General features: G+C 40.0%; 2 protein-coding genes and 2 long non-coding RNA genes across 4 annotated transcripts in view; all 4 read left to right on the forward strand.

The window, feature by feature from the left end:
• Positions 1–13,725: 13,725 nt before the first annotated feature.
• LOC120438933 lies at positions 13,726–20,140 on the forward strand. Its single transcript, XR_005612262.1, has 3 exons — positions 13,726–13,832; positions 14,099–14,158; positions 20,006–20,140. It is a non-coding gene; the product is annotated as an uncharacterized LOC120438933 (long non-coding RNA).
• Positions 20,141–20,592: 452 nt separating this feature from the next.
• On the forward strand, positions 20,593–44,746 carry LOC120433438 (mucin-5AC-like; the record flags this gene model as incomplete). The annotated part of the gene is made up of 7 exons (XM_039599638.1): positions 20,593–22,046; positions 22,166–22,392; positions 25,394–26,082; positions 28,878–28,939; positions 29,265–29,327; positions 44,037–44,172; positions 44,285–44,746. Coding segments are annotated over 7 exons (3,093 nt in total), but the record flags the coding sequence as incomplete, so codon positions are not given.
• Positions 44,747–68,311: 23,565 nt separating this feature from the next.
• LOC120438935 lies at positions 68,312–71,400 on the forward strand. The gene is made up of 3 exons (XR_005612264.1): positions 68,312–68,414; positions 68,682–68,741; positions 71,283–71,400. It is a non-coding gene; the product is annotated as an uncharacterized LOC120438935 (long non-coding RNA).
• Positions 71,401–71,455: 55 nt separating this feature from the next.
• LOC120433440 (mucin-2-like) overlaps positions 71,456–72,089 on the forward strand; it is a 10,659-nt gene continuing 10,025 nt past the window's right edge. The window contains exons 1-2 of the mRNA XM_039599643.1: positions 71,456–71,462; positions 71,526–72,089. The exon at positions 71,526–72,089 is cut by the window's right edge and continues 848 nt beyond it. Of these exons, the coding sequence (XP_039455577.1) occupies positions 71,456–71,462; positions 71,526–72,089 (571 nt within the window). The remainder of the gene's footprint in view (positions 71,463–71,525) is intronic.

Genomic DNA, 72,089 nt, shown 5'->3' on the forward strand with positions numbered 1-72,089 from the left:
CCCTGTGTTTCTCTGAGTCAGTGTCGTGTCGTCCCTCATGCTGTGTGTGATTCTTCCCGTGTCTCCTGGTATGCATTATGATTAGTTTTTCCCAATTTAGTTTTGCATTGCTTGTGTTCTGTTCTCCAGCAATAAAGCTGTGCTTTTGAGTTCAAGTTCTGTCGCCGTGAGTTTGCGTTTGGGTCCAATCCCTGCCTGCCACACAGCGAAACATGACACTAACATTGCTGTCTACTAATATGCAGCTATTGTGGTTTCCTGGCATTAATAAATAGATAAATAAACAAAAAGAAACATGAACATAAAAGAGAATGCTTTAAATATTGTTTGAAATCATACTAAATGTCTTCATAAATATTCACAAAAAAATCACAGCTTTGAAGGTTTTATAAAAGTGATAAATATTTGTAAAAATTGAGTCATATAAAGAGTAAATGCCTCAATTACACACACACTTTATATTGTAAGGTAGACCCTACAATAATACATGCAGAACATAACCCCAACAATCATATGGCCCCCTATGAGCAAGCACAGTGGGAAGGAAACACTGACTTTTACTGCAAGAAACCTCCGGCAGAACCAGGCTCAGGGAGGGGCGGCCATCTGTTGCGATCAGTTGGGGTGAGAGAAGGAAAACAGGATAAAAGACATGCTGTGGAAGAGAGACAGAGAATAATAGAAGAGAATAGCCTTTATTGTCATTGTACAGGGCACAACGAAATTGGAGTGCCATGTGACAAACAAGTAACAAGTGTGATTCAATGCAGAGAGTTCTATTAACACATGTTGAGTGAGAAAGGTGACTGAAAAGGAAATACTCAATGCATCATGGGAATCCCCCAGCAGCCTACACCTACTGCAGCATAACTAAGGGAGGATTCAGGGTTACCTGATCCAGTCCTAACTATATGCTTTAGCAAAACGGAAAGTTTTAGGCCTAATTTTGTTCCCCCAAACTGGAAGCTAGTTCCATAGAAGAGGCCTGAAAACTGAAGGCTCTCCCTCCCATTCTACTTTTAAATACTCTAGGAAAAACAAGTCAGGTCATTATATAACACTTTCTTGCAAACTCACAATGATGGACTTTTTCTAATAAGTAGTGCAAAAACAAAAGGAGAACTTCTGGGACGTTGAGTTTTCAGGGTGGAGCTGGCAGAGTTTCATTCCTAAACATAGATAATTAGGGTGGTAGGTAATAACAGGTCACCAAAACAAAAGTTATAAGCTGTCCTGTTTTTCACTTGGGAGTGGCCTGCTGGAGATGCAAGTCAGATTTTCTCCATAGAATTCATAGGGACTACAATTATGAGGAGTCGACTGTGAAAATGTCTTGACAAGTAGACAGAAGATATCTGGTGAAACGAAGCCTCAGCATTCCAGTGTCAAAGCTATCATTCTCTTGCATATTCAGGTGCCATCCCAAACTCTGACTAAAGTACTTATGACAGCAGTTAAGTAAAAGAATTAAAAAAAAAAAATGAATTGCTTTGCTAAATTGACTTTTGAATTTTGCTTACTTCTTATTGTTGTGATCTTGAGGAGTGATTTATGTTTCCCAGTCTCTGTTGGTTTGTTTGGTTTCTTTGTTCTTAAGAGTTTATCTCCTCAGCCAATCGTTCCTCTTGTGCAGGGGGAGTGAGGCAGAAGGGGCTTCTGTATCCCTCTCTCTCTCTCTCTCTCTCTGTCTCTCTCGCTCCTGTCCTGTCTATCTGTCATGCGTATGTTGTTACGGCATCAATTTTATGTGTCTGGTGTCTGGGTCTAAGTCCCTAATGCGTGCCTTTTTTGTCTTGTTTCTGGGTAATTTTGACCCAGCAGTTTGAGTTTCTTGTGTTTTGGTGTTACTTTGTATTATTGGTTATGTTTTAGGTTCATTAGTAGTCTTATATTCCCTGTTTAGTTTCTTGTCCATTTAGGCGCCCCTTGTGTTTGTGTGCCTCTCTGTGTGTTTGTGTGCACGTATGTGTCCTTGTGTCTTGTTTCCCTTTTCTGTTCCCATGTTCCCCCTTCTCCTGTTCATTCCATGTCTCCCCTATCTGTCATGTTTATTCGTGTTTCCCCAGCCGGTCATGTCTCTCTCTTGTGCTTCCTTCTCGGTTACTTGCTCTTTGCTCTCTTTCTCTCTCTGTGTCTTATCTCCCTTAGCTGTTTCCTCATTGTTTCCTCCCAACTCTGTGTCATGTTGTGTAATTAGCCTGTGTCTTAGTCCTTCCTGTTTTACTTTGATAGTCTCCTGTCTGGTGTCCATCATGTTCAGTTTTATTTCCCCCTGTCTTGTTAGTTAGATCACGTTCAGCCATGTTCCCTCCTGTGGTTTTATCCCTCGTTTGCCCTTGTGTGTATTTATGTTTGTGTCTTCCTCTGTCCTGCGTCAAGTTCTCCCTAATGGCTGTTTTTCCCTGTGTGTTTCTCCGTATGTTTAGTTTAGGTTTCTGTATTCCGGTTTAGTTTAGTTTAGTATCTTCAGCAATAAATCTGTGTTTTTGAGTTCAAGTCCTGTCTGTAAATCTGCATTTGGGTCCAATCCTGCCTGCTTCACAGCCAGTTCATGACACCTTTCTGTTGTTCTTGTATACATTTCTCCTGTTTGCTATTTATTCCTGCTGTCTACTATTTATATTTTTATCCAGCACAGTTGGATAAAATTGTAGGAGCACCGACAATTTCATCGTATATGTTCAACGAAAATATAGAGCTATTGTAGTTTATTCTAAAGACACAGAAGAAGTGAATCTGTTATAGCTGCAAAGGATGGACTGAGAGCTTAAAATACCCTATGGTATTTTACTTCTAATGAACAAAAACATGTTTGCTTGTAGAATATTTCCACAGACACAACCTGGAAGACTGGTAAATAAAAATTAATATCTTTCATTAGTATCCTTCGATAAAATTTTACTACATCTAACAATATATGTCAGCTGTTTTCAAGCAACACACTGAAAGGTCAACATTTAATCAGAGTGGATAAGAAATGGTGTGAAAACAGTGCAGTGGATGCCCTTTGACTACATGACTGCTCACTGGTATGAAGTTATGTCACATGAAAGAGCCACACCTTGTTTTATAAACAGAAAATGACGCATACATCTATAAGTAAATGTGAAAACGGCAGCTTACATTACATACTAGATCTCAAACATCATTCATAGATAAATAGTGCCTATTAATAAAAGATGATTAGTTTTATCCAGACAAAAGCCCTTTCTGTCTGTTTGTTGAAGTGTTTATGCTATTGTTAGGTAGTTTATGTGAGCTTTGATTGGTGATCTCTTCATTTGTTCATTCCCTGACTGATTCTAACCTACGTATTACGTAGGTTTGATAATTCAACCTGCAGAAGTGGAACAAATTTCACTCTGATGCCACATTTCAGGCGTTCCAGTCACTTCCATGGCAACAAATATATAAAATTCAAGCCCCTAGGTATGCAGACTGCTTCTCCAAACATTTGTGAAAGAATAGGTCGCTCATGTCAGTGTGGTCCCGGTAGTTGCTTGTAACGTAATAGAAGTAACTAGGAACAACAGCAATTCTGCCACAAAGTGGTAGGTCACATCTGAGATTTTTAGTAGATGTATCTATTGTATCAATTTGAAAATGCCAGGTGACTTCTTTTTCAAGTTATTGCATTCACAAGATTATCAGAAAACCTCACCTCTGACCTTGACTTTGAAGTAAAGCTCACTGAGATTTGAATGTATTCACGATTTTTAGTAGATGCACCTTGTTCTCGAGACTGTTCCTCTTTTGAATACGAAAAAAGACCAAAAATACATAAACAAATTGTTTTAGATTTTTAGGAAAATTATCCACAACTCTTCATTATTTCTAAATTCCTATACAAATTGGGTTTCACTTCATATAGTTTATACTTAGTATATATCAAGGAACTGATCTACAGGTGTCCCCCCAAAAGCACTATCACTTTTCTTATTCATACAAAGTTTATTTTTAAAATTATCTGTAAGTACAATATGTGAGATTTCTTTTAATTTGCACATTTTCTGTAAGATAAGTTACAATGACAAGATAAGTTACAAAAATACAAAATTTATGAGAAATTAACAATGTCTCCTGTGATGTTTAACAGTACGGGTGGGTAAAGAGAAAGGGAACTTTGAAGTCAGGAGCTGTAACAAAAGCAAAAGCAATACTGGTCTCCGTTGTGTCATTTCCTTAATTAACTTTTGCAATAACGTCTCACAACCTAAATATGTCGAGCTTGGTTATGTTTTACTGTTTTGGTTATTTAGGCAGTTTTCTAACCCCTTAATATGCATAAAGATGGTTTTCTGTGACTGAATCTAATGTGAAGACTCTGGTCTTGTTAGTGTTGGTTAGTGGACCTGTCTTGCATCCTCCTTTTCAGGTGCTAATTCACAGCCCCTCCCATCTCATAAAGAACATGTCTGTTGGAGAACCTATATAAGATCCTTTCCTTCAAAGAAGGCCCTCTTTCTTCCTGGAAGGCTGGTTCATTTTCAGGAAACCAACTTGGTTTTCTTTCTACTTGTGTTATAGTCAATCCTAATTACATGAAATGTTGGTTATAGGTTAGCATCTATACTTTTTTCAGTTTATGATTAATAAGTTTGGTTGATGAAAACTGTTACTGTGTCTTCCTTTATATCCTGTGAAATTGGTGTGAGAGATACATAGCAACCGTTTTATGTTTGATTTTTCTGATAAATGATTTGAAGTTTCATGTCTAAGATGAATGGTTGTTGAAGGGTTGTTTATTCATTATACAACACCGGTTTTGGCTGGATTGCACCATGTGTCATGGTCCAGGGTTTTCTGGACTGTTTTGTTGTGGTCTCTCCTTTGCTCCTCATTGCCAGGGCACCACCTACCTACTTGTATTGGTGAGATGTATGCACATTTTGTCTCAGGTGATTTTCAATCTTTGGATGGCAAGGAAAAGGTACATACTAAAATTTTGCAAGATCAGACTGAGACCCTTGTTGTGGAGAGCATTTTCTGTGGAAAATCCTATGTGACTTCCTTCTTGAGTGTGGCAACTATGTTAATCCCTAAATCCAAAAGTTTTCACAGCAGAACACAAGAGGGATACCTTCTGGACATCACAGGTTCTGTACAGCATGAGGGTTAATAAAACCGTACTCATATGAATATGATGTCTAAACTGATTTTTTCTTGTACCTCCATGCCACAGTGGCCGAATTCTCCACCCCAGGAAGAGGTGATCGTTATCTCCTCATTTTAATAAACTGAGCTGTTTGGTCTTTGTTCCCTAAAAATGATCACAAAAAGGTTAATTAGAAAAAATCAAAATTGGCTGTATGTAAGCGGCAATACAACTGCAGGATCCACCATACAAGCCAGTTTACGATTATTTTAATAAAAAACAAAAAAACAAAACATGTCTGTGTAGATGCCCAAAGCTTAACAACACAACCGCTATAAAAATTTAACTTTTGTACCACCAGATTTTCATATACTTACATTTGTTTGCGTTTGCCGCATTAACTCCCACTTCGTCCGCCATCATTATCAGACAAAAATCTCCTGTATGGCCTGCAATGAATCCTGGCATATGGTAGAACACGAAGGATACAGCCTACCCATCCTTCAAATTCGGGGAAATGAAGGACGCATTTGTCGCCACATTTGGAGGACTCTTCGAATTTGGACAGCCTTCGTCGCGTTGCTGTGACAAAATTTCCTTCAAATACGGCATTTGAAGCATCCTTCAAATGAATTTGGACACAGTCTATATTGCTGTCATCAGGTGGGGACAATGTGAAGCAAACACAGCCTACGTTTTACCTGATGGGGTACAATGTTGCTGTTGAGTGGTCACTGCTGCTCCTGCTGCTGAAGTTTTCCACAAAACATTGTAAACAATTTCCCAATAAATACTAGAATGTTTTGCTTACAATGAACTCACCGATCTCAAAACAGAATGGCGCAGGAGCACGAGATGGCACAGGAACGATGAAATGGCACCGTCTCTAATTCCTGACCTTCCTCGACCAAACAATGTAGAAGGAACCAAAGTAGTTACTCGTCTTAGCAGTACACATGCAATAAAAAGATATTATATTATATATAATATATATGTTAGTCATTTGTGCACAATGAGGCCGTAGAATGATGCCACTTTAGCTGAAAACTCACACCACTGGAGCACTACATGCAAGTACTTCCAAAACTCTGGTGGCCACATGAAACAGTGAAGGAAGGGTCCATCGGCAATATCCAGGTAGTGACTTAGCTGTAGCGCTGGACTGGTCTCCACATCCTTTTTCTGCCTTTTACAGTAAGCCGCAAAGAGTCCTTCATCTTCACAGGCCTCTTGATGTTCCTCACTGGATCTGAAAAGTGGGCAGTGATCCCATCTTCTGCTCTAGCCATTCGCACACTGATAAAGATTCCAAGAAGGCTTTTGTTGAAAGATGCTTGGAGACTCCTGACCAGACCATTCAGGAAACGGACTTGAGGCTTCACTTTTTCAAGGTGGTGCTTGAGGGACAGTATGGATGGAACAAAAGCACTGATGGTAACTATTTTCTCACCTTGTGTGAAATATGTTGCTTCTCCGAAAGGCTTCAAGATCTCCACCATCTCCTTCAACAAGTCTCATGCTGTGAATATTAACTCCTTGTCCCCAGCCATTTCAAGAACAGCACAGAGTTTTAGATGTTCACATTGGAGAACTGCCTTGACTTGTCTCTCTGAATTCCATCTTGTGATTACTATTGATCCTGGTACTTTTATTCTTCTACTGGACAGAGAAGACGCAGACTCAGAGTGGTCTAAAGTATTTCTAATCATTTTATTCAATCATTACTTTCCGGAAAGGGATGTGCACGGTGCTAAAACCTCTGCAAATCTCAAGCATTAGAATCCAAATGTGTATAATATAGTCAGTTATACGTCACACACAGTTTCGATCAAAACAACTTCTTTACCTCTGCCCTTACTTCGTGTGTGTGTGCGTTGCCTAGTTCTGCTTTTCTGTACATCCTGTTCTTCTGCAGCTCTGCACAAGACTTCATGTTCTGCACAGTTCCAGTCTGGCTGAGCAATCTATGACCTTTAACACACTTTATGACTGAAAGATGGCCTGTTTTAATATACTGGCCTCCATAAAACAATATAATCAGAAAATAAACACTAAGAAAATATATATATTCCTTAACATTACAGCAGCAGGGATCACTTTCTGTTCATCTTTCCGTCTGACCAAATGTCCACAGTAACTGAAACATGATCAGTCTCTCCAAAAGTTGATTCTGTTCATCTGGACGTAGCGTTTTGTGGGAGAAACGTTTCGTCACTCATCCAAATGACTTCTTCGGTCTCAGCTGACTGCAGGTTTCCCCAAACCTTATAAACAGTACATTTGCATAATGACTGAAACCAGCCCACTGAAGGAACAATGGGCTGTGAGGTCAGCCCATTGATCAGTCTCGCTCAACTGAGTTTTTAAAATTGAACGTTTCTCAGCAGCAAGGTTTTCTGTTTTTGATGTAATTGTTCTGCGACATACTGGGCTGTATTTGCTGTCAACTACTGTCATAAAGTGCCAAAAACTCTTGTTTTCCACAGTAGACAGGGGAAGGGTTGCAACCAATAATCAAGTCACTCAATAATGCATTTGTGATGGCTTTGGAAGACCTCAGTACTCCTGCGTGTGCCATGTGTTCTTTATACTTGGCAACGAAATAGAATAATGTCTTCCATATTAAGTCCAAGAAATCAGTCAATAAATGCACAAAGAGACTGCGTGCTAAATGCTGTTAGTTTGCTAACACTAGCATTTAGGCATACATGTGCAGTGACAAGGACAATGACCTTCAAAGCATTTACGTTTTTGTTAGTGTTTTGTTGTGTGTTTGTACAAGGTTAATATCTGAAGCTCCACAGATCAACTGTGCAAGCAATGCTGTAAAAGAAGGTGTGTGTGTGTGTTTTATTATATCTAAATGAGAAAAACACAGTAGCTATGTTGTGTTTGTTTGTGTTTTTTTTTTCTTTTTCTCCATGGTTCTCCTCGGCAGCAAAACATTGCCCCAGTCTTCTTCCTCTTCAGTAAATACGTTGGTCTAGGCAATTTAATTTGTTTTATGCAAATTTTATTTTTAGACTTAATGATTCAAAAGATCCTGTTGAAAGAAAAAAAGAAAAAACTTAAGTTCTTATTTTTATAGAGAAGATTTACCACAAACAGTTCAAGGATTAATATTCCAGGGTCAAGTGAGGTGGGAGTTAATATGATTAAAAGCTGTAATTTAATTCGATATAAGCCAGCTGACTGTAAGTAGTATAAAAAATCAGTGTTCATTTTTATTTAAAATTTTTTTTAACTGTAAGCTTGTAAACAACATTAGTTTATTAGGTTTAGTTTTGTATTTGTGAAACATTTTGTTTCATGTCAGCAATCTCAAGCTGTCTTGTTAAAAAGTTATTAAGATGTTAATATTTGATTGAGAAATTCTGCAGCAAGCACATTAAAAAGTGAAAAAGTTTATTTTTTATAGTTTTGTCATATATTCATAATAAAACATAATAATTTCCCATAGGGATCAATAAAGTATTCTGAATCTGATTCTGAAGATAATGCAGTAATACCTTTATTACATTTAATGTCACAGATTAAATAATGTCCATCAACATGAATTAAGAATAATCAACTCAGTAGTGCATGAGGATTACTGTGTGGTATGACTGACTGACTGTCTGCTGATTTAAATTTTCAGTCTGTTGAAACTCTAATCACACCAACAATCACAATTGGGTGTGATGACATTTTCCTCTTTGTTGCCCTTCAAAAAACACTTGCTGAAAATTTGTGGGTGTGCTGGACACTCCTCGTGCTCCTGTTCCATTATCACTTTTTTACTGAAGCCGCTCTGAAAAACAGTCTGAGAATGTGGCATGAGTTGGATGTAGTTGACTACCTTTTTTGCCTCACGGACCAGTTTATGCCCGACAATATTTTCACGGACTGGCATTTAAGGTGTCGCAGATAAATACAACAAAATAAAACTAGTACCAGTACCAAAAAAAGAAGAAGATTTATTCATAACACACGTGAAAAGACCCAGGAAAACCGAGTTAACGATAGAAACGATAACAAAATAACGCTGAAAACCGATAAAAAACCCTGAAAACCATACATTTCACACCTGAGCCTCAACTCTCGCGGCCCGGTACCAAACAACTCACGGACCGGTACCGGTCCGAGGCCCGGGGGTTGGGGACCGCTGACGTAGACCATAACCTTTAAAGCATTTATGTTTCTGTTATCACAAAAACTATTAATATTAATAGATAATATTTGTTTATTTATCAAAATGTTATTATTAATGTTTAGAGTTACTTTCTGAAATGCTCTTTTCAATAAAATTTCCCTCCTATTTTTAAGATTTTACAATACAGTGGTTCCTCGTTTATCGCGGGAGTAGCCAACTTTATTTTTTACAATTGTTCTAGATGTTTTAAGGCTGTAAAACCCCCACTCCACACGTTATACACTTTTCTGAGATAGGCATGAACATTTTCACACTTTTCTCTCTTGTTTAAACACTCTCAAAGTTCAAACCTTTGTAGAAAAATAAGTCCAGTATTATAGAGTGAAACCAAAGGCACCCGTAGTTGCCTTTGATGGTGCAAAATGTTTCGTTGACTTTGGGAGACAACTCACAGACATACAGTATAGCACCTTAGAGTCACACTGCTAGCGATCGAAGATTTATGTAAATTTGACAAGCTGGACACATTCTGTACTGTACCGGAGACACAGCACAAGACTGACTGACAATACTCTACAGCCAATCAGGACGCAGAACACAATGCACTGTTAAAAACAACATGCAAAATTGCACAAAAAAATTGGCAAAACAGTGAGGACGCGAAAGGTGACCCGTGTTATATTGAGGGACCACTGTAATTCTTTAGTTCTCTTTGTTGCCTTTGCCTGATTTGAAAAATAACCTGTTTAATTACTGATTTAAACTAATTTAATCTGGGAGTTTTCATTAATGTTAAAATGTATGCTTGTCTGCAGATTTCTTTTTCTTCCACATACTCTGATTAGCTGCACTTTGATTCAAAAGATTCTCTATTCCACCGGTAATAGTATTTAATTAAAGTGCACCAAGTGCTACATGTAGATATATTTCTAATTAAGTTGCATGTTTCTTTGTAGAACATGTCAACACATCTACCAGTGTAAGTCAGTTGTCCTTAAATCACAAACTAAAAGGTCAGAATTTAATCTGAGTGAATTAGAAATGGTGTGAAAACAATGTGGTAGATGTCATTTGTCTACATGGTTGTTCACTGGTATGAAGCTGTTTCACAAGAAACAACCCCACCTTGTTATAAACAACAATGAAAGTGACGCCTTTGCGTACCTGCTCGATTCTAAAAATAAATGCAAAAACAGCTGCTTACATAACATACTAGATCTCAAACATCATTCATGGATAAATAATGCCTGTTAATGAAGGCTGATTACTTTTATCCAGACAAAAGGCCTTTCTTTATGTTTATGTTCAAGTGTTTAAGATATTAAATCAGTCCTGAACCTTATTGTTAGGCCATTTATGCAAGCTTTGTTTGGCGATCCCATAATTTGTCTATTCCTTGGCCAAAACCACAAAATGAGCTTCAGTAACTCAGTCTGCAACAGTGGAATACATTTCATTAAATACTGATGCCACAAATCAAGAACAGAGTTATTTCTGGCAGGTCTGACAGACAGACTCAGCTCAATCTTTGCAGATCAACTGATCTCGCTGTTGGCCAACATCAGTTCAAATGTACAACGCCACCTTTGCAACAAGTCAGTTTGTGAAATTTCCTGCTTTCTAGATATTACATGATCAACTGTAAGTGGTATTATGGCAAAGTGGAAGTGTTTAGGAACCACAAGAATTCAGCTACAAGGTGACAGATCATTTAAAGTTTGAGAGAGTGGTTGTCTACTGCTTAGGCATAGTGCACCAAGGTCACAAATGCTCTGCACATAAACATTAACACAAAATAAATGCAGTAGGATCTTTATGTCAAAGACGTCCATGACCAATCTGTTCCTGTAGGCTCATGTAGGTTTTTTATGAGTATGTAAGAAATTGATTCCCTTCCACCACAGTCTGAATGAATTTGTCATTATAGTAGCAATGGCTTACTCATGAACAGTGTTGGTCAAGTTACTTGAAAAAAGTAATCAATAACTAATTACTGATTACTTCCCCCAAAAGTAATCCCGTTACTTTACTGATTACTTATTTTCAAATGTAATTAATTACGTAGTTACTTTTTAAAAACACAATTTACAACCTGAATAGGTAATAAAGCAATAGATCTTTCAGCCCAATTCTACTTTTTCTGAATAATCCATCATACAAAATGTAATCAAATGGAAAAGTCTCCTTTTAAAACTTGTTTTATTAGTTTTAATCTTTTAACTTTATGCATCAAGGAAAAATTAAATTATATGCAACATTCTCTGACTGGAAGAAATTTGTTTAACATTTAAACCTATTTTCTGCACATTCCAGCATATAAAATAAATTTTTTTGAGTGTTTACACTCACTCTTTCAAATAGTTGCAAGTAAAACACAGCAGAAAATAAATAAAATCAAAGACTAGCGGTCCTGTTGCTCTATTTTCACCTGTAAAGCAGGAGTGGGGTAGGCGGAGGTTTACCCTGGTGCAGGTGTGCCGCGGCGGTCAGTGGAAGAATCCGCGAGTTTCTCTGTGAGTTACGTGGCAGCGTACTCGGTGCTTGCTCGGAAGTTAAGGGATTTTTTCGCTGTAAAAAGAAGTTTTCTTCCCACGCAGTGAACAGCGGATGTTTTCGTCACTTTTTATGGAATCAAACTCAAAGTAAGGTCAGTACTTCCACGCTTTAAACGCTGCACGCTCATACTCTCTCCCGCACTCAATATATTATCCATTGTTGATCTGCACACAGCTGTTGCCAGAAACATCGCACTCACTTATGTCATTGTCATGAGACACTCTGGCAAAAAAATCACGGTTTTAGTAACGCAGAAACGCAGCGTTCTTAAGGGAAAGTAACAGTAATCTAATTACTAATTACCCTTGCAATAGTAAGCCCTTACCCTACTCGTTACTTGAAAAAAGTAATCGGATTACAGTAACGCGTTACTTGTAACGCATTACTGCCCATCTCCGCTCATGAATACCAAAACCTATCATTGTCAAATGACGTTCTGGAGTAGTTACAATCTTTTGTAAGATATATACATATATATATATATATTATCGTGCATGTTAGAGCTTGACATATTGTGAGCAAAGGGCATTAAAAAAAGACAGTCAAGGTGCAAGGCATATATTGTGTCTATGTGAAGACTACAGAGAAAATACACAAATATTTCCAATATATATTTTATTATCATGTCATAGTACAAGATTTTATCCATGCTACCATGATTCATGCTACCATGGATTCAATCACTAAACATTTCTAGCAAAGGTAAATATGGTGAAGAGCATAAATGTAGGTATAAATTTTATCCATGCTACCATGGTAGCATGGATAAAATTTTTTCAGTCAAAAGCAGACTTTAAAGGATTAACTGGAGGCAATGGAATGTCAAGAAAAGATTTAGTAGTTTTAGATTTTTTAGATGACAATAGCACTAAACCTTTAGCCTATTTAATGATTTAATAAGTAAACTGCTTATTGAGTTGATGTAGCGATAGAGAAAATACATAAAAAACAAACAAATGTTAAGCCAGACCAATAATCTTAATGCCTTGTTCTTTTTTGTTTGTTTGTTTATCATTATTGTTTGACTCTTCAAGAAAACTGTAATTTAAAAATATGAGAAAGGAGTTAAATTTGAATGCATCATCAGTCCTCATTTTTAGGCAAATGAGTGTGGTTTATATAATGCATTGCTGAGGCAACTTTTGAGACAAATATTTCTATTACAGCAGTAAAAACACAGAATGGAAATATAAAAATGTGGTATTTTTCACTATATAGACTAAAAGCAAAACACAGAGATGTCCCATCTGATAAATATCATTATTTTGTACTAGATAATATTGACTTCATAAGTTTTCAGGTGCTTGGAAAAATATGAGGAAATTTAACTGTGATGCTCTGAGTTCACAACATATTGTTAGAATATATCACTTTGTTTAAAAGTTCTGTATTGGGTTTCTGGTTGAGCTCACTAGGATGAGCAGGCTGCCACATGGTTGAGAGCGAGCAGCCTGGGTTTGAATCTGACCCGTGGCTATTTGTTTTCCTCTTGCTGTCTGCTTTCCTGTCACTCTTCAGTGCATCTATCAAAAAAGGCCAAAAACATTTCTGTAAGTTTTTCTGTAAGCTCTGTATTAGATGGTACAGTGAGAAATTTTTGAAAAACTCATATTCTGTAATAAAAAAAGATGTCTGATTGCTTTGATTATGTTACATATCTTTCAACTGCTTTTTGCTCTACTGGAATTCATTATTTTTTTGTCTGGCTTGACGTCTATGAGTAACTGAGGTCACTAACAAAAATAAGGGAGAGGCTGTTATCCTGAGCCAGGAAACTTTCAGACTGATCGCTTGACAAACTTGTGAATCCTGTAATGTGACATTGTTCCTCATGATGTCACAGCTTCTTCTATCATCTCTCAGATACGTCATTAGCCCTCACTCTTCTGAAATATATAAAGCCACAAGAGGTCTGAAGTTTTGTGTAAGGTGTAAGGTTTACCAGAGCAAAGAGGTGAACTGCACTATTTTAAAACATAATAATTAAAAAAAATATCTACAGGAGATAAAAAAGGAGAATTCATACCTTTTGATCTGATCTCAGTTTTGGTAAGTGCTATATACAAAATAGATTTTATGTACTGTGAATATTCATTTTTCCACTAACTTGTTAAAATAATCCTAATTCATTTTTTTACCTAGATTATTTTAAAATTGTCATACATAGTTTTTTTTTAATTAGAAGGTGTTATGATGAGTACAGTTAATAATAAAAGTCTTGTATTTTTGTCAAATTTATTTTACTGGGTTTTTCACTCTTTTTTTTTCTTATCCTCATACAGCTACTTGACTTATGACTTATGTTACCTTTACAGATTTAACTGATTAAACAATGGGGGTTGGACTGATGATATCAGTTTCCTTGCTTCTAATAGGTAAGTTAAGTGATGCTAAACTAACTGTTGATAACTGAACTGCTTTAGCATAGCTATATATACCCTCATGCAAAAATTGCAACAGACATATATAGACTGTATTAATGATAATTGCTATAATACTTTAATGGTTAAGCACTTATTAACTTGAGTGTAGTGATTACAGTCTAGGTGAGTTGTACCTAGTAATGCAAGATTAAGTCAAATTTCTACATTTTTTAATGTCTATAAAACGTGTGTCTAGTAACAACTTTGAGTTTGTTATAGCTGAGATGAGGAAATTTTGCATACATGTTGACATTTTTGCTTAAAAAACCCCAAAACGTGTCGTTTCTGTCTGTCTCTTTTAGGGCTGCCACGATTAGTCGACTAGTCATGATTACGTCGACTATCGAAATTGTCGACGACTAATTTAATAGTTGACGCGTTGTTTGAAGCTTTGTAAGATCCCAAAAGACACAGGAATAAGTAGTAGGATTCAAGAGTGTAATAACCAGTGTTGGGCAAGTTACTTTGAAAAAGTAATTCAATTATAGTTACTAGTTACTTCTTCAAAAAAGTAACTGAGTTAGTAACTGAGTTACAATATTCTAAAAGTAATTAATTACTTGGAAAAGTAACTATTGCGTTACTTTAAAAAAAACAAAGAACGTTTGACCCTCTGGGGTCCAGGGTATAATTGGCCATTTTTTTTTACTACTCTAGATTTTCCCTCCACATTTTACCTTTAAAAACTATTTACTTTGCCTTGTTTGGTATCATTCTTTTCAGCACAACCTCACGTGTCTGAATTTGCAGTCATGTTTTCATTTTGACATACTGTATTAACACAATTGATCTAAAATCAGACAAAAAACATAAAATCAGAGTAGAAAAAGTGATATTTTTACTGTAACAACCATAAACATGTTTAATGACTCATATTTCATAACTTCCATCCATCCATCCATCCATTCGCTTCCGCTTATCCTTTCCAGGGTCGCGGGGGGCGCTGGAGCCTATCCCAGCTGTCATAGGGCGAGAGGCGGGGTACACCCTGGACAGGTCGCCAGTCTGTCGCAGGGCCAACACACAGGGACAGACAACCATTCACGCTCACATTCACTCACACCTAGTGACAATTTGGATTATCCAATTAACCTATCCCCTCAAACTTGCATTTCATAACTTCAAATGCAAATATTAATTGTCAATTTTTAAATCATATGCACAAGTTTTGCAAACAACAAAGTTATTTGCAGCCATTTACCTTTTACCCTTTTTTAAAAAATAACCATTTCAAACTATTTACAGAACAATCAGCTGTTCTGCATTCAATAAGATGCCACACAAATTATTTGTGCCACTCCAAAAAAATCATTTCTGTCCACTACAAAGGAGAACATCACAGCCTGATACCTGCAGGTCTGACAGCAGCAGGTGTATCACTCCTGTTTCTACCTGGAGACAGCAGTCGCCTCATTGTTCTGACACACAACACAAAACTATCCACAACACTACACACTAACTACACAAGACAACACATTAACTACACACTCCAAACATGCTAAACCTCACAAATCTCTCACATCTCAAAACTCGCTCTCTCTCTCTCTCTCTCTCGCCGTCACTCCTAAAACTTCCCGTTTTTTTTTGTTTTGTTTTTTTGCTCATAAGCAGAGAGTGCTTGCTAGCGCTAACGTAAGGAAACTATTGAGGAAAAAACGCTGTGTATATCTTGTTTATCATGACTCTGGTTTTACGTGGCCTATCGACACAATTTAAAAACTGGCACCTTGTTGCTTTTTCTTTAAGTGGTCATGTGATTGACTTACCACGACTACTTTATTCTTCCTCAGCAGCACTCATGCGATTGTTTTGCCCCCTGAGCTCCAGGTGTTGTGCTAGACAGTGATCATGATTGCCCTCCACGGGAGCGCGCAGCTGCTTAAAGCTGTAGCGCCCAGATTATTTACAGCTACTTCCTGCAGCTGATATAAGATGCGGTAAGCTGAACACAGCTTCAACCGTCTGTTTGTTGAAAAATAGTAACGGACCGCGTTTCCTTGTTAGTAACTGTAACGCCGTTGTAACGATAGGAATAGTAATTAGTTAGATTACTCGTTACTGAAAAAAGTAACGCCGTTAGTAACGCCGTTACTTGTAACGCCGTTATTCCCATCACTGGTAATAACGGACTGAAACAGAAGATGGCAGCACTGCACGTACAAGGATGCCAGCTGCCGTTAAATCCCGAAGAAGAAGAAGCAGTGTCCGGTATCGTAGCTGTGTCCAAATTCAGGAACCGCATCCTCCTGTGCCCGCATTAGTAGGCCAATTACGTTACAGCGACACGACGAAGACTGTCCAAATTCGAAGACTCCGACAAAAGCGGCCGACAAATGCGCCCTTCATTTCCCCAGATTTGAAGGATAGGTCGGGTGTATACTTCGTGGCCCAACCTATCCCAGAATTCATAGCGCGGCCCTGCTCAGTTTCTAGCAATGGCGGCAGCCAGTTAGTTTTAATATTACTCTTATTATTCTTTCTGGGTCACAAAATAAACATTTAACATATTTTCAGGCGAGAATGTAGCTGTGTAAACTTCAAATATCTGCTCAGTTTATCAAGACAACACATATTTTCAAAAGCGCTCCGAAGTTGTCGGAGACGTCTGTTACCCACCAGCTCAATAGCTAGCCGGGGTTCAAGGTTCACTAGAGCCGGTGAGAACACCGGACTCCCGGCAAATCGTTTTCAAACCCACCGCCGTCTTTCGCTACACAGGTTAAACATGATATATAAGTCATTTAGATAACTTAAAAATCTTATTGTTTGGCTTTTTTCAGTATTTTTTTTGTTCCTGAGTAAATCGGTTTGGCTGAGATTAAAGTTATAGTTTTTACACAGCTGAATAAACATCAAGCAGACAACTGATTATCAGAAGTGTGAGATGCTCGAGAATATACTCTGGTGTCCTGTTATATTTTTGATAGCAAGGAGCAGACGGCTGAGTTTATTAAACTTCACCGAAACAATCTGCAAATTTCATTAAAATTTAATAAACTCATCTTGTCTTTATTTTTTAGTTAGCACATACCTTAAACACTTAAAGCTGTATATAAGAACAGATGCATGCTGGTGCAATAAGCTATGAGTTTTACGTCCAGTGGATGCATAATCTGATTAGTTGACTAATCGCAAAAATAATCGGTGAGTAGTTGATTATCAAAATAATCGTTTGTGGTAGCCCTAGTCTCTTTCTCCTTTGTCTGTGAAGCATTTAGTTGTCCTCATGGTCGGTGTCACAGCAACCATAGGTCATTTCATTTAAAACCACTCATTTGTATAAAAAGATTAAAACCCCCTCATAATCCTTTGCTCCTTTATTGTTGTAGCCCCGCAAATGCGGCTTGTCTGTGAAGCACTTTGATGTACCTGGGTCTTTTAAATGTGATATAGAAATAAAATTGAAACTGAAACTGAAACTAATCAGCTTTTATACAGCCTTAACACATTCAATGAAGCCGTGCAAAATATTGACTTAATAATTTGGATTCACCACAACTTAAAATGTAACGGCTAGGCTCAAATAACATCGAGCTATAGAATAGAGCCTCGTGACATTTTCAAGGCTGAAAAAATCTATTTGGGCTCTGTTAATAACTGTAATCAGTTAATTATTTTTTTTTTCAATTTTAAGAAACAATAATACAAATTCCTGTTTAAATAACACTCATAGTTATACTGTTTTTTCATGAAGCTTTTTATTTGGCAGCATAAAAGTAAAACTGGCCCCTCAAACAAACTGAAACTTTACATTAAAATAAAAAAAGAAAACTGCCCAATTTGACAAAAAGAAGAAAAAAATAAAATAAAATCAGGAGCTTAAATAGTGGCTTATCAGACCAATGCAGGCACAGAGTGGAGCAAACAATTAAATAACAAAGGAAAATAAACAAGAAATTAGTTCATTAATTGGTTTAACTTCAAAGCAAGCAATTCAAAGAGACAAGCTAATTACCTAACTCAAGGAACAAATAAAATTTTAAAAAAGTTTAATAAAAATTACTCCAGTCACATGAACAGGTCTGTTCATTTAAAAACTCAAATAAAAAATCAAATGTTGCTTAAACTTTACAAAAAAAGTAACAAAAACAATAAAATTGTTTGTATTCAGCGTATTAGTTCCTTTTTGTTTTCTGAGGTAATTGGTATTTCATGTTTTTTTGCTGCTGTCTCGTTTCCTGTTCCCTGCCCGGGGCTGTCATGTCGCAAGTTGTCTCGTCTCCCTTTCCTGCTCGCGTACTCCCTCCTTGTGTTTCACTCCGAATTTTGTCATGTGAACATGTATGTTCTCCCCAGCCCGTCATCTCCCTCTTTTTCCATGTCCCTCGCTCACACTTTCTCTCTCTTTCCCGCTCTTTCTCCTTTTGTCTCCCTCACCGTCTCTCTCTCTTTGTCTTGTCTACCTTAACTGTTTCCATGTTTCCCTCTTTGTGTCTCCTCGCAGCTTCTGTGTCAAACTGTGTGAGTTAGTCTGTGTCTTCATGTTTCCTGTATTAGACTGACAGTGTCGTGTCCTGTGTTCAGTGTCTTCAGTTTTTCTTCCGTCGTCTGCATTTGGGGTTCGCACACTGTCCACTCCATATTGTCTCAGTTTACTCAGCCTCAAATAAAATAGCTCTTTTTGGGTTAGGCTAGGTTAAATTAAGTTTGTTTCCACGTTTTGTTTTGTATGCGTTTGGGTTCACTATTCTCCACTCCACACGATCTGCAGACCCTGAAACAAAGTGGAGACAAAGGGAAAGACTAAAGAATCTTTGAGTGATAACGGCAATGGAATCAGAATCACAAAATTCCCACCCCTATCAGTGTTAGGGTCATTACTTAAAAAAGAGTAATGTATTACATATATCACACAGAACATTTACTTAAAAGCATACTTGATATATTAAGTACTTAAAGTAATTATGTAATGTATTTAATGCAGTGTGTCACTTAATTACTCCAAGGAGGAATATCTTGTTGCACTATGTTGTAAAGAGTGTTTATGTTAATGTGTGTTTGGAGGTGTTGCATCCCGGAACCTTCACAGATTTTTCAGGGTTTTTCCCATCGGAATGTTATGTGGGAAACAGGTTCCTGTATGTGTTGTGGCTAACTGTTGACGTCTCGAAAAGTGGTCATTAAATGTCCTGATTAAGGCTCTTAGTTTCCGAGCATCATTATCCTGAGGTTATAACACACTACTCTTTACATTACTTTTGCATTGTAACATGTTCTAACATAGAATTTAACAATACAAAACTATAGGCTATGTTCCCACACACACCAACCAAATCGCTATCTAATGAGAACACATATGATCTTTTTCTTATCATTTATGTCATATCACAAAAGCAAAACGATAAAGCAAAATAAAAAGCAACATAAAGAGACTTAAAAAAAATGCCAAAGTGAATCTACTAAAAAAACATGAACAAATGGCTGCTGTTGCTACGTGTTGAAGAACAGGGTGTGGGCGCTGGCTTTGAGTCAGCATTCACTCATCTTTAACAGTCGTCTTAGTACTACTGTATAAATTGTTTAGATGTACAGATTATCTTAGATTACTTGAGTCGGCAGTAAATATGAAACACAAGAACTTGATGTGTAAACTGTTGCAATGAATTCATGACATGATATTTGTATCAAAAAGAGATAAAAAAAAATTATGGATTTCTTGAGGAAAGGTGAACATGCATATTGAACAGTATGGAAAGTCGTTTCTGCAATTTAAGCAACACAGAGGAAATTGAAAAAATTATGGGGAAAAATTATGGGGAAAAACAATAAATATAACACTAACTTCAATATTTACCACAGCCACAACAATAATGCCTGGCAGTATCACCACAGCCCAAACAACAACACCGGCTGCCACAACTACCACTGCTCCTGTGACAACAACAACGGCTGCCACCACCACCACAACCCCAGCAACTACGACAACAACAGCTGCCACCATCACCACAACCCCTGCCACAACAACAACAACGGCTGCCACCACCACCACAGCGGCCACCACCACCACAACCCCTGCCACAACAACAACAACAACGGCTGCCACAACTACCACTGCTCCTGTGACGACAACAACAACGGCTGCCACCACCACCGCAGCCCCAGCAACTACGACAACAACGGCTGCCACAACTACCACTGCTCCTGTGACAACAACAACGGCTACCACCACCACCGCAGTCCCAGCAACTACGACAACAACGGCTGCCACCACCACAACAGCGGCCACTACCACCACAACACCTGCCATAACAACAACAACAACGGCTCCCACTACCACCACAGCACCAACTACAACAACAACAGCTGCCACCACCACAACAGCGGCCACCACCACCACAACACCTGCCACAACAACGGCTGCCACCACCACCACAGCGGCCACCACCACCACAACACCTGCCACAACAACAACAGCGGCAGCCACCACCACCACAGACCCAGGCACTACAACAACAACAGCTGCCACCACCACAACAGTGGCCACCACCACCACAACACCTACCACAACAACAACAACAACGGCTCCCACTACCACCACAGCACCAACTACAACAACAACAACAGCTGCCACCACCACCACAGCGGCCACCACCACCGCAACACCTACCACAATAACAACAACAACAGTTGCCACAACTACCACTGCTCCTGTGACAACAACAACAACGGCTGCCACCACCACCGCAGCCCCAGCAACTACGACAACAACGGCTGCCACAACTACCACTGCTCCTGTGACAACAACAACAACGGCTGCCACCACCACCGCAGCCCCAGCAACTACGACAACAACGGCTGCCACCACCACCACAACCCCTGCCACAACAACAACAACAACGGCTGCCACAACTACCACTGCTGCTGTGACGACAACAACAACGGCTGCCACCACCACAACAGCGGCCACTGCCACCACAACACCTGCCACAACAACAACGGCTCCCACTACCACCGCAGCCCCAGCAACTACGACAACAACGGCTGCCACCACCACCAAAGCCCCAACCGCCACAACAACAACAACAGCTGCCACCACCACAACAGCGGCCACCACCACCACAACACCTGCCACAACAACAACAATTGCAGCCACCACCAGCACAGCCCCAGCCACTACAACAACAACAGCTACCACCACCACTACAGCTGCCACCACCACCACAACACCTGCCACAACAACAACAACAGCTGCAACAACTACCACTGCTCCTGTCACAACAACAACAACAGCTGCAACAACTACCACTGCTCCTGTCACAACAACAACAACAGCTGCCACCACCACCGCATCCCCAGCAACTACGACAACAACGGCTGCCACCACCACCACAACCCCTGCCACAACAACAACAACAGCTGCCACCACCACAACAGCGGCCACCATTACCACAACACCTGCCACAACAACAACAGCTGCAACAACTACCACTGCTCCTGTCACAACAACAACAACAGCTGCAACAACTACCACTGCTCCTGTCACAACAACAACAACAACAGCTGCAACAACTACCACTGCTCCTGTCACAACAACAACGGCTGCCACCACCACCACAGCCCCAGCAACTACGACAACAACGGCTGCCACCACCACCACAACCCCTGCCACAACAACAACAACAGCTGCCACCACCACAACAGCGGCCACCACCACCACAACACCTGCCACAACAACAACAACAACAACAGCTGCCACCACCACCGCAGCCCCAGCAACTACAACAACAACGGCTGCCACCACCACCACAACCCCTGCCACAACAACAACAACAACGGCTCCCACTACCACCACAGCACCAACTACAACAACAACGGCTGCCACCACAACACCGGCCACAACAACAACAACAACAGCTGCCACCACCACCACAACCCCTGCCACAACAACAACAACAACGGCTGCCACAACTACCACTGCTGCTGTGACGACAACAACAACGGCTGCCACCACCACCGCAGCCCCAGCAACTACGACAACAACGGCTGCCACAACTACCACTGCTCCTGTGACAACAACAACAACAACGGCTGCCACCACCACCGCAGTCCCAACAACTACGACAACAACGGCTGCCACCACCACAACAGCGGCCACTGCCACCACAACACCTGCCACAACAACAACGGCTCCCACTACCACCGCAGCCCCAGCAACTACGACAACAACGGCTGCCACCACCACCACAGCCCCAACCGCCACAACAACAACAACAGCTGCCACCACCACAACAGCGGCCACCACCACCACAACACCTGCCACAACAACAACAACAGCTGCAACAACTACCACTGCTCCTGTCACAACAACAACAACAGCTGCAACAACTACCACTGCTCCTGTCACAACAACAACAACAGCTGCCACCACCACCGCATCCCCAGCAACTACGACAACAACGGCTGCCACCACCACCACAACCCCTGCCACAACAACAACAACAGCTGCCACCACCACAACAGCGGCCACCACCACCACAACACCTGCCACAACAACAACAACAGCTGCAACAACTACCACTGCTCCTGTCACAACAACAACAACAGCTGCAACAACTACCACTGCTCCTGTCACAACAACAACAACAACAGCTGCAACAACTACCACTGCTCCTGTCACAACAACAACGGCTGCCACCACCACCACAGCCCCAGCAACTACGACAACAACGGCTGCCACCACCACCACAACCCCTGCCACAACAACAACAACAGCTGCCACCACCACAACAGCGGCCACCACCACCACAACACCTGCCACAACAACAACAACAACAACAGCTGCCACCACCACCGCAGCCCCAGCAACTACAACAACAACGGCTGCCACCACCACCACAACCCCTGCCACAACAACAACAACAACGGCTCCCACTACCACAACAGCACCAACTACAACAACAACAGCTGCCACCACCACAACAGCGGCCACCACCACCACAACACCGGCTACAACAACAACAACAGCTGCCACAACTACCACTGCTCCTTTGACAACAACAACAACGGCTGCCACCACCACCACAACCCCTACCACAACAACAACAACAACGGCTGCCAGTACCACCACAGCACCAACTACAACAACAACAGCTGCCACCACCACAACACCTGCCACAACAACAACAACGGCTGCCACCACCACAACAGCGGCCACCACCACCACAACACCTGCCACAACAACAACAACAACAACGGCTCCCACTACCACAACAGCTGCCACCACCACCACAACACCAGCGACAACAACGGCTCCCACCACCACCACTGCCCCAGCCATTACAACAACAACAGCTGCCACCACCACCACAGCTGCCACTACCACCACATCACCTGCCACAACAACAACAACGGCAGCCACCACCACCACAGCCCCAGCCACTACAACAACAACAGCTGCCACCACCACTACAGCTGCCACCACCACCACAACACCTGCCACAACAACAACAACAGCTGCCACAACTACCACTGCTCCTGTGACAACAACAACGACGGCTGCCACCACCACCGCAGCCCCACCAACTACGACAACAACGGCTGCCACCACCACCACAACCCCTGCCACAACAACAACAACAACGGCTCCCACTACCACCACAGCACCAACTACAACAACAACAGCCACCACCACCACAACAGCGGCCACCACCACCACAACCCCTGCCACAACAACAACGGCTCAAACTACCACCACAGCACCAACTACAACAACAATAGCTGCCACCACAACAACCCCAGCAACTACGACAATAATGGCTGCCACCACAACCACAACCCCAGCAACTACGACAACAACAGCGGCCACCACCACCACAACACCTGCCACAACAACAACAACAACAGCTGCCACAACTACCACTGCTCCTGTGACAACAACAACAACGGCTGCCACCACCACCGCAGCCCCAGCAACTACGACAACAACGGCTGCCACCACCACTACAACTCCTGCCACAACAGCTGCCACCACCACAACAGCGGCCACCACCACCACAACACCTGCCACAACAACAACAACGGCAGCCACCACCACCACAGCCCCAGCAACTACGACAACAACGGCTGCCACCACCACCACAACCCCTGCCACAACAACAACAACAACGGCTCCCACTACCACCACAGCACCAACTACAACAACAACAGCTGCCACCACCACAACAGCAGCCACCACCACCACAACACCTGCCACAACAACAACAACGGCAGCCACCACCACCACAGCCTCAGCAACTACGACAACAACGGCTGCCACCACCACCACAACCCCTGCCACAACAGCTGCCACCACCACAACAGCGGCCACCACCACCACAACACCTGCCACGACAACAACAACAACAGCTGCCACCACCACTACAACTGCCACCACCACCACAACACCTGCCACAACAACAGCTGCAACAACTACCACTGCTCCTGTGACAACAACAACAACGGCTGCCACCACCACCACAACCCCTGCCACAACAACAACAACAACAGCTGCCACCAACACAACAGCGGCCACCACCACCACAACACCTGCCACAACAACAACAACAACAACAGCTGCCACCACCACCGCAGCGCCAGCATCTACGACAACAACGTCTGCCACCACCACCACAACCCCTGCCACAACAACAACAACAACGGCTCCCACTACCACCACAGCACCAACTACAACAACAACAGCTGCCACCACAACACCGGCCACAACAACAACAACAACAGCTGCCACCACCACCACAACCCCTGCCACAACAACAACAACAACGGCTCCCAGTACCACCACAGCACCAACTACAACAACAACAGCTGCCACCACCACAACACCTGCCACAACAACAACAACAGCTGCCACCGCCACAACAGCAGCCACCACCACCACAACACCTGCCACAACGTCAACAACAACGGCTGCCACCACCACCACAGCCCCAGCAACTACGACAACAACGGCTGCCACCACCACCACAACCCCTGCCACAACAACAACAACAACGGCTCCCACTACCACCACAACACCAACTACAACAACAACAGCTGCCACCACCACAACATCGGCCACAACAACAACAACAGCTGCCACCACCAGCACAGCTGCCACCACCACCACAACCCCTGCCACAACAACAACAACGTCAGCCACCACCACCACAGCCCCAGTCACTACAACAACAACAGCTGCCACCACCACCACAGCTGCCACCACAACACCGGCCACAACAACAACAACAGCTGCCACAACTACCACTGCTCCTTTGACAACAACAAACACAGCTGCCACCACCACCGCAGCCCCAGCAAGTACGACAACAACGGCTGCCACCACCAGCACAACCCCTGCCACAACAACAACAACAACGGCTCCCATTACCACCACAGCACCAACTACAACAACAACAGCTGCCACCACCACAACAGCGGCCACCACAACCCCTGCCACAACAACAACGGCTCCCACTACCACCACAGCACTAACTACAACAACAACAGCTACCACCACAACAACCCCAGCAACTACGACAACAACGGCTGCCACCACCACCACAACCCCTGCCACAACAACAACAACAGCTGCCACGGCCACAACAGCAGCCACCACCACCACTACAACTGCCACCACCACCACAACACCTGCCACAACTACCACTGCTCCTGTGACAACAACAACAACGGCTGCCACCACAGCCCCAGCAACTACGACAACAACAGCTGCCACCACCACCACAGCGGCCACCACCACCACAACACCTGCCACAACAACAACAACAACGGCTCCCACTACCACCACAGCACCAACTACAACAACAACAGCTGCCTCCACCACCACAACAGCGGCCACCACCACCACAACACCTGCCACAACAACAACAACGGCAGCCACCACCACCACAGCCCCAGTCACTACAACAACAACAGCTGCCACCACCACTACAGCTGCCACCACCACCACAACACCTGCCACAACAACAACAACAATGGCTGCCACCACCACCACAGTCCCAGCAACTACTACAACAAAAGCTGCCACCACCACAACAGCGGCCACCACCACCACAACAGCGGCCACCACCACCACAACACCTGCCACAACAACAACAACGGCAGCCACCACCAGCACAGCCCCAGCCACTACAACAACAACAGCTGCCACCACCACCCCAGCTGCCACCACCACCACAGCTGCCACCACCACCACAACACCTGCCACAACAACAACAACAACGGCTCCCACTACCACCACAGCACCAACTACAAAAACAACAGCTGCCACCACCACCACAACACCAGCGACAACAACGGCTCCCACAACCACTGCCCCAGCCATTACAACAACAACAGCTGCCACCACCACCACAGCTGCCACTACCACCACAACACCTGCCACAACAACAACAACGGCAGCCACCACCACAACACCTGCCACAACAACAACAACGGCAGCCACCACCACCACAACACCTGCCACAACAACAACAACAACAACGGCTCCCACTACCACCACAGCACCAACTACAAAAACAACAGCTGCCACCACCACAACCGCGGCCACCACCACCACCACAACACCTGCCACAACAACAACAACAACAACAATGGCTCCCACTACCACCACAGCACCAACTACAAAAACAGCAGCTGCCACCACCACAACACCTGCCACCACCACCTCAGTACCAGCTACAACTGCAACGACAGCTTTCACCACCACCACAGCAGCCACCACCACCACAACACCTGCCACAACAACAACAACAACGGCTCCCACTACCACCACAGCAGCAACTACAACAACAACAACAGCTGCCACCACAACTACATCTGCCACCACCACCTCAGTCCCAGTCTCTACGTCAACGACTGCTTCCACCACCCCCGTTCTTGTTGTTTTCAGATCCATTGAAAGTAATTTTACAAATGACTTGTTGAATTCATCATCTGAAGCTTTTAAAACTCGAGCTGCAATTATAAAGGCACAGGTATGTTTTTTACTTTGTGGAAAGTAGAATGAAGGATGTGTCTAAAGAAAAGACATTAATAATGATAATAATAAAAAATTTTTATAACGCTCCTTTCAAGACACCCAAGGACACGGTACAATAGATAAAAACACATAATAGAACAATGACACAATGAAGAACAACAAAACAAAAGCACAAGATCAGGTGTGAATGAAGTTGTACTGCAACTACTTTTTCGAGTATTTTAGAGATGAAGGGTAGATTTGAAATCGGACGGAGGTTGTTAAAATTGTTAGGGTCTAAAGAGGGTTGTTTCAGTATGGGAGTGACTGAAGCGATCTTGAATAAGGACGGAACGATACCGGTGGTGAGTGAAGAGTGGATGATAGTACAGATGAGTGGGAGTAAAAAAGAGAGGCAGGGTTTCACAAGCCCTATAGGCATAGGGTGAAGATACATTGTGGCAGGCTTTGATTTACATATAAACTCAGAAATATCAGAAAAATTAGGAAGTAACTATGATTGTGGGAATAGCTCCAGTCAGCTCACATGCAAGGCATTCTAGGGAACTAAAGGTGTCAACATTCACTGGCAGGACTTTCAAGTGCTGGCGACAAATGATCGCGAGACCACCCCCACGACCTGAGCAGCGAGGTTTAGAAAAGTAAACAAACCCCGGAGGAGTAGATTCATTTAGCTGAGAAAAGTCATCAGGTTGTTGCCAGGTTTCAGTTAAACAGAAAAAGTCAAACTTACAGTCAGATAGGAGGTGTTGGATGAGAGGTTCCTTATTTGTCAGTGAGCGGATGTTTAGAAGACCGAAGTTGAGTGGAGTATTTTCTTTTTTGCTAATCGCGGTGGGCGCCCTGGTCAGGTGGGCTAGAGATTGGTGGTTGACAGCCCAATTAGGGTTCCTGCAAGGGCGACGAGTAGCAGACCATTAAAATACTACATGCTCAATACAGGATTTCATTGATTTACAGGCGGAACAAGTCAACTAGAGAATGTTTGCTTGCACCATTATAAAACTTTGGAAAACTTTTTCCAAAGATTTATTGATGTGCTTTTGAGCTATTGATCCGCAGTCTTTTGTACTGGTATGAAAGCACTCGAAGTCAGTATTATTGTTGGATTTTTATTCTTCTCTCAAAGGAGACAAACTCTTAAGATGTTGGTTCTCACTTCATATTTGAAGAAAGCTTTTTACTTTAACAAATACAGATACAAGATTCTCTTTCTTTCGCTTGTCTACTGTCTTTCGCATCTCCACCTCATACATTGAACTTGACTTTACAGCACATATTTAAGACAAAAAGCACTACATTTCTCTCACCAGAAGATTGATAATATACTTATAATAAAACTGTATGAAGTTGTTAAAATGCATTAATTTAAAATCTGTGAACGTTTTTCCAGTTTCCCCCAATTTTTTTTAGAAAGGGCAGCACAATGGCATGGTAGTTATCACTGTTGCCTCACAGCAGGATGGTCTTGGGTTTGAATCTGTATTCTCATCATCCTCCTTGGGAGGAGACACATTAAACTATTGGGCAACAGAGTGCAAAACTAATATAGCAAGCCCATCTTTGGACTGTTCCACCATAGCTACTCGCCATAGGGGTCAAGTGCTCATCAGGCTACTGTCATATTTTACTGTACAATTTGTCACATATAAAACCATATTAACAGAATTTTAAGAAAATTCTCCTTTGTGCCTGCAGCTGGAACCTCCTTACAGAATTGCGTTCCCTTCCTTGGTCTCCTTGAATGTTGTGAGCTTCAGGTAATTTCAGTATTTTGACATACAACATTAAGAGCACTGACCTAAAGCCCAAAATATTCCAAACTATAAATTTTGTCTCTGCATTTACAGGCAGGGATCAGTCATCAACACCATAGAACTTCAGTTTGTAAACACATCTGTACCAAACAACACTGCGATTAGCAATGTTTTGAACAGTACAGCCTCAAACGTTTCAGGCTTTGACATCGAAAGGGCCTCCATCACTGTCAATGACACATGTGAGTAATATTTTGTGATGTTTGATCAAAAAGTCTCAAATGTTTTAGAGTGACTTGTCAATGTGTCAATTTTTTTTCTGCCACAGCTGCTGCATCAACTACTACATCAACTACTACAACTGTTGTACCAACAACTACAGCATCCACAAGTAAAACTGCTGTATCTACAACTACGGCTTCAAGTGGAGTATGCCACAAGATTAATTCCAGCACTGTTTTACCCCTGGTGCTGCTGTTATGGCTTCTATCAAGCCAGCAATAGCATCTGTGCTGGTTTCCATGTGAAAGGCAAGCAGAAGATGATGCAACTCTTTATTTATTGGACACATCAGAAAGAGTAGATTTGCTATATTTTTCAATATGAAAATATTTCTGGGTGGGAATGACCCTGGTATAAACAGAATGACACAGACAAAGGCAATAGATTAAAACATATGGGTGTTATATCTTAAAGGCTTAGTAGTTTATGCTGTTCAATTCATTTCAATTCAATTTTATTTATATAGCGCCAAACCACACTAACAGTCACCTCAAGGTAATTTATATTGTGAAGTACCTTGCATTGTATTATAAGGTAAAGACCCCACAAAGACCTCCTTGCTTGTAAGTGTGTCTCTGCCTACATGTCTGTTAACTGTTCCTCTTTCATGTAGAAAAAAAGACTAAACATAAAAAATATATAGAAAGAACTTTTTAACAAAATCATCCCCAACAGCTCTTATTATATTTTCTAAATGCAAATGATATGTTTTAGGTTTCACTTCATATAGAGCATACACAGCATATATATCACAAATATATCTATCTATCTCTCTCTCTCTCTATATATATATACATATATATATATATATATATATATATATATATATATATGTATGTATAATAAAGTGTAATGAGTAGTTCTACATACATACATACATACAAATTGTATTTGTATTGTTTGACATGTCTTTTAATTTTTACATTTTCTGTAAGAAAGTCACAATGACCAGAATATAGAATCTATGAGAAATTTACACTGTCTTCTGTGATGCTTTGCAGTTTGGGTGGGTAAAGAGAAATGGGTTCAAGGAACTTTGACATTAGGAGCCTTAATGAAAGGAAAAGCAGTTTTGTACAAATTGGTCTCTGTCGTTTCATTGTCATTAAATTATTTTCCAATAATGTCTCCCAACCTGACAGCGTTAGTTATGTTGAACAATCAAGTTTACTCAGAGAGAACAAAGAATGACTTGTAGTCTTTGTAGTTTTATTGTTTGGGCTCTGGGATTCAAGTTTACTTAGTGTCACACAGTTTGGATCACACCAAAGTTTAAATTTTTTAACAATAAATACTAAAACAATGATGATAATGTTGAAATAACTTGAAGGTGTACAATTTATGACTAAACCCTAGAGTCATAGTCTTGACGCCTAGTTACCTGTATAGCTTCTTTAAAGAGTAAGACACAAATAATGTAGCCTAGTCAGTCAGCATCTCTTTCGGGATGCCAACTTGGAAGATTACCTGAAACATGTTCATATGCATGTGCACGTGCATAGGATTGTTTGCAGAAATGGTGTGCAAGGGCACTGCCCTGTGCACTGTAGTCAAATGGCCAAATGGTATGTCATGCCAAGCCTGGGTTTTGGCACCACACTGATACAAAGGACCCAAGACACAGGCAGTGTTGTGGAAGATTGCATGTTTGAGTTATCGTGGTTTAGCTCGGTAGCTATTCAGTTCCATGCTGCTCGGCTCAGCCCTGGTCATCTGACCTGTGCTGCTGCTCTTTGTGGATTTAGTCAGCTGAATTCACCAAGATGTAAGCAGAGATATCATAGCTAATTTTTAACACCTAGACTGTATAAAGGTGGACTAGTGATTAAATCTAATGTGAAGACCCTAGCCTTGTTTTTTTAGTTTATAGTGAATACATTGGTTATTCATTACACAGCATTGGCGATGATTCTGCATCTTTTTCTGTCTGGGGATGCATTGTTGTGTTTGCCGAGAAGTAATAACAGCTATTATTTCATATGGAGTAATTACTGTTTTTTTTGTTTTTTTTTTCAAGCCTGTTTGTTTTTTTTATGTCTTGTCCATGGTGTATTTTGCTTGGGCACTCTGTCTGCTCACCTGTTTACTTATATTAAAGAAATTATGGTGAACACAGCTTCTGAAGATGCTATTATGATCTATATTTTTTTGACAAATAATGAGGATCCAGCACCCAGAATGGAAGCAAAAGGAGAATTTTAGGTGTACATGTAATAGATCTCTAGGGGTAGTGTGAGTCCACTCAGTGCTGCAAGGTGTTCTGGGGACATGACTGGAAAGTTTGATCCTACTAAAGTCTGTCACTGCTTACTGTCCATTTATTATGCTACCCTGCATATCTGTTGTTAGGTTTTTGTATTGTTGATTGTCATTTATGCTTAGAAATATCTACTTATATATGCTTAGAAGTATATAATCATTTGTAGATTGAAAGAATGTCTCATCCTAGGAGGTCTGTAACAACTCTGTGTAGCATGAAGAGGGGAGTGCGTTCACTCCTCTTCAGAGTGTTCTGGCATAGATCACACACCTCCTAGGAGAGGTCGTATCTTCTCTTGCTGATATATGGTATAGCAAACACACGTATATCTGTTTGAGTCTAAGAGCCTTTTGTTTAGATGGACGGCTCTGGGGAGTCTTCCTGGGGTCACAGTTTGACCCCACACACACACATATACACACACACACACACACAAGTTATTCTTTGTTCACATGTACACCCATGTAAGAGGTCATATGTTAATGACCCTATGCATATTCATGTAACCACAATAAAAGAGCAGTGTTACGGGGGAGCGGACGAGAGCAACTGGGGTCAAGCGAAGGAACGGCGCCTGTCCAGTTCTCTCCCGTGCACGTGAAACATAAAGAACTTGCCTACTTCGTGTCTTGCTTGCTGTGTAATCACATTGCCTTCAACGTTCCAGCGAATAGGTTCAAGCTACAAACCTATCATTAATTGGTCCTTCGACGCCGGATCCCTGGAGTCGGCATTCACCGAGGAGAGAACCCTGACCTCAGCGAGACGTGAGAATTTGTCATCGGGCCGGTGGATTAGCTGTCTGTTTTCTCTCCTCGACGAATGACGATCGGCGGGATCCGAGGCTGATATTATACGCTAAGCAACACCAAGTAAGTTCCTAGAGCCCGACTCTATAACCGTGTGGCTTTCACGCGGACCTGAGCCGTGCGGTTAATCGCATGCTTATAAATGGAAGAGATTAAGTTTTCAGGAAAACAGCAGCCTTGAAGAGCGTGTGGGGAAGGTCAGCCCACATCAGCAGCAGTTAAGATATGCTGTGGTGAATGGCTTTCCCCCACCCCTTGCTGACACAAAATGTTTAGATGATTCTTTAGATTTCCCTGATCAACAACAGCCTGTGCTCCAGACCATTAATTTAACCAGTTGTTAAAAGTAATCTGCATTAAGCTTAAGGTTGCTCAAATTCAGTACCATGACATATGAGATGAAGTAAAATAGGCAAATATTTTACCTAATTACATGCATAGAGGCACTTGACCTGTTTGAAAGACGGTCGTCTTAATATGAGCCATTGTTGAGATATAGAGTACGCCTATGAATACAACTATTATGCTGAACCCTGTGTGAAACAGCTGAAAACTACATGATGGAGAAGCTGAATTGAATATGAAAATGCAAGTCTTTGCCACTGTGGGCAAAGCACGCAACCACTGTGTGAGGTTGCATTGCGGTCTTTTCTGAGCTGATGAGCAAGCTACACATTATCAGATCAGGAGCTGGCTGAGAACTCATCAAAGAGAGAGAAACAGAACTATGATAACTCGAGTATGTAGTGTATCCGTGAGTTCAGCTTCTTCTTTCAGATGCGCAGCAGTTTTCCTGGATCTTGATTCATGTGTGTAGAGTGTTCATATCATCAGCATCATGTTTTTGTTTATTTGCTTTGTTGGGTTGAAAAATAATTAAATAAACTTGTGATCATGCTTATGGATCACCATGGCACATATCATCAGCCATATGTTTTATTTATGCAGATAGAAAAAAAGTGAGTGTGAATGTGCCTGACGTCGCAGTGTGTGTGTGTTGTGTAAACGTAATTGTCACAAATTGTGAGAGCGGTGATTCTGCAGGTCACCAGCTAGTGTAAAGAAAAAAAAGAGTAAAAAAGAGACAAAATCTACATTGTAGATGAAAAATCATAGGAAAAAGGTTTTGTGTTTATCAGCCAAGAACAACTACAATCTCATTTTCTGCCTTTAAGGAAGAAGAGTTCAAAAAACAGAGAGAGATGTGTGTTGGTTAAGCAGTGATGATGATAATGAAAAATGTCTTAGTTTTGTCACTTTCAGATGAGAAGCAGACCTGGATCGATTTACCACATGCAGCAGTCGGAAGAAAGTTATAGTTTAACACCATTGGAAATGTTCAGGCCAATTTTTGGCTAATTTATTTACAGCTCCATGTGTCCCTCATCCTCACAAGTGAGCTCTCACTCCTCCCTGAAGACGAGGAATGCAGTTCCAAAGAGCAATAACATGGCAGATAAAGAGACAGCAGCAAGTCCTGAGCAAAGAGACCCAGCAAGCAGCAGCAGTGTGGACAAACAGCAGTGGAGAAGAAGAGCAAACCATCATCCTGACTGATTGGATGAATGGCACTGTGTTTCCAACAAGCTGCAAATTCACTGTGCTTGTGAAAAGAACGTTTGAGGAGAACTGAGGAGACTGTTGGAGGTTGATATTTGACACTTTCGGAGTAAAATGGCAAGAAGAGACAGTGGAACACAGGACAAAGCTGAAGAAGAACTGCCGGCTATTGGACTGTTGAAGTGGGAGAGGACAACAGAGTGGGAGCAGTAGGTGAGAACACAGAGGAATTGCTGTTGTTTAATGTGGGAAATCAAAATTTGGGTTAGCAAACCTGGGGAAAAGAATACTGACTGCTTAAGTGGAAAATTGTGAAGGAATCTGAACCACTGCAAAAAGAAACATATACAAAATCACACACACAAGCAGAACATGCATTAACCCTACTAACACAAACAAGAGAGCTCATGAAGATTAGACACCATCTTGAGCATGTGAGTCTGTTTATCATCTTGTCCAAGTCACTTAGTGTAATGAGAAGTGATGCAAAGACCAGTGGACTCATAGCACATTAGTTAGAAAAAAAAATGATGATCAAATAATAGCAGAGGAGTGTGTAGGAAAGGCAGCTTTAAGAACATGCCCTGCTGGAGATGCAGCTCCACAGACATCGATTAAACCTGCCTAATAATAAACACACATGCAATGAAAATCAGCTTGTTATCTCTCATCAGTGTTAAAATAGTGTCAATTTAACAGAGACTTGTTATCAAATGCTGAATTTATCCAATGCTGACAGTTAACTCTCTAGGTTGCAGGACAACAGTTTAATTTTGTGGGAAAAAAAACAGGATTCTGGTTTGACCAACCAGTGATCAGACAATAAATTTAGTTGTTAATATAGTAAATTGGGAGATGCTTGACTGATGCAGCACAAGTAATTTACTGTATGAGGGAAATTCTATTTTTGTGATAATATTTTGAACATGCATTTCTGTTGTCCTGTCATCTTAGTGGGTTAATAGCTGATATGCAAACTAGTTGATGGTTCTTAGATTAATGAAAGGTGACTGAATTCTAGTACGAGTGAATGGGATGTGTTGGAATGGAGACTCTAAAACACTGAGTTTCCTGCTGTGATGTGCGAGTGAATCCTGCACCCAGATACACAACTCTGAATACATGAGAACAAACTTCTTTTGCAAAATGCATGACAACATGTCACATGTTTTATGATGAAGGGGAAAAAGGAAAACTAAATAAAATTTGTGGCCTAAATGAGTAAAAAGTACAGTCCTGGGGATTAAAATTCATAGCTAATGAGACATGAGGCTTGTGTTGTGTGTTGTGCGGCTGATGGTTGGGTTGGTGTTGAATTAATCTAGCTGATGATTTTTCTTTTGTTGTGAAGTTGAGCCTGCCAATTAGTATGATGGTATGATAAATCATGCTAATGGTATGATTTACCCTCCTGAGATGAGGAGTGTGTGTCATGACTTAACGAGGCCTTTTTATTTTGATACTTTCACAGTGCACTGTAAGTTTTGTTTGATGATCTCTGTTTGAGCAGATCTGCACTATTAGAACTGAAGCGCTATACGACATGTCGAGAAAATTGTTGCAAGTGAGTTTCTCCAAAAGATTACAATGGGCTCAGGAGAAGGTCACTTATCTGGGACAATTAGAAAATAAGTTCCTGTCCAAAAGGATTCAACGAGAAAATCCAGTCTAAATTCTTTTCTTTTTGAAATGATGTCATTTTGCTGAGAAGTGGAAATGAAAATGCGACGGTAATTTCCACTGTCAGCAAAGAAAGAATGAATGAATACATGAATGACTGAGTGAGAGAAAATAAAATTGACTGACTGGTAAAAGCGGACAGAAGCTGACAGACTGACTGACATCACTGTGCGAAGTTAACCCCCACCTGACAAAGGTGCAGATGAATCTATGTGTGTTTCTTTTTATAGGAGCAGAAAGATGACAGCAACATTCGAGGTTGCGTGAGCTTTGGCTGTACCGACTTAACCTTTTAAATGCCACTCTCTGTGTCTGTGCATCTACCAGGGGTGTTATTCACTACCTTGTGTTGCTCACAGAGGTAACTGTGAGAAAGTGTGTATACACCTGCGCAGCGCTAACATTTCTACAGCATTACAGTTCTTCATGTGATTTGATCATGTGGTTTATACCAGGATAGCTGGTTGATGTTTTCTACTACAGGATTTCTGGGTCCATGTGTGAAGAAAACTGTGTTTACAGGTTATGAGTTGGTGATGCTGTTACACTGTGTTGTTGGGAAAATGTGAAGGTTACTTTGACGATGTGAATAACATGTGAGACATTCCCTGTGTTGAAACTAGTGTTACTTCTTTCCACAGCTATGGATGGCTAACTTTATGGTCTTTTTATAGCACCTCTGGAACCTGTCAATTTGTGCCTGACCTCCAGGATTGTCCATGTGTGTTGGTAATGTTTGTTTTTCTAAGAGTGCATGTAGAGGATTCAGCAGAGACGGACAAGTAACATGAGAAAGCAACTGAGAGATGCAGTGTTTATGGAATAGTTTAATATGGGGCTCATTAGCTGGCCACTACTGAGCTCCTAGTGTTAAATACGTGGAGTGACTTTGCTTAAGGGAAGTCACCGATTACACTAATGTTAACTGAGTACATGGGATGATCCATGTCTGAGGCAAATTATGGCAATAATTGTAGTTTACTGATTTGAGAAAACCTGCACATGATACTTGTCCTGCTGAAGCTGAGTGCTTTATTACTCTTATAATACAATTGTTTATGAGTGTGAAGTTTGATTTCACTTCCAGGTCTTGTTTTCCAGGCCAGGATGGTGTATATGCAGGCTCCTGGCAGAGCTAGGTTTTCAAAACACACTAACATCTTTTACTGCAGGGTTATAGGTCCGGGGTGGTGCTGCTCCAGAGGGGGAGACGCCCTGATGTTGCCTGGGACATGATCTAGCTAACCTTTTTCTTTCAGACAGGAATCTAGGTTTGATGAGTTGACTCATGGGAGTGTCCATGCGTCAAGAGGAGGGGTCCAGAATTACATGAATTACATGAAACTATGTTTTCTATGTTTTCTAAACTATGTTTTTTAAGATTGTTGCAGTGATGTGTGTGATTAACAGTTAGTCAACAGGTATTAAACCTATGCAAAGTGGTGCATCTGTGTTCAGATGAGGCTTTGATGGTCCATAAATGAAGCTCACTGAACTAAAGAATGTGGTTTGATGATGCTTTACATGCTCTCCAAATAGAAGTTTTTCCTCCTAGCAAGGAAATACAGGTGCAGCAGTTAAAGTATTGCTGAAAGGAATCTCCTGAGAAATCTTCTGAGGCCCAGTGAGACCATCCCAGGCATAGCTGACAGTCCAGGCAGTGGTTGAGGTCAAAGATCGAACTGTTTTGGGCCCATTGGGAGATCAGATTCCACAGCCACAGCAAGGACCACGAAGCTGCGTTGGAATGAGAGCTGTGCCAAGGGGGCTTTCCAGAGGCCAACAGAGGAGATTGTGGACGACATACGGGCACCTGAAGGATGAGGGGAGCGTGCCAAGCTCCACTGACAGCGCAGAGGGAGTCCAAGGATGACATCATGATTCTGTGAAAAGCACAGGAACCAGAAGCTATGGTGGTGATGACAGCAGTTTCCTATGAACATCACCTAATGCTGTGTCACTATACTGTGCATACGATGGCACACTGAAGACTGCTGGGATCATAGCAGCAGTAAGATAACTGGATCCAGCACCCTTTCCACAGAGGGGTTTTCCTGCAGAGGATGGACAATGCAGGAGTCATATGTATCCCCCACAGGACAGAGGCCATAAAATTAGAGTGCTGAAGAGGTCTGCAGCTTTCACGATAGCTGAGACCCATGTTGACAAACAACAAACTCAACTGGTATGTTTGAATGTCTATTCTACATACATTTGGACTCTGGTCCTATGAACAGTGATGGAAACAACTGGAAGAGACATTTATGACGTCCTGCAGAATTTAAACCACTCTGCAGAGAGACGTGTGATTTACATGTCTTGCAGAGGAGCACAACCAAGCTGGAGTGATATTGAAAATGTTAATTTCTCTTTTGACTGTTGACGATTCATCTGTTTGCTTGTAGGATGCAGGTTACCATTGAATGAGATCAATGAGAACTTGGATAACTGCTAATATATTTGTCAAACTGTGTACGTTTACATATGCTGAGTATAAAAATGTTTGCATTGACACTGTCAGACATGAGGTGATCATAACTGGGGACTTTTCTAGCATAATTGCCAAAAGGGGGGAAATGTTAGATTTGTATTGTGATTGTCATTTATGCTTAGAAATATTTACTTATATATGCTTAGAAGTATATAATCATTTGTAGATTGAAAGAATGTCTCATCCTAGGAGGTCTGTAACAACTCTGTGTAGCATGAAGAGGGGAGTGCGTTCACTCCTCTTCAGAGTGTTCTGGCATAGATCACACACCTCCTAGGAGAGGTCGTATCTTCTCTTGCTGATATATGGTATAGCAAACACACGTATATCTGTTTGAGTCTAAGAGCCTTTTGTTTAGATGGACGGCTCTGGGGAGTCTTCCTGGGGTCACAGTTTGACCCCACACACACACATATACACACACAAGGTATTCTTTGTTCACATGTACACCCATGTAAGAGGTCATATGTTAATGACCCTATGCATATTCATGTAACCACAATAAAAGAGCAGTGTTACGGGGGAGCGGACGAGAGCAACTGGGGTCAAGCGAAGGAACGGCGCCTGTCCAGTTCTCTCCCGTGCACGTGAAACATAAAGAACTTGCCTACTTCGTGTCTTGCTTGCTGTGTAATCACATTGCCTTCAACGTTCCAGCGAATAGGTTCAAGCTACAAACCTATCATCTGTAGGTTCCGAGTATATGTGAAGTCAACTGTACTACTGTCAACAGTATATAGCCACCTACTTGTACTGATGAGATTCATGCACCTTTTGTCTCATATGATTTTGTATCCTTGATTGGAAAATATACATTCTAAAATTCGGCAAGATATTGGGGCTAGTAAGAGCTTTATTCTGGAGAGCATTTTACCTTTCTGAGCCCATACTGCAACAAGAAGTAAATCCCCAGTGCTTGGCATTGGTTTGTTACTCTATGGATGCAGAGTTTCCATCTTTATTCCAATCTGATACACAGTTTTTACAAAAGTATTCATGCACCCATCCAAATGATCAGTTTCAAGTTTTCCAGTCACTTCCATGGCCACAAATGTATAAAATCAAGCCCCTAGGTATGCAGACTGCTACTCCTATACTTGTGAAAGAATAGGTCGTTCATTCCACTGTGGTCCCGCTAGTTGCTTGTAACGTAACAGAAGCAGCTAGAAATTAAAGCAACTCTGCCACAAAGTGGTAGGTCACGTCCGAGTTTTTTAGTAGAACGTATTGTATCAGTTTGACAATCCTAGATGACTTCCTTCTAGAGTTATTGCATTCACAAGATTATCAGAAAACCTGACCTCTGACCTTGACTTTGAGGTTAAGGTCACTAACATTTGAATTTATTGAACAATTTATTTGAAATTGTTGATTTAAATTTTTAGGAAAATTATTTCTTAGTTTTCTTTCTACTTGTGTTGTAGTCATTCCTAATTTAAGTGAAATGTTGGTTTTAGGTTAACATCTAGTTTTCTTTTGTTCTTTTTTCAGTTTATAATTAATATATTTGGTTGCTAAAAATGTTACTCTGTGAATCAATCTCTACAGCCTGAACAAACCGGGCATAACAAGTGGGGTCTCATCTATTGCTAAATCTGCAAAGTCCTTGAATGGTAGGGCTGTGAAATTGGCCCAAGAGATACATAGCGACAATTTTATGTTTGACTGAGAACCGTTGGGGAGGTTGTTGTTCAAGTTGCATGTTCAAGATGAATGGTTGTTGGAAGTGTTGTTTCATTATGCAACACTAGTTATGGTTTTGGCACCTGGATCAAAGGAGCCCAGAGAGATCGATCTAATGTGGTGGCAGAGGCTGTATCAAGACTAATGTGATCTATCAAATGGTCTCTATATTGGTTAAATTTAATATTATTTTTATTTTCCAGTTTATGAGGACTGTTTTCTTGGGAATGCATAGGTCAGTGAGAACCATGTGTGCTGTAGTCATCTCTGTAGTGACATCATCCAAGTGCCCAAGAAGCACACTAAAAGGGAGGCAGACAGAGAGCGTGGATGTAATTTTCAGGTGTATTGCCTTGACAGTGTGAGCAGTTGTTAGAAGTTGTAAAGTCCATCTTGAACATCCGCTGACCTCTATAGTGCACTCTATGTAGTATTTTGTATTGTATAAATTGAAAAAAGGGATTTCTAATTAGTTAAAAGGTTTTTAAGCATACCTAAAACCAGAAATTTTGGTCTAAGCTGACTGATAGATCTGCTTCCCATTTTGTATAGGAAGTGATATTGATTGATCTATTTTAGAGAATGTTCTGTATATTTTAGACAGTAATTTGGGGGTTTTAAGAGTAAGAAATTGTACCACGCTTGATGATGTTTCCAATTCAGCTTGAAAATCCTTAGGTTTAAATTTCATTTTTGTTATAGATTTAATTTGTTGATATTCTAAAAATCTTTTCGTGTTAATGTCTGTGAAGGTTCTCAGTCATCCAGGTCATCCCATACTGTCTGTCAAATGGAATAAACTCTGTTCCTTCTAATATATGTTCCAGGTATTTAAATCCTTTACAACTATACTTGTGATTTTTGGTAAGACCATCATTTTTATTGAGGCGACAATTCCAATGAGTGATATGGGTAGAGATTTCCATCTAGCCCGATCGTCTTCTAATTTCTTTAAAAGTGGTATCTGGTTTAATTTACATTCAGGTCCATAAATATTGGGACATCGACACAATTCTAACATTTTTGGCTCTGTACACCACCACAATGGATTCCAAATGAAACGAACAAGATGTGCTTTAACTGCAGATTGTCAGCTTTTATTTGAGGGTCTTTACATCCAAATCAGGTGAATGGTGTAGGAATTACAACAGTTTGCATATAATTTTGGTGTTCTTGCGCCAAAACTAGAAAATTAGTTGTTATTGAGCAGGACCTGTCCTCAACAACTCCAAGATTCATCACAGTCTTACTAGTGTGGTGAGGGAAACTGCCAAGAGGTTGTTTTGTGTATATTTTGGACAGAGAACAGAAGACAAGCTGACTTGGTGTTGGAACAAGAAAGTACAGGTGTCAGGGGGCGGATTAAGAGCAGACTCAACATGGGAGTTTCTTGCAGGTAAACAGTGAGGTCTATTTACAAAGTAGTGCAAAACAGTGAACAGCTGATCTATGCACAATGAATGGTGAGTGGGGAGTCTTCTCTTCTTCTTACCGATAATGCCTGAGTAGAGAATAAACAATCGGTGAGTGGTTTATGTGTTTTTAATTCCCTCGAGTGCAAAAGTCCCGATCTTGCGCAGTTACAGCGGTGCCACAGCTATTGTGTTGTGTGACCTATCCAGAAACGTTTCTTTCCAACCGCACCACCTCACCCACCGTGTGGGTTCATGTGCATGTGTGTATGCGTGCACCTATACCTCAGCTCGCTCATGTGAATTCCGGATTCACTTGAGTTCACATGTTTAACCGTGGTTTTAATTTAATCAATCAATTGTGTTTTAATTAAACTACATTTATGGATTCTGGACGTGTCTCACCAACCAGTTATACAGACATACAGTAAACAAAAAAGAGACATGTATATATATATATGTTTAAATATATATATATATGTTCAGTTCATTTTATTTCAAACATGTGCCTTCACAATCATTACAAAATATCATTCCATTATTTGTTTGAAAAGGAGTAGGCAGAAATATATACTTATTTGTTCCAACGCCCTCAAGTTTTACCTCTCATTCATTTAATTTTCTTTTAGTCTTAAATTAAACAAACAACATATGAAGGAAAAGTAAAGCAAAAGAAAACAAACATACATAAATCAAAAACAAGAAATAAGCAAGCCCCACCACAGTATAGTTCCTTTCATATGAAAAAAGACAGAATGTGTAAATTTGCAGATTCACAAGTTATGGAAAAAACAAACAAAAAAGAACTACAACACCATTACCAGCAACATTACTGTTCTGGGTTAACCCTGTTTTCTTCATTCTTATAATTATTTAAAATTAGTTTTTTATATTTTATTTTAAACTGGTTTTTTTTTTACTTTCTTTTATTTCTTCTGTTAGACTGTTCCATAATTTAACTCCTGCAATTGAGATAGACATAGTTTTTAAAGTTGTCTAGCACTTTGTATTTTTAAATTCCATTTCCCTCTTAAGTTATACCCACCTTCTCTCTCTATTAACAATTTACAGATTTCTTTTGGAAGCAATTTATTTCTTACTTTATACATTATTTGCGCTGTTTTAAGCTTCACCAAGTCTTGGAATTTAATAGCTTGCATTTTGACAAAGAGTGTATTTGTATGGTCCCTGTACCCCACATTATTTATTAATCTAATGGCCCTTTTCTGTATTATAGTTATTGTTTGTGTGTTACTTTTGTATGTGTTTCCCCAGACCTCTACACAGTAGCTCATATATGACAGTAGTAAAGCACAGTATAATATATGCAGTGTCATGAACTCGCTGTGTGGAGGCAGATGAGGACCCAAACACAAAACTCACGGAGACAGGAACTGAACTCAAAATCACTGCTTTATTGCAGGCCTTACAATGAAACAGAACTAAACTGGGAATGCTAACAGAAGACCGAGGGAACACAGAGAGACACACAGGTTCGGGGAGGAGACATTGACAAAGCGACACTGAACTGAGAGAGACATGCACATAAATACACAGAGGGTTAACGAGGGAAGTGGGGACACACGGGGAACACAGCTGACACACATAATCGTAACAAGACATGGCAGGAGAAACGCGACACTGACGGGAGACTGTCAAAGTAAAACAGGAAGTACAGAGGTGCAGACAGGAGGAGAGAGAGACAGGAGAGCAGGGAAAGCACAGGCATAGCGGGCTTGGGAGACATGGAATGAAACACAAGGAGGGGAAACGAGGGCTCACAGATACACAGAGGAGCACACAGGGGGTAACCAAAATAAGGGACATCTTAACAGGGCAACCTAGAAACCAAGGCATAAATAAAGAACAAAACACGAAAACTAAGAATGCTGGGCCAACATGGCCCAGGATCATGACATGCAGTGCTTTCTGATCCTTGCTTTCCCCAGGACGGCAATGCCTGTGCCAATTTCCCCCAAACACAGTATATTTGTGTCATCTGCAAATATTACAAACTTTAAAATCTGTGATACTCTGCAGATGTCATTTATGTACATAATAAACATTTTTGGACCCAGTACTGAACCTTGAGGTACTCCACAAGCTATATCCATCAAATTAGATTTATAAATAATAAATAATAATTTATAAATAAATAAAGAACAAAACCCAAAACACGAAAACTAAGAATGCTGGGCCAACATGGCCCAGGATCATGACATAACCCCGACAGCTCCCGACAGCCCAAACCCAAGAACCAAAAGACAAGAAAAAACAAAACAACCCACCCAGGGCGGGAGGCGGGGGAACAGGACGGAGGGAACGAAAACCAAACAAAACAGTTCACATGGTTTACCCGTGGTTTTAATTTAATCAATCAATTGTGTTTTAATTAAACTACTTTTTATGGATCCTGGACGTGTCTCACCAACCAGTTATATAGACATACAATAAATAAAAAAGAGACGTATTCATATAGTTCCATGTATGTATGTATGTATGTATATATGTATATATATATATATAATGTTTTAACACGTCTATCTTCACAGTCAGCACAGCACCCCTTCTCATGATGATGATGATGAGGACAATGATGAGCCCCTGACTTTTGTGGAATATTTATGCTGTATAGAACTTCCAGAAGAACAAGAACAATCTAGAGCTTTGTGCGATGGTGGAGAGACCTGTTTTTCAACACCTGTCCATCCACACCACAGAGTGAGTGCTTGTCTCATGATTTTAGTGATGTTTTTGAGTACAGCATATTGGATTTTAATTTAGTTCACCTACACCAGAGCCAAATAACCATAATAGCCATAATTCACGCATAGATTTTGAAAAAGGCTGTATAACAGATTCTCAACTATCAGAGGGTTACAAAGCCTGCATGAATGCTTCCAGTGTTCCCCTTGCTGATCAGAGTCATACTGCTCACTGCACAGCCCCAGCCGCAGCATCACGAGCTGGCTGTGTGCCCTGTACAGCTGCAGTTAGCGCCGCCTCAGCCAGAGGGTTCTGCACCTTCTGGTCCTGCGTCTGCTGCCACTGGAGGGACCGTTCAGCCGTCTGTTTTCGCTGGAGGGTCCGAGGAGCCCGTCCAGCTATCAGCTCCGCCATCATCTCACTTGCCTGCAGCCGCTATACCACCACCTTCTCAATTGTTCACAGCTACCACGCCACCGCCATCACCAGCGCCTGTGGCAGCAACACCGTCGCTCGGACCTGCTCAGTCTGAGCCTGAGGTCTGCGCAGTCAAGGGATCCGCTGTGCCTGAGTCCAACGCCTGCGTGCTGGAGGGATCTGCTTTGCCCGAGCCGGAAGTCTGCGCGCTGGAGGGACCTGCTCTGCCAAGCCGGAGGTCTGCACGCCGGGGTCTGCGAGCAGCCCATGCCTGCGCCCGAGGATGTTACGCCACCTGGCCGGCCCTGCATACCGGCCGTTTACCAAGCTGCCCGTCAGTCTTTTGCCGCCTGCACATCCACGTACAGCACGACCTGCATGGCCGGCACATCCAACACGGCTGGTACGTCCAGCACGTCACAGTTCACCTACTATGGCGGGTTGCTGCCACCGGACCTGCAGCTGTCCACCAGAGCTGCTATGTCGCTGCTGCTGGAGCAGGCCACCTGAACTGTTTTGCCACTGCTGGACCTACGGCAGGCTGCCTGAACGATCGGGCCTACACGAGAGATGTATTTTCATGGAGGGAAGTCACAGTTTTGAACTGGGTTTTTGGAGTTGTTGTTATTCACCTTTCATGGACATTTGCACTGTGTGGGGATTCACGGAGGAATCGCCACAGGAGCAACAGTGCTGAGTTTTGTAAATGTTTATTCATCTTTCCACTGTAAATAAAATTCACTGCTCATTAGTCCTGCATTTTGGGTCCTACTTTCCCACAACTCAACGGTCTGCCATCGCAGTCCATGACATTAAGTGATTATGTTTCTCAATATATTTATCAAGTCTATAAACAAATAATTTTGTTAATAGACTTGAAAACTAAAGTCTATTAAATAAAAAATATATTTAAAAAAGATTTTTGAGAACTGTGGGAGTAGTGATATTGGTTTATAACTGGTAAACTGACATCTCTCTCCCTTTTTATGGATGAGAATAACTTTTGCTATTTTCATTTTTGAAGGAAAAATACCAGTTCGAAAAGACAGATTACAAATGTATGTGAATGGTTGCACTATATATTCTACAATACTTTTAACTAATATCATGTCAATGCCAAAACAGTCTGTGGACTTTTAATTTTTAAGTGTTCAAGTATTTCTCTATGACTTACAGCACCAATAAACATGGAGGACGACTTTTGAATGCAAAGATGGAGCCGTTTTTGCTTGTGAGCATTGGTTAGAGGTGGCCGAATAGAAGGTTTATGCATAACTGCAAGTCTCTGGAGGATTCTACACCTTGACGTTCATGTGGCTCCTAATCCGATATATTTGTGTGGCAGAAACCTTCCTCATTGTGCCTTTATCTGCATGTAACCCGTGTGTGCTGTGACTCAGCCACAAATCTTTTACCAGTACGATGATCACGCTTAAGTTTCTGTGATATATCTAAGGTTTTCATTCCTTGTCCAAGACATTTCAAACTTTTCAGCAGCAGAGAGATCCTTTTTCTTTTCCATATTGCCTGGAAATGGTGGTCTGCTTAATAATGTGGACCATCCTTCTTTAGTAGTTTTTCGTTTAATTGGGCTCACCTGGCAAACTAATTATCACAGTCCGTGTCCGAGATTGATTTCAGTGATCCAAAGAACCTTGAGACACAATGCCATCCATGAGTTTCATTTAAAAACAACATATTTAATCTTTATGACACTTAAATAATATTTACATAATCATTTGGAATGCAGTGTATTTTGGCTTCTCTTCATTGGCTCCCTGTTAAATCCACAATTTCAAATCCTGCTCCTCACATCCAAGGTCTTGAATAATCAGGCCCCATCTCATCTTAATGACCTTATCGTACCATATCACCCCATTAGAGCACTTCACTCTCAGACTGCAGGCTTACTTGTTGTTTCTAGAGTATTTAAAGGTAGAATGGGAGGGAGAGCCTTCAGTTTTCAGGCCCCTCTTCCTTGGAACTTCCTGCTTCCCGTTTGTATTCGGGATCTCTACTTTTATGATTAGGCTTAAAACATTCCTTTTTGCTCAAGCATATAGTTAGCGCTGGACCAGGTGACCCTGAATCCTCCCTTAGTTATACTGCAATGGACGTAGGCTGCCGGGGGATTCCCATAATGCATTGAGTTATCTACTGTACAATATAAAGCAATATAAAGCGCCTTGAGGTCGACTGTTGTTGTGATTTGGGGCTATATAAATAAAATTGAATTGAATTGAATTGAATTGAATTGAATTGAATGTCTTCTTGCACAAGTATATTGAGCCAAACAAGTTCAGCATTTTCTTAGCTCGAATCTCCTGGTATCTGCTTTTATCCAGCTGGCAGTAAAAGTCAACAAAAGGGAACTGTTGGTGCTGACTGTGATACTTGATGTCAGATGGTCAGGAGCGTCATCAGGGTCCACGGACAAAGGAGATGAAAAAAGCATGATCTCCTTTTCAATAGCTGCAAAATCCCGAAAGCGCTGTTGAAACTCCTCAGCCAGAGAAGAGATGTCTGCTGCATACCTCCTCATTTACACACTGATAGCGGTCTGTCATTATTTCCTGCAGCGATGGGAAATGTGTAGTATTGGGCTGCGTTTGTGACAGGTGCCTTTGGAAAAGTAGCAGTTTGGTCCCCAAAGCTTTGATGTGTGAATATACAGTAGTTGGCTTACGACTGCATTTTGCCCCTGAAGGTGAAGGCTCGTGTTCAGCACGTTCAGATGTCATGTTATGTCTACTAAAAATCCTAAATCAGCCAGCCAAACATGATCAGATAGTTTTGGCATCGGTTGTCCCAAGAATTGTCCGATTTCCTCCTTAAGAGAGTAGAAGTGCTGCAATGCAGACCCCCAACTCTGCTATCTCACGTCATTGTGCACATGACGTGCTGTACACAACATCTCCATATTCAGCCTGGATGTTAAATAGAAACTGTTGAAACTGTCGGTGGCACAGGGCTTTGGAGCGGATATAATTAATAGCCACCAGTTTCATAACATGATCCTATTTCATATGTTTAGCACAGAGTCCTTGTTGGTGAATAATACAGTGAAGTTTTATAGCTTTGCCTCCTTCTTTGCTGACTTTGTTACAGACTAGGGTTGTTAATCCATTTCGCTCCCCAGCCATGGCAGGTGTGCCATCTGTAATAATACCAGTGACTTTATTTCACAATAGTTTCATGTCATCTACGGCAGAACAATCAGCAGCAAATAAATCTCTTCCTTTTGTTTAGTCCTTAAGGCTGTAGAGGTCAAGTAGCTCTTCACTTACATTCATTTCATTCCTCTCAAAAAATCAGTAACTGAGCAGTGGCAGATGCATCTGTACTTTCGTCGCAGGCTAACGAAAAAAAAAAAAACTCCACTCTTTTTGCTTCTAACTCTCTGTTAATATTAGATGAAACGTTTTCAGTTCTTCACACCACAGTGTTACGAGCCAGGCAAACATTGGCAAACTCTTGCTTCTTCTCAGGACAAAATTTCTCACCATTTTCATCACACAGTCTTTAATACATTCACCCTCAGAAAAAGGTTTGCAGTGCTTGGCAATCAGCATTGCCACCTCGTAGCTTGCCTTTGTGGCATTTTCATTTGACTCACAACCTCTTGTGAAAAAGCGCTGCTGTGCCGTTAAAACAGCTTCCAGTTGCTTCAATTTTTCATCCTTCCTAGTTAGCTTGTTGTAGTTAGCATGTTTTCTTTGGTTAATATTGAACTCTTTGAAAACAGCCACAGTCTCTTGGCAAATTAGGCAGACACAGCTGTTTCATATTTTAGTGAAAAAATACAACAATTTCCACTTGTCCTGGAGGTGGTGGCCCTCATTGTCAACTTTCCATTTTGTAGTTACACTTGCCATTTTAGAAATAGCCTGAAAAAGTGTCAAAGGTTACATGTCGATAGTGTAGCCATAACTCTACTGCCATCTTCTGGAGGAATATAAAATAGTTTTTTTGCATGGTCAGCAGTGCTGAAGGGGTGGCATATTATTGATTTTATGACAGAGGCAAATTTGAACCCGCAGGCTGGACTTTGGACATGCCTGTCCTCGAGTATTTAAAAGTACAATGGCAGGCAGAGCCTTCAGTTTTCAGGTGCCTCTTCTATGGAACCAGCTTCCAGTTTGGATTTTAGAGACGGACACTGTTTCTACTTTTAAGATTAGGCTTTCCTTTTTTCTAAAGCATAGTTAGGACTGGATCAGGTGACCCTGAATCCTCCCTTAGTTACATTGCAATAGGTCCAGGCTCCTGTGCGATTTCCATGATGCACTTTATTATTTGCACTTTAGTATTTCTGCTTCACTCACTATGTGTTTACACACCTCTGCATTTAATGTTAGTTATTATTAATCTCTGGCTCTCTTCCACATGTCCTGTCCATTTGTCCTGTCTTCCTCCACTCACCTCCAACTCTTTGCAGCATCCGCCAGAGTGGCCTGCTTATGCTGAAGGTTCCTGCAAGCACTTGTTTGGAAAGAACGTAAAATTGAAATTTAATCCCTAAAAATTATATTCTATTTAGTGAATTCACATGGTGTTTTCTGTCCTGCTCCAAAATTATTATTTTATCATGAAAATGCAATAATGTCTTCCATATGAAGTCCAAAAAATCAGTCCAAGTGCTGCCCCTGCACTTTTTACGTTTCAAAAATTGACCCTAAGAGTCTAAATGCTACTGGGTTTTTTTGCTTACGCAGTATACTTAGGATAGTAGAGATGGTGTATGTATTTAAGCATTATACCTGTCTATTTTGTATGTCAGTTGTAGAATTTATTAGTTGTCAAACTCAGTGGAAATCCATTCTTGAACTGCTAAAATATTTCACTTGAAAACATACTGTGGAGATTTTTTTTCTGTGTCATTAACAAACATTAACAACACTGTTTGAGATATTTGATTCTGGGCCAAAGCCCCCGTACACATGAAAGAATACTGACAAAAATACTGATAGGGAACAGTGTGATTGTAAAAATCCATTTGACAGGTGTTGCATTATCCAGCAGGGTGAGCTGCAGCACTAGAGATGAACTCAGCAGACGCAGAGCATCAACTTTCTGTTATTGTGATATTTATTTACTGGCAGGAACCTGAGTAAGAGAGAGAGTATTTTGTGCTTCATTGCATTCTTGGGGCTGTCTCTCATAATCTCTCACATATGTTGTTGACATGTTTTTACTTTCTTAAAAAGGCATAAAATTCAATTCTGAAAACTGTGCAACAAACCTGTGACAAAGTGTAAATTATCTTCATAGTTTTTTTTTTCATACATTCTGTAGAAAATAAAGCTAAAAGTTGTAGACTGAATGATGTTCAACATTAAACAGCTCAGATTAATAAACCTGTTGTGTAATGATTTATTTTGAAACAGCAAAATAGCATTGACAAGGACAAGGACCTTTACAGCATTTATGTTTTTGTTAGTGTTTTGTTCTGTGTTTGTACAAGATTAATAGCTGAAGCACCACACATTAATTGTGCAAGCAATACTATAAGAGAAGGTGTGTGTGTGTGTGTGTGTGTGTGTGTGTGTGTGTGTGTGTGTGTGTGTGTGTATTTCATTGTGGCTAAATGTAGTCAAAGTCAAAGTATTAAAAGGATGTTGTGTTTGTTTGTTTTACCATTTCTGTGGCAAAACATTGGTCACAAAGCTCTAAATCCATATAGGCCAGTTTATGGTGAATAGTATATTTATAGCACATCAGAAAACATAGAAGAGTTAAGACATTTGTGTTTCGAACAAATTGTAACTGTAATCTTGTAAACAACATTAGTTTATTAGGTTTAGTTTTGTATATGCATAAATTTTTGTTTCATGTCAGCAAACTCAAGGTGTTTATTTGAAAAGTTATTAACATGTTAATTTGAGAAATTCTGCACCATGCAAATTAAAAAAGTGAAAAAGTAGCTGTTTATTTTTTTTAATAGTTTTTGTCATATGTTCCGCAGATAATACAGAATAACTTCATTTTAAAAAGTCAGAGATTAAAATGTCCATCAATATTAATTGATTGCAAAGTGCATAGGGATTACTGTGTGGTATCACTGACTGTTGGTGTGCTTAGAATTTCAACAGACTGAAAATTTCAATCAGCAGTCAATCACAGTTGGGTGTGATGACATTTTCCCCTTTGTTGCCCTTCAAAACACACTTGTTCAAAATACGTAGGTGTGCTGGGCACTCCTCGTGCATTTTTCATCTTCAAAAGACCTGTACTGATAGAGGCTTCCTGTTTTATTATTAGTCTTTTACAGATGTTGTTGTGAAAAATAGTCTGAGAATGTGGCATCAATGACCTTACAACACTTATGTTTCTGTTGCCATAGAAAATAATAGTAATAAATAGTATTTGTTTGTTTCTCAAAATGTTGTTATGAATGTTTAGAATTTGTTTCTCAAATGATATTTTCAATAATTTTTCACTCATATTTTTAATATTTCACAAGAATTCTTTTTCATATGTCAAAACCTTTTCTTAAAAGTTTCTCCATTCCAGCAGTAGAGTGGATTTAGTTAAAGTGTACATGTAGCAATATTTTTAATTAACACATTTCTTTGTAGAAAATTTCATTATATGTCAGTTGTCCCTAAATAACATGCTAAAAGGTGAGCAATTGATCTGAGTGGATTAGAAATGGTGTGAAAACAATGTGGTAGATGCCATTCAACTTCATGATTGTTCACTGGTATGAAGCTGTTTCACAAGAAAGAACCGCACCTTGTTATAAACAATAATGAAAGTGACGCACACGTATCTGCTCGATTCTAAAAATAAATGCAAAAACAGCTTCTTACATGGCATACTAGATCTCAAACATCATTCATGAATCAATAGTACCTGTTAATAAAGGATGATTTGTTTTATCCAAGAAAAAGGCCTTTCTTTATGTTTATGTTCAAGTGTTTATGCTATTCAATCATTCCTGAACCTTATTGTTAGGTAGTTTATGCAAGCTTTGATTGGTGATACCATAATTTGTCCGTTCCTTGGCTAATTCAAACCCACATAATGAGGTTCAGTAACTCAGTCTGCAACAGTGGAACAGATGTTATGAAATACTGAAGCCACCAATCAAGAACTAAGTTATTTCCAGCAGGTCTGGCAAACTGACTCAGCTGCAATCCTTTCAGATCAACTGATCTCACTGTTGGCCAACATCAGTTCAAATGTTTTCGATCCCATTGCAACAGGTATATAAAATCAAGTACCTAGCCATCTAGTGTGCCTATAAAAAATATTTTTGAAAGAATACAATACAGTTTTATTTATATAGCACATGTATAATGGGTAATTCTAAAGAGCTCATTCAATTTGAGTATGATACAGTAATACGGTGCCACCTTTGCAACATGTCAGTTTGTCAAATTTCTTCCTTCCTAGATTTTGTTTGATTGTTTGAACTAGTTAGACCACCAGATATGATGATCAAGGTAGCAAGGCATTTGAAAAGAAAAGGAAGACATGATATTTGGTATTTATTTTAGTGTACAAAATACTGCAGATTTTCTTTCTTTGAATCTGGATAGCTGCCGGATATGCATGGTGTACATGGTGTATATTATGTATATTTGTGTATATTTATATCACGGCCCAGTACAAAACAACTGACTGACCGGTACCAGTCCGTGGCCCAGGGGTTGGGGACTGCTGCTTTAGATGACAGCAGCTCGAAGCTGTCTTCCAACACTGATGAAACAAGAGAAAGTAGCTAATACATTTTATGAAATACACAAATTAATGACGTGTCTTTCAACATATGTTAAATGAATGATGTATGGAATGAAAAATATTTTTTGACAACTTCAGATTTCTGTTTTATATTATTTGAGTTGGCAATTTTTTTTTATCAAAAAGAAGCATAGATGAACAATGTTGTATTAACTGTTAGTGTATTGTATTGATGACATGTTTGAGGTAAATATGAACTCATCAGAGATTCATATGGATGTTGTTTAAATGTGGACTTGATATTGAAATATTTGTTAAATTGAAAAAATTATACATACAATATCTCAAAAAAGTGAGTACACCCCTCAATTTTTTGTAAATATTTTGTTATATCTTTTCATAGGACAACATTGAAAATATGACACTTTGATATAATGTAAAGTAGTCAGTGTAGAGATTGTATAACTGTGTAAATTTGCTGTCACCTCTAAATAACTCAACACACAGCCATTATTGCCTAAACCGCTGGCAACAAAAGTGAGTACACCCCTAAGTGAAAATGTCCAAATTGTGCCCAATTAGCCATTTCCCTCCCTGGTGTCATGTGACATGTTAGTTTTACAAGCTCTTAGGTGCAAATGGGGAACAGATGTGTTGAATTTGGTATTATTGCTCTCACACTCTCTCATACTGGTCACTGGAAGTTTAACATGGCACATCATAGCAAAGAATTCTCTGAGGATCTGAAAAACAGAATTGTAACTCTACATAAAGAAGAATATTGACAACACCCTGAATGTGAGCTACAACATGGTGGTCAAGGCCATACAGCACTTTAACAGGACAGGTTCCACTCAGAACAAACCTTATGGCTGACCAAAGAAGTTTAGTGCACGTGCTCAGTGTCATATCCAGAGGCTGTCTTTTCTAAATAGATGTATGAATGCTGTCAGCATTTCTGCAGAGGTTGAAGGCATAGAGTGTCAGCCTGTCAGTGCTCAGACTATACGCCGCACACTGCATCACATGGCTGTCGTCTCAGAAGTAGGCCTCTTCGAAAGACAATGCACAAGAAAGCCCGCAAACAGTTTGCTGAAGACAAGCAGACTAAGGACATGGATTCCGAGTGATCTGATGAGATGGTGTCGGGAACCAGTGCCTTGCTAAATAAACTGAGGATTAAGGTACTTGACTGGCCAAGCATGTCTCCAGACTTAAACCCTATTGAGCATCTGTAGGGCATCCTCAGAGGGAAGGTGGAAGAGCAAAAGGTCTCTAACATCCACCAGGTCCATGATGTCATCATGGAGGAGTGGAAGAGGATTCCAGTGGCATCATCTGAAGCTCTAGTGAACTCCAAGCCCAACAGAGTTAAGAGGGTGTTGGAAAATAATGGTGGCCACGTAAAATATATACACATTTTGGGGACAGTTTGGACATTTTCACTTAGGGGTGTACTCACTTTTGTTTCCAGCAGTTTAGACACTAATGGCTGTATGTTGAATTATTTTGAGGTGACAGCAAATTTACACTGTAATACAACCTCTACACTGACTGCTTTACATTGTATCAAAGTGTCATATCTTCAATGTTGTCCCATGAAAAGATAGAATAACATATTTACAAAAATGTGAGGGGTGTACTCACTTTTCTGAGATACTGTACATGCTACATGCCTTTAATGTTATTTAAATGCCAAAGCAAAAATGCAATAACATTGAGACAAATAATGACTACCAGAGCAGTTTCTAAATCAAAAACATCTGCTCTCTTAACTATCACAGCAGCTACAGCAACCACAGCAGCATCACAAACAACGACAACAGTCACAAAAAACAACTACTACTGCAGCTCCTGCAACAACCACGACAACCACACTGGCCATTACAATGGCACCAACAACCAGGATAGCACTAACAATCACCACAACCACACTGACCAAGACATCAGTGCCAAATACCACTACTGTGTTACAGGCAAGGCTGTGCACCTACTTTGTGGAAAAAAAGACTGTGTCTAAGGAATACAATTTGAATTGCCAATAAATGACTAAATACTCAGAGAAGTACAGAATTTAACTGATTAAAAGCAGAAACAAATCTAGTGGGATATTTGCTTGCAACATTATAAAAGTTTTGAACTTTTTAAAACTTTAAAGCTTTTTACCAAGCTTTAGACATCCAGGGATGAATGTATCCAGCTAAGGAGCTTGGAAAGAAAAGTGTCTGGACTTCTTTAGGTTTTTTGAAGACATTTCACCTCTCATCCGAGAAGCTTCTTCAGTTCTAAGAGCAATTGGTGGAGATTCACAGATTTAAGCCCTATGGGAGTGTCAAGAGGGTCATGTACCCCCTATTGATCCTCTACCTAATCACACGAGCCAAAGTGAGTGGGTGTTAATGTGTCTGTGTCTATCCACTGTGAACGACCACCCCCAGGCCACAGAGCACAGTGTGGCCCACTCAACCTCACCACAGAGGAACACTACACCCACCCCAACATTCAGTCAACTCTCAGGCTACATAAGACAACAGACACGTGGGTTGAGTTGATCCTCTGTTATGGTCCCCTAAAAAGATCCAGGTGATGAGGGAAAGTAACAAAGGAGTCCAAGCCGAAAAAAGGAGACAGGGAGGCAAATTTGTTAAATGAAAGAGATTTATTAACGCTTCTATTAATAACTGAACTAAAATAGACGGTCAAGCCACTATCACCATTTAAAGAAACAAACCAAAAGTCAGGCGTCAGTCAGTCAGAAAAGTAAGTGAAAAAGGATTAGTCACCAAGCACACTCCTCTCCACTGAGGAGGAGCAATCAATCACCAAACACACACACAGCTCACGAGCTGCAAACCAATAAGGATCTCTGGAACTAGAACACACCTTTCTCTGGCCTTAAGTAGTTCTAATTGGTGATTGGAGTCAGCTATACAAAAATGTGACACCTAAGGCAGGATATGGCAGGACACACACACACACACAAGGGTAACTTCAGGGGAGGAGCTAGGGTCGTAACAACCTCCAACTTCCATAACTTACAACTTCCATATTTTTTACAAACACATCTTTTTTTACACACACACACACACACACACACACACACACACACACACACACACACACACACACACACACACACACACACACACACACACACACACCCCAAGTCTCATCTATAGATGCACAAACATAAAATTTTCTGATATTTTGGTTTACAAGGTTACAAAACTCAGTTCACAACTACACATTTGATTTACAATTACAGTGGATACTTCTTATAAGTCCCAAGAGCTATACAATTCAAAAATATATATTTTTATATTTAACTCTATGAGTCTTAGCACACTGATCTCTCAAGGAATGAGCAAATATGGCAAGGAAAAAAATGTTGGTGTCTGGTTGTCAGCTTTCAATTAAGAAAACATGTACCAGACACATTCCTTAAGTTCCACTCACAAGTATCTTAAAAGAATATGAAACACTGGTTTTTGCTTCACATTGTACAATACTGGCAATGTCCCACCTTTAACTGTCATTACTGCACAACAAGACAACAAATGCGCTGACCTGAGCTCTTATCTTTATATTACAATTTTAGGTATTTTCCTCCTCTAACATTGCTGTCTACTAATATGCAGCTATTGTGGTTTCCTGGCATTAATAAATAAATAGATAAATAAACAAAAAGAAACATGAACATAAAAGAGAATGCTTTAAATATTGTTTGAAATCATACTAAATGTCTTCATAAATATTTACAAAAAAATCACAGCTTTGAAGGTTTTATAAAAGTGATAAATATTTGTAAAAATTGAGTCATAAAGAGTAAATACCTCAATTACACACACTTTATATTGTAAGGTAGACCCTACAATAATACATGCAGAATAAAACCCCAACAATCATATGGCCCCCTATGAGCAAGCACAGTGGCGACAGTGGGAAGGAAACACTGACTTTTACTGCAAGAAACCTCCGGCAGAACCAGGCTCAGGGAGGGGCAGCCATCTGTTGCGACTGGTTGGGGTGAGAGAAGGAAAACAGGATAAAAGACATGCTGTGGAAGAGAGTCAGAGAATAATAACAAGTGTGATTCAATGCAGAGAGTTCTATTAACACATGTTGAGTGAGAAAGGTGACTGAAAAGGAAATACTCAATGCATCATGGGAATCCCCCAGCAGCCTACACCTATTGCAGCATAACTAAGGGAGGATTCAGGGTTACCTGATCCAGTCCTAACTATATGCTTTAGCAAAACGGAAAGTTTTAGGCCTAATTTTGTTCCCCCAAACTGGAAGCTAGTTCCATAGAAGAGAGGCCTGAAAACTGAAGGCTCTCCCTCCCATTCTACTTTTAAATACTCTAGGAAAAACAAGTCAGGTCATTATATAACACTTTCTTGCAAACTCACAATGATGGACTTTTTCTAATAAGTAGTGCAAAAACAAAAGGAGAACTTCTGGGACGTTGAGTTTTCAGGGTGGAGCTGGCAGAGTTTCATTCCTAAACATAGATAATTAGGGTGGTAGGTAATAACAGGTCACCAAAACAAAACAAAAGTTATAAGCTGTCCTGTTTTTCACTTGGGAGTGGCCTGCTGGAGATGCAAGTCATATTTTCTCCATAGAATTCATAGGGACTACAATTATGAGGAGTCGACTGTGAAAATGTCTTGACAAGTAGACAGAAGATATCTGGTGAAACGAAGCCTCAGCATTCCAGTGTCAAAGCTATCATTCTCTTGCATATTCAGCTGCCATCCCAAACTCTGACTAAAGTACTTATGACAGCAGTTAAGTAAAAGAATTAAAAAAAAAAAAAATGAATTGCTTTGCTAAATTGACTTTTGAATTTTGCTTACTTCTTATTGTTGTGATCTTGAGGAGTGATTTATGTTTCCCAGTCTCTGTTGGTTTGTTTGGTTTCTTTGTTCTTAAGAGTTTATCTCCTCAGCCAATCGTTCCTCTTGTGCAGGGGGAGTGAGGCAGAAGGGGCTTCTGTGTCCCTCTCTCTCTCTCTCTCTCTCTCTCTCTCTCTCTCTCTGTCTCTCTCGGTCCTGTCCTGTCTATCTGTCATGCGTATGTTGTTACGGCATCAATTTTATGTGTCTGGTGTCTGGGTCTAAGTCCCTAATGTGTGCCTTTTTTGTCTTGTTTCTGGGTAATTTTGACCCAGCAGTTTGCGTTTCTTGTGTTTTGGTGTTACTTTGTATTATTGGTTATGTTTTAGGTTCATTAGTAGTCTTATATTCCCTGTTTAGTTTCTTGTCCATTTAGGCGCCCCTTGTGTTTGTGTGCCTCTCTGTGTCTTTGTGTGCACGTATGTGTCCTTGTGTCTTGTTTCCCTTTTCTGTTCCCATGTTCCCCCTTCTCCTGTTCATTCCATGTCTCCCCTATCTGTCATGTTTATTCGTGTTTCCCCAGCCGGTCATGTCTCTCTCTTGTGCTTCCTTCTCGGTTACTTGCTCTTTGCTCTCTTTCTCTCTCTGTGTCTCATCTCCCTTAGCTGTTTCCTCATTGTTTCCTCCCAACTCTGTGTCATGTTGTGTAATTAGCCTGTGTCTTAGTCCTTCCTGTTTTACTTTGATAGTCTCCTGTCTGGTGTGCATCATGTTCAGTTTTATTTCCCCCTGTCTTATTAGTTAGATCACGTTCAACCATGTTCCCTCCTGTGGTTTTATCCCTCGTTTGCCCTTGTGTGTATTTATGTTTGTGTCTTCCTCTGTCCTGCATCAAGTTCTCCCTAATGGCTGTTTTTCCCTGTGTGTTTCTCCGTATGTTTAGTTTAGGTTTCTGTATTCCGGTTTAGTTTAGTTTAGTATCTTCAGCAATAAATCTGTGTTTTTGAGTTCAAGTCCTGTCTGTAAATCTGCATTTGGGTCCAATCCTGCCTGCTTCACAGCCAGTTCATGACACCTTTCTGTTGTTCTTGTATACATTTCTCCTGTTTGCTATTTATTCCTGCTGTCTACTATTTATATTTTTATCCAGCACAGTTGGATAAAATTGTAGGAGCACCGACAATTTCATCGTATATGTTCAACGAAAATATAGAGCTATTGTAGGTTATTCTAAAGACACAGAAGAAGTGAATCTGTTATAGCTGCAAAGGATGGACTGAGAGCTTAAAACCCTATGGTATTTTACTTCTAATGAACAAAAACATGTTTGCTTGTAGAATATTTCCACAGACACAACCTGGAAGACTGGTAAATAAAAATTAATATCTTTCATTAGTATCCTTCGATAAAATTTTACTACATCTAACAATATATGTCAGCTGTTTTCAAGCAACACACTGAAAGGTCAACATTTAATCAGAGTGGATAAGAAATTGTGTGAAAACAGTGCAGTGGATGCCCTTCGACTACATGACTGCTCACTGGTATGAAGTTATGTCACATGAAAGAGCCACACCTTGTTTTATAAATAGAAAATGACGCATACATCTATAAGTAAATGTAAAAACGGCAGCTTACATAACATACTAGATCTCAAACATCATTCATAGATAAATAGTGCCTATTAATAAAGGATGATTAGTTTTATCCAGACAAAAGCCCTTTCTGTCTGTTTGTTGAAGTGTTTATGCTATTGTTAGGTAGTTTATGTGAGCTTTGATTGGTGATCTCTTCATTTGTTCATTCCCTGCCTGATTCAAACCTACGTAATTAGGTTTGATAATTCAACCTGCAGAAGTGGAACAAATTTCATTCTGATGCCACATTTCAGTTGTTCCAGTCACTTCCATGGCAACAAATATATAAAATCAAGCCCCTAGGTATGCAGACTGCTTCTCTAAACATTTGTGAAAGAATAGGTCGCTCATGTCAGTGTGGTCCCGGTAGTTGCTTGTAAAGTAATAGAAGTAACTAGAAACAACAGCAATTCTGCCACAAAGTGGTAGGTCACATCTGAGATTTTTAGTAGATGTACCTATTGTATCAATTTGAAAATGCCAGGTGACTTCTTTTTCAAGTTATTGCATTCACAAGATTATCAGAAAACCTGACCTCTGACCTTGACTTTGAAGTCAAGGTCACTGAGATTTGAATGTATTCAAGATTTTTAGTAGATGCACCTTGTTCTCGAGACTGTTCCTCTTTTGAATACGAAAAAAGACCAAAAATACATAAATTGTTTTAGATTTTTAGGAAAATTATCCACAACTCTTCATTATTTCTAAATTCCTATACAAATTGGGTTTCACTTCATATAGTTCATACTTAGTATATATCAAGGAACTGATCTACAGGTGTCCCCCCAAAAGCACTATCACTTTTCTTCATACAAAGTTTATTTTGAAAATTTTCTGTAAGTACAATATGTGAGATTTCTTTTAATTTGCACATTTTCTGTAAGATAAGTTACAATGACAAGATAAGTTACAAAAATACAAAATTTATGAGAAATTAACAATGTCTCCTGTGATGTTTAACAGTACGGGTGGGTAAAGAGAAAGGGAACTTTGAAGTCAGGAGCTGTAACAAAAGCAAAAGCAATACTGGTCTCCATTGTGTCATTTCCTTAATTAACTTTTGCAATAACGTCTCACAACCTAAATATGTCGAGCTCGGTTATGTTTTACTGTTTTGGTTATTTAGGCAGTTTTCTAACCCCTTAATATGCATAAAGATGGTTTTCTGTGATTGAATCTAATGTGAAGACTCTGGTCTCGTTAGTGTTGGTTAGTGGACCTGTCTTGCATCCTCCTTTTCAGGTGCTAATTCACAGCCCCTCCCATCTCATAAAGAACATGTCTGTTGGAGAACCTATATAAGATCCTTTCCTTCAAAGAAGGCCCTCTTTCTTCCTGGAAGGCTGGTTCATTTTCAGGCAACCAACTTGGTTTTCTTTCTACTTGTGTTATAGTCAATCCTAATTACGTGAAATGTTGGTTATAGGTTAGCATCTATACTTTTTCAGTTTATGATTAATAAGTTTGGTTGATGAAAACTGTTACTGTGTCTTCCTTTATATCCTGTGAAATTGGTGTGAGAGATACATAGCAACCGTTTTATGTTTGATTTTTCTGATAAATGATTTGAAGTTTCATGTCTAAGATGAATGGTTGTTGAAGGGTTGTTTATTCATTATACAACACCGGTTTTGGCTGGATTGCACCATGTGTCATGGTCCAGGGTTTTCTGGACTGTTTTGTTGTGGTCTCTCCTTTGCTCCTCATTGCCAGGGCACCACCTACCTACTTGTATTGGTGAGATGTATGCACATTTTGTCTCAGGTGATTTTCAATCTTTGGATGGCAAGGAAAAGGTACATACTAAAATTTTGCAAGATTAGACTGAGACCCTTGTTGTGGAGAGCATTTTCTGTGGAAAATCCTATGTGACTTCCTTCTTGAGTGTGGCATCTATGTTAATCCCTAAATCCAAAAGTTTTCACAGCAGAACACAAGAGGGATATATTCTGGACATCACAGGTTCTGTACAGCATGAGGGTTAATAAAACCGTACTCATATGAATATGATGTCTAAACTGATTTTTTCTTGTACCTCCATGCCACAGTGGCCGAATTCTCCACCCCAGGAAGAGGTGATCGTTATCTCCTCATTTTAATAAACTGAGCTGTTTGGTCTTTGTTCCCTAAAAATGATCACAAAAAGGTTAATTAGAAAAAATCAAAATTGGCTGTATGTAAGCGGCAATACATGAAAAAAACTGCAGGATCCACCATACAAGCCAGTTTACGATTATTTTAATAAAAAGCAAAAAAACAAAACATGTCTGTGTAGATGCCCAAAGCTTAACAACACAACCGCTATAAAAATTTAACTTTTGTACCACCAGATTTTCATATACTTACATTTGTTTGCCTTTGCCGCATTAACTCCCACTTCGTCCGCCATCATTATCAGACAAAAATCTCCTGTATGGCCTGCAATGAATCCTGGCATATGGTAGAACACGAAGGATACAGCCTACCCATCCTTCAAATTCGGGGAAATGAAGGAAAGCATTTGTCGCCACATTTGGAGGACTCTTCGAATTTGGACAGCCTTCGTCGCGTTGCTGTGACAAAATTTCCTTCAAATACGGCATTTGAAGCATCCTTCAAATGAATTTGGACACAGTCTATATTGCTGTCATCAGGTGGGGACAATGTGAAGCAAACACAGCCTACGTTTTACCTGATGGGGTACAATGTTGCTGTTGAGTGGTCACTGCTGCTCCTGCTGCTGAAGTTTTCCACAAAACACTGTAAACAATTTCCAAATAAATACTAGAATGTTTTGCTTACAATGAACTCACCGATCTCAAAAAAGAATGGCGCAGGAGCACGAGATGGCACAGGAACGATGAAATGGCACCGTCTCTAATTCCTGACCTTCCTCGACCAAACAATGTAGAAGGAACCAAAGTAGTTACTCGTCTTAGCAGTACACATGCAATAAAAAGATATTATATTATATATAATATATATGTTAGTCATTTGTGCACAATGAGGCCGTAGGACGATGCCACTTTAGCTGAAAACTCGCACCACTGGAGCACTACATGCAAGTACTTCCAAAACTCTGGTGGCCACATGAAACAGTGAAGGAAGGGTCCATCGGCAATATCCAGGTAGTGACTTAGCTGTAGCGCTGGACTGGTCTCCACATTCTTTTTCTGCCTTTTACAGTAAGCCGCAAAGAGTCCTTCATCTTCACAGGCCTCTTGATGTTCCTCACTGGATCTGAAAAGTGGGCAGTGATCCCATCTTCTGCTCTAGCCATTTGCACACTGATAAAGATTCCAAGAAGGCTTTTGTTGAAAGATGCTTGGAGACTCCTGACCAGACCATTCAGGAAACGGACTTGAGGCTTCACTTTCTCAAGGTGGTACTTGAGGGACAGTACGGATGGAACAAAAGCACTGATGGTAACTATTTTCTCACCTTGTGTGAAATATGTTGCTTCTCCTGTAAGCTTGTAAACAACATTAGTTTATTAGGTTTAGTTTTGTATTTGTGAAACATTTTGTTTCATGTCAGCAATCTCAAGCTGTCTTGTTAAAAAGTTATTAAGATGTTAATATTTGATTGAGAAATTCTGCAGCAAGCACATTAAAAAGTGAAAAAGTTTATTTTTTATAGTTTTGTCATATTTTCATAATAAAACATAATAATTTCCCATAGGGATCAATAAAGTATTCTGAATCTGATTCTGAAGATAATGCAGTAATACCTTTATTACATTTAATGTCACAGATTAAATAATGTCCATCAACATGAATTAAGAATAATAAACTCAGTAGTGCATGAGGATTACTGTGTGGTATGACTGACTGACTGTCTGCTGATTTAAATTTTCAGTCTGTTGAAATTCTAATCACACCAACAATCACAATTGGGTGTGATGACATTTTCCCCTTTGTTGCCCTTCAAAAAACACTTGGTGAAAATTTGTGGGTGTGCTGGACACTCCTCGTGCTCCTGTTCCATTATCACTTTTTTACTGAAGCCGCTCTGAAAAACAGTCTGAGAATGTGGCATGAGTTGGATGTAGTTGACTACCTTTTTTGCCTCACGGACCGGTTTATGCCCGACAATATTTTCACGGACTGGCCTTTAAGGTGTCGCGGATAAATACAACAAAATAAAACTAGTACCGGTACCAAAAAAAAAAAAAGATTTATTCATAACACACGTGAAAAGACCCAGGAAAACCGAGTTAACAATAGAAACGATAACAAAATAATGCTGAAAACCGATAAAAAACCCTGAAAACCATACATTTCACACCTGAGCCTCAACTCTCGCGGCCTGGTACCAAACGACTCACGGACCGGTACCCGGGGGTTGGGGACCGCTGACGTAGACCATAACCTTTAAAGCATTTATGTTTCTGTTATCACAAAAACTATTAATATTAATAGATAATATTTGTTTATTTATCAAAATGTTATTATTAATGTTTAGAGTTAGTTTCTGAAATGCTCTTTTCAATAAAATTTCACTCCTATTTTTAAGATTTTACAATACAGTCGTTCCTCGTTTATCGCGGGAGTAGCCAACTTTATTTATCGAAGATCTATGTAAATTTGACAAGCTGGACACATTCTGTACTGTACCAGAGACATGGCACAAGACTGACTGACAATACTCTACAGCCAATCAGGACGCAGAACACAATGCACTGTTAAAAACAACATGCAAAATTACACAAAAAAATTGGCAAAAAAAAAGGACGCGAAGGGTGACCCGTGTTATATTGAGGGACCACTGTAATTCTTTAGTTCTCTTTGTTGCCTTTGCCTGATTTGAAAAATAACCTGTTTAATTATTGATTTAAACTAATTTAATCTGGGAGTTTTCATTAATGTTAAAATGTATGCTTGTCTGCAGATTTCTTTTTCTTCCACATACTCTGATTAGCTGCACTTTGATTCAAAAGATTCTCTATTCCACCGGTAATAGGATTTAATTAAAGTGCACCAAGTGCTACATGTAGATATATTTCTAATTAAGTTGCATGTTTCTTTGTAGAACATGTCAACACATCTACCAGTGTAAGTCAGTTGTCCTTAAATCACAAACTAAAAGGTCAGAATTTAATCTGAGTGAATTAGAAATGGTGTGAAAACAATGTGGTAGATGTCATTTGTCTACATGGTTGTTCACTGGTATGAAGCTGTTTCACAAGAAACAACCCCACCTTGTTATAAACAACAATGAAAGTGACGCACACGTACCTGCTCGATTCTAAAAATAAATGCAAAAACAGCTGCTTACATAACATACTAGATCTCAAACATCATTCATGGATAAATAATGCCTGTTAATGAAGTCTGATTACTTTTATCCAGACAAAAGGCCTTTCTTTATGTTTATGTTCAAGTGTTTAAGATATTAAATCAGTCCTGAACCTTATTGTTAGGCAATTTATGCAAGCTTTGTTTGGCGATCCCATAATTTGTCTATTCCTTGGCCAAACCCACAAAATGAGCTTCAGTAACTCAGTCTGCAACAGTGGAATACATTTCATTAAATACTGATGCCACAAATCAAGAACAGAGTTATTTCTGGCAGGTCTGACAGACAGACTCAGCTCCAATCTTTGCAGATCAACTGATCTCGCTGTTGGCCAACATCAGTTCAAATGTACAACGCCACCTTTGCAACAAGTCAGTTTGTGAAATTTCCTGCTTTCTAGATATTACATGATCAACTGTAAGTGGTATTATGGCAAAGTGGAAGTGTTTAGGAACCACAAGAATTCAGCTACAAGGTGACAGATCATTTAAAGTTTGAGAGAGTGGTTGTCTACTGCTTAGGCATAGTGCACCAAGGTCACAAATGCTCTGCACATAAACATTAACACAAAATAAATGCAGTAGGATCTTTATGTCAAAGACGTCCATGACCAATCTGTTCCTGTAGGCTCATGTAGGTTTTTTATGAGTATGTAAGAAATTGATTCCCTTCCACCACAGTCTGAATGAATTTGTCATTATAGTAGCAATGGCTTACTCATGAACAGTGTTGGTCAAGTTACTTGAAAAAAAGTAATCAGTAACTAATTACTGATTACTTCCCCCAAAAGTAATCCCGTTACTTTACTGATTACTTATTTTCAAAAGTAATTAATTACTTAGTTACTTAGTTACTTTTTAAAAACACGATTTACAACCTGAATAGGTAATAAACCAATAGATCTTTCAGCCCAGTTCTACTTTTTCTGCATAATCCATCATACAAAATGTAATCAAATGGAAAAGTCTCCTTTTAAAACTTGTTTTATTAGTTTTAATCTTTTAACTTTATGCATCAAGCAAAAATTAAATTATATGCAACATTCTCTGACTGGAAGAAATTTGTTTAACATTTAAACCTATTTTCTGCACATTCCAGCACATAAAATAAACATTTTTTTGTGTTTACACTAACTCTTTCAAATAGTTGCAAGTAAAACACAGCAGAAAATAAATAAAATCAAAGACTCAGCGGTCCTGTTGCTCTATTTTCACCTGTAAAGCAGGAGTGGGGTAGGCGGAGGTTTACCCTGGTGCAGGTGTGCCGCAGCGGTCAGTGGAAGAATCCGCGAGTTTCTCTGTGAGTTACGTGGCAGCGTACTCGGTGCTTGCTCAGAAGTTAAGGGGATTTTTCGCTGTAAAAAGAAGTTTTCTTCCCACGCAGTGAACAGCGGATGTTTTCGTCACTTTTTATGGAATCAAACTCAAAGTAAGGTCAGTACTTCCATGCTTTAAACGCTGCACGCTCATGCTCTCTCCCGCACTCGATATATTATCCATTGTTGATCTGCACACAGCTGTTGCCACAAACGTGGCACTCACTTATGTCATTGTCATGAGACACTCTTGCAAAAAAATCACGGTTTTAGTAACGCAGAAACACAGCGTTCTTAAGGGAAAGTAACAGTAATCTAATTACCCTTGCAATAGTAAGCCCTTACCCTACTCGTTACTTGAAAAAAGTAATCGGATTACAGTAACGCGTTACTTGTAACGCATTACTGCCCATCTCCGCTCATGAATACCAAAACCTATCATTGTCAAATGACGTTCTGGAGTAGTTACAATCTTTTGTAAGATATATATATATATATATATTATAGTGCATGTTAGAGCTTGACATATTGTGAGCAAAGGACATTAAAAAAAGACAGTCAAGGTGCAAGGCATATATTGTGTCTATGTGAAGACTACAGAGAAAATACACAAATATTTCCAATATATATTTTATTATCATGTCATAGTACAAGATTTTATCCATGCTACCATGCTACCATGAAATTTTTTCAGTCAAAAGCAGACTTTAAAGGATTAACTGGAGGCAATGGAATTTCAAGAAAAGATTTAGTATTTTTAGATTTTTTAGATGACGATAGCTAGGGCTGTGCGATATGACCAAAATCTCATATCCCGATATTAAGACATCTATTGTCCGATAACGATATAAATCACAAAAATGTAACATTTTCTGTAAATTCTGTGAATCTCGGCAGCTCGACTTATGAAGTGTTTCCAGCTGGGCGTCGCCGTACCTGGAGTCGAGTGTTTTAACTGATGCATGAAACTATACATTTTAGACATAGGTTGTAACAGCCGCTGTTTTCTTTGTGAGTATTTATTACACAGCGTGCTGCGGGGAAAAGCCTGTTCTAACGTTTGAGTCTAAGGTTTATTTTTTAGCACCTGACGGCTCTTTTTTGCTTCTCATCCGTAAATACTCTGCATCTTTCACGTGATTCAGTTTATTTTGAAAAGTCTCAACAGGATCTTGAGCTATATTGTGAAAGGTTTATGTGGAAAATAAACAAGCAGACATGCGGTGGTTTTACCGTCGTTGTTGCTAACGACAACGCATACAAACAAGCGCTTGTCCGTCTGTAGTGTGGTTATATTAAATATAAGAGAAAGAGAGAACTTTAGGAAATTAATATAGCCACTACAGTGACCATCAAAATAATGAAAAAATATTGCCGTAAACAGTTTATTTTGCGACACCACGAAACAAACGATAGCGTAAAATGAAACGATAGACGTTTTCATATCGTCATCCGATATATATCGTTATATCGAACAGCCCTAACGATAGCACTAAACCTTTAGCCTATTTAATGATTTAATAAGTAAACTGCTTATTGAGTTGATGTAGCGATAGAGAAAATACATAAAAAACAAACAAATGTTAAGCCAGACCAATAATCTTAATGCCTTGTTCTTTTTTGTTTGTTTGTTTATCATTATTTTTTGACTCTTCAAGAAAACTGTAATTTAAAAATATGAGAAAGGAGTTAAATTTGAATGCATCATTAGTCCTCATTTTTAGGCAAATGAGTGTGGTTTATATAATGCATTGCTGAGGCAACTTTTGAGACAAATATTTCTATTACAGCAGTAAAAACACAATTAGAATGGAAATATAAAAATGTGGTATTTTTCACTATATAGACTAAAAGCAAAACACAGAGATGTCCCATCTGATAAATATCATTATTTTGTACTAGATAATATTGACTTCATAAGTTTTCAGGTGCTTGGAAAAATATGAGGAAATTTAACTGTGATGCTCTGAGTTCACAACATATTGTTAGAATATATCACTTTGTTTAAAAGTTCTGTATTGGGTTTCTGGTTGAGCTCACTGGGATGAGCAGGCTGCCACATGGTTGAGAGCGAGCAGCCTGGGTTTGAATCTGACCCGTGGCCATTCATAACACACGTGAAAAGACCCAGGAAAACCGAGTTAACAATAGAAACGATAACAAAATAACGCTGAAAACCGATAAAAAACCCTGAAAACCATACATTTCACACCTGAGCCTCATCTCTCACGGCCTGGTACCAAACGACTCACGGACCGGTACCGGTCCGAGGCCCGAGGGTTGGGGACCGCTGACGTAGACCATAACCTTTAAAGCATTTATGTTTCTGTTATCACAAAAACTATTAATATTAATAGATAATATTTGTTTATTTATCAAAATGTCATTATTAATGTTTAGAGTTAGTTTCTGAAATGCTCTTTTCAATAAAATTTCCCTCCTATTTTTAAGATTTTACAATACAGTGGTTCCTCGTTTATCGCGGGAGTAGCCAACTTTATTTTTTACAATTGTTCTAGATGTTTTAAGGCTGTAAAACCCCCACTCCACACTTTATACACTTTTCTGAGATAGGCATGAACATTTTCACACTTTCCTCTCTTGTTTAAACACTCTCAAAGTTCAAACCTTTGTAGAAAAATAAGTCCAGTATTATAGAGTGAAACCAAAGGCACCCGTAGTTGCCTTTGATGGTGCAAAATGTTTCGTTCACATTGGGAGACAACTTACAGACATACAGTATAGCACCTTAGAGTCACACTGCTAGCGATCGAAGATCTATGTAAATTTGACAAGCTGGACGCATTCTGTACTCTTGCCTCAGCAATGCATTGAATCTGACCCGTGGCCATTTGTTTTCCTCTCGCTGTCTGCTTTCCTGTCACTCTTCAGTGCATCTATCAAAAAAGGCCAAAAAGATTTCTGTAAGTTTTTCTGTAAGCTCTGTATTAGATGGTACAGTGAGAAATTTTTGAAAAACCCATATTCTGTAATAAAAAAAGATGTCTGATTGCTTTGATTATGTTACATATCTTTCAACTGCTTTTTGCTCTACTGGAATTCATTATTTTTTGTCTGGCTTGACGTCTATGAGTAACTGAGGTCACTAACAAAAATAAGGGAGAGGCTGTTATCCTGAGCCAGGAAACTTTCAGACTGATCGCTTGACAAACTTGTGAATCCTGTAATGTGACATTGTTCCTCATGATGTCACAGCTTCTTCTATCATCTCTCAGATACGTCATTAGCCCTCACTCTTCTGAAATATATAAAGCCACAAGAGGTCTGAAGTTTTGTGTAAGGTGTAAGGTTTACCAGAGCAAAGAGGTGAACTGCACTATTTTAAAACATAATAATTTAAAAAAATATCTACAGGAGATAAAAAAGGAGAATTCATACCTTTTGAGCTGATCTCAGTTTTGGTAAGTGCTATATACAAAATAGATTTTATGTACTGTGAATATTCATTTTTTCACTAACTTGTTAAAGTAATCCTAATTATTTTTTTTTAACCTAGATTATTTTAAAATTGTCATACATAGTTTTTTTTTTATTAGAATGTGTTATGATGAGTACAGTTAATAATAAAAGTCTTGTATTTTTGTGAAATTTTATTTTACTGGGTTTTTCACTTTTTTTTTCTAATCCTCACACAGCTACTTGACTTATGACTTATGTTACCTTTACAGATTTAACTGATTAAACAATGGGGGTTGGACTGATGATATCAGTTTCCTTGCTTCTAATAGGTAAGTTAAGTGATGCTAAACTAACTGTTGATAACTGAACTGCTTTAGCATAGCTATATATACCCTCATGCAAAAATTGCTACAGATATATATAGACTGTATTAATGATAATTAATAGTTAAGCACTTATTAACTTGAGTGTAGTGATTACAATCTAGGTGAGTTGTACCTAGTAATACAAGATTAAGTCAAATTTCTACATTTTTTAATGTCTGTAAAACGTGTGTCCAGTAACAACTTTGAGTTTGTTAGCTGAGATGAGGAAATATTGCATACAAACCCCCCCAAAAAAAAAAACGTGTAGTTTCTGTCTGTCTCTTTCTCCCTTGTCTGTGAAGCATTTGGTTGTCCTCATGCTCGGTGTCACAGCAACCATAGGTCATTCCATTCAAAATCACTCATTTGTATAAAAAGATTAAAACCCCCTCATAATCCTTTGCTCCTTTATTGTTGTAACCCCGCAAATGCGGCTTGTCTGTGAAGCACTTTGATGTACCTGGGTCTTTTAAATGTGATATAGAAATAAAATTGAAACGGAAACTGAAGCTAATCAGCTTTTATACAAGCTTAAGACATTCAATGAAGCCGTGCAAAATATTGACTTCATAATTTGGATTCACCACAACTTAAAATGTAACGGCTAGGCTCAAATAACATCGAGCTATAGAATAGAGCCTCATGACATTTTCAAGGCCGAAAAAATCCATTTGGGCTCTGTTAATAACTGTAATCAGTTAATTAATTGTTTTTTCAATTTTAAGAAACAATAATAGAAATTCCTGTTTAAATAACACTCATAATTATACAGTTTTTTCATGAAGCTTTTTGTTTGGCAGCATAAAAGTAAAACTGGCCACTCAAACAAACTGAAACTGTTCATTAAAATAAAAAAAGAAAACTGCCCAATCAGACAAAAAGAAGAAAAAAAAAATAAAATCAGGAGCTTAAATACTGGCTTATCAGACCAATGCAGGCACAGAGTGGAGCAAACAATTAAATAACAAAGGAAAATAAACAATAAATTAGTTCATTAGTTGGTTTAACATCAAAGCAAGCAATTCAAAGAGACAAGCTAATTATCTAATACAAGGAACAAATAAAATTTAAAGTTAAATAAAAATTACTTCAGTCACATGAACAGGCCTGTTCATTTAAAAAACTCAAATAAAAATGAAATGTTGCTTAAACTTTATAAAAAAAAAAGTAAAAAACAATAAAATTGTTTGTATTCAGCGTTTTAGTTCCTTTTTGTTTTCTGAGGTAATTTGTATTTCATGTTTTTTCTTGCTGCTGTCTCGTTTCCTGTTCCCTTCCCAGGGCTGTCATGTCGCAAGTTATGTCTCGTCTCCCTTTCCTGCTCGTGTATTCCCTCCTTGTGTTTCACTCCGAATTTTGTCATGTGACCATGTATGTTCTCCCCAGCCCGTCATCTCCCTCTTTTTCCATGTCCCTCGCTCACACTTTCTCTCTCTTCCCTGCTCTTTCTCTTTTCGTCTCCCTTACTGTGTCTCTCTCTCTTTGTCTTGTGTTCAGTGTCTTCAGTTTTTCTTCCGTCATTTGGATTTGGGGTTCACACTCTATCCACTCCATGTTGCCTCAGTTTACTCAGCCTCAAATAAAATGTCTTTTTTTGGGTTAGGCTAGGTTAAATTAAGTTTGTTTCCACGTTTTGTTTTGTATGCGTTTGGGTTCACTATTCTCCACTCCACACGATCTGCAGACCCTGAAACACAGTGGAGAAAAAGGGAAAGAGTAAAGAATCTTTGAGTGATAACGGCAATGGAATCAGAATTACAAAATTCCCACCCCTATCAGTGTTAGGGTCATTACTTAAAAAAGAGTAATGTATTACATATATCACACAGAACATTTACTTAAAAGCATACTTGATATATTAAGTACTTAAAGTAATTATGTAATGTATTTAATGCAGTGTTTCACTTAATTACTCCAAGGAGGATTATCTTGTTGCACTATGTTGTAAAGAGTGTTTGTGTTAATGTGTGTGTGGAGGTGTTGCATCCCGGAACCTTCACAGATTTTTCAGGGTTTTTCCCATCGGAATGTTATGTGGGAAACAGGTTCCTGTATGTGTTGTGACTAACTGTTGACGTCTCAAGAAGTGGTCATTAAATGTCCTGATTAAGGCTCTTAGTTTCCGAGCATCATTATCCTGAGGTTATAACACACTACTCTTTACATTACTTTTGCATTGTAACATGTTCTAACATAGAATTTAACAATACAAAACTATAGGCTATATTCCCACACACCAACCAAATCGCTATCCAATGAGAACAGATATGATCTTTTTCTTATCATTCATGTAAAAGCACAAAGCAATACGATAAAGCAAAATTAAAAGCACCATAAAAAGACTTTAAAAAAATGCCAAAGTGACTACTTTCTTTAGGAAAGGTGAACATGCATTTTGAACAGTATGGAAAGTTGTTTCTGCAATGTAAGAAACACAGTAGCGGATATTGAAAAAATTATTGGGAAAAACAATAAATAAAACACTAACTCAAATATTTACCACAGCCACAACAATAATGCCTGGAAGTATCAACACAGCCGCAGCCACTACGACAACGACTGCTGCCACCACCATTACCACAGCCCCAGCAACTACGACAACAATGGCTGCCACCACCACCACAGCCCCAGCCACTACAACAACAACAGCTGCCAGCTGCACCACAGCCACAACAACAATGGCTGGCACCACCACCACAACACCTGTCACAACAACAACAATGGCTGCCACCACCACCACAGTGCCAGCAACTACAACAACAACAGCTGACACCACCACAACAGCGGCCCCCACCACCACAACCCCTGCCACAACAACAACAACGGCAGCCAGCACCACCACAGCCCCAGCCACTACAACAACAACAGCTGCCACCACCACCACAGCAGCCACAACCACCACATCCCCGGCCACAACAACAACCATAGCTGCCACCACCACCACATCCCCGGCCACAACAACTACTGCTGCCACCACCACCACATCCCCGGCCACTACAACAACTAATGCTCCCACCACCACCACAGCCCCGGCCACTACAACAACTAATGCTCCCACCACCACCACAGCCCCGGCCACAACAACAACAACACCTGCCAGCACCACCACAGCCCAGGCTACAACAACAACAACAGCTGCCACCACCACCACAACACCTGCCACAACAACAACAATTGCTCCCACGACCACCGCAGCACCAACTACAACAACAACAACAGCTGCCACAACTACCACTGCTCCTGTGACAACAACAACGGTTGTCACCACCACCACAGCCCCAGCTACTACAACAACAACAGCTGCCACCACAG

This window comes from Oreochromis aureus, linkage group 3, assembly GCF_013358895.1.
Source record: "Oreochromis aureus strain Israel breed Guangdong linkage group 3, ZZ_aureus, whole genome shotgun sequence".
NCBI lineage: Eukaryota > Metazoa > Chordata > Actinopteri > Cichliformes > Cichlidae > Oreochromis > Oreochromis aureus.